Source organism: Sturnira hondurensis, unplaced genomic scaffold (genome assembly GCF_014824575.4).
Source record: "Sturnira hondurensis isolate 20B ecotype Veracruz unplaced genomic scaffold, ASM1482457v3 Scaffold0019216, whole genome shotgun sequence".
Taxonomy (NCBI): domain Eukaryota; kingdom Metazoa; phylum Chordata; class Mammalia; order Chiroptera; family Phyllostomidae; genus Sturnira; species Sturnira hondurensis.
The window spans coordinates 5,510,880-5,563,231 of record NW_028091847.1 but is presented as its reverse complement, the minus strand read 5'-3'; the positions used below and the strand labels follow the sequence as shown (position 1 = coordinate 5,563,231).

General features: G+C 44.1%; 2 protein-coding genes, 1 long non-coding RNA gene and 1 pseudogene across 5 annotated transcripts in view; 2 read left to right on the top strand and 2 right to left on the bottom strand.

Moving 5' to 3' along the window:
• SPATA45 (spermatogenesis associated 45) overlaps positions 1 to 6,038 on the bottom strand; it is a 6,256-nt gene extending 218 nt beyond the window's left edge. The window contains exon 1 of the mRNA XM_037027651.1: positions 5,730 to 6,038. Coding sequence (XP_036883546.1) covers positions 5,730 to 6,006 — 277 coding nt within the window. The 5' untranslated portion in view covers positions 6,007 to 6,038. The remainder of the gene's footprint in view (positions 1 to 5,729) is intronic.
• A 5,806-nt stretch (positions 6,039 to 11,844) lies between these two features.
• On the top strand, positions 11,845 to 15,471 carry LOC118974256 (uncharacterized). Its single transcript, XR_005063831.1, has 2 exons — positions 11,845 to 11,982; positions 15,167 to 15,471. It is a non-coding gene; the product is annotated as an uncharacterized LOC118974256 (long non-coding RNA).
• Positions 15,472 to 21,436: 5,965 nt separating this feature from the next.
• On the top strand, positions 21,437 to 49,199 carry FLVCR1 (FLVCR choline and heme transporter 1). Of its 3 annotated transcripts, XR_005063796.1 has the most exons (11): positions 21,438 to 23,096; positions 29,068 to 29,212; positions 34,617 to 34,757; positions 37,478 to 37,545; positions 38,683 to 38,786; positions 40,343 to 40,453; positions 40,948 to 41,053; positions 42,067 to 42,178; positions 47,277 to 47,344; positions 47,519 to 49,079; positions 49,121 to 49,199. XR_005063796.1 is itself a non-coding variant. In XM_037027527.1 (10 exons), exons 1-10 carry the CDS (start codon positions 22,359 to 22,361, stop codon positions 47,921 to 47,923), a joined length of 1,641 nt encoding a protein of 546 aa, XP_036883422.1. In that variant the 5' UTR covers positions 21,437 to 22,358; the 3' UTR covers positions 47,924 to 49,177. The 3 variants fall into 3 exon arrangements, 2 of the variants coding, with proteins under 2 accessions (XP_036883422.1, XP_036883421.1); XM_037027527.1 differs by having other exon boundaries at positions 21,437 to 23,096; positions 47,876 to 49,177; XM_037027526.1 differs by having other exon boundaries at positions 47,519 to 49,177.
• Positions 27,739 to 28,409, bottom strand: LOC118974273 (cell division control protein 42 homolog; annotated as a pseudogene).
• Positions 49,200 to 52,352: the final 3,153 nt, after the last annotated feature.

Sequence of the window (52,352 nt, the reverse complement as noted above, 5' to 3'; positions counted from 1 at the left end):
TACCGTTTCACAGTTACAGAAAGTGAGGTTTAGAAACACTGAGTGACCAAAGGTGTGAGACCAGTCAAAACCAGACCCAGAGTGGATTGAGCACGGGCCTGTGAACCAAAGGATTGCGGTTCGATTCCCAGTCAGGGCACATGCCTAGGTTGCAGGCCAGTTCCCAGCAGGGGACTCACGAGAGGCAACCATACATTGATATTTCTCTCCCTCTCTCCTTCCCTTCCCCTCTAAAGATAAATAAATAAAAAATCTTTAAAAAAAAAAACAGACCCAGAACATGAGCCCGAGGGCAATGGACTGAATGTTTGTGTCCCCCCGCAGATTCCCATATCGAACCCTGAATCCCAGTGTGGTGGTGTTAGAAGGTGGGGCCTTTGGGCAGGAATTAGGTTGTGAGGGTGGAGCCCTCACGAATGGGAGTAGTGCCCTTGTGAGAAGGGGCCTGAGCACTAGCGAGCTCTTTCCACCCGTGAGAGGACACAGCAAGAAGACAGCCGGTCCTCTATAAACCAGAGAGAGGGTAAGCACCCAGAGCCTGACCTGACCCTCTGACCTCAGACTTCCATGCTCAGACCTGTGAGAAATGAACTTGTTGTTTAAATCACCAGCGTAGGGTCATTTTGAACAGCAGTCCAAGCTAAGATACTCAGGCTTTCTGTTTTTAAGGCTAGCATCTTTAAGACTGCCCCTCTTTGGGGGTTCACACCTATAAGTGGGAGAGTGAAGGAAGGAGAGCTTGGTGAGGGTTGTAGGGTGTTGGGAAGGTCTATTTAGATAGGGTGATTTCCATGAATTGGCTTTTGAACAAAGATCTGAATAAAGCGAGGGAAAAAGAGAGAGAGAGCGAGCTCCGAGCCGAGGGAACAGCATGGGCTAGGCCCCTGAGGTGGGAACCAGAGTGATAACATCCCAGGAGCAGGAAGGAGACCTTCGTGGCCAAGTGGGATGAGGCCAGGGGGAATAGAAGAGATGGAGCTGAAGAGATAACCCCGCGGGAGGAGAGGATTTTACCCTCAGTGTGATGTGAAACCATGGGTGTGTTTTAAGCGTTGAGTGCTGTGTAAAATACACGTTTTGAAAAGACTGCTGGGGCAGTCCTGTGAAGAACTAAATGTGAGAGGTGCCAGAGTGGAGGCCAGGGGACAGTTGTGAGGTCCCCACTGTACTCTGGGAGAGAGACGATCATGGACTGGGTCTGGGTGGCACCGGTGGTCAGATTCAGGACCAATTTTGATGGAAGAGTTGACAGAGCTTGGAGGTGGGGTGTGAGACAAAGAGGAGAGTCAAAGGTACTTCTAGACATCTGGCCATTTTCTGAGACAAGGAGGGGTCAAGGGTGAGTATGTGTGGGGTGGAGGGAGGGACTTTCTGTCTGGGCAATGGCACCTTTGAGATAACATCAAGGAGAGACGACACTCTGATATGTGCAATGGGACAGATGTGCCCAGAGCTCGAGAGAAAGGTCGGGGCAGAAGCAGAAATTCGGAGTCGGCAGAGCGGGGATGAGACTCTGAGTCGTGTAACAGGTCAAAGGCCTGCAGTCTGCGCGGGCTGAGAAGCTACGGAGCGCAGGTGGGAAGGGGGCCCAGTGCTGAGCGCTGGTGTTCTTCAGCATTCAGGGCACAGGCGAGGGCCATCTTGTGTGAAGAGGGGGTTATTTTATAGTTATGATGTTTATCATCTGATGCATTGCACACTGATGGAGGGCCTACTAGAGTAACATGCTCATCAAATGTCAGAGGCAATGTCCCATCTCCTTGTTCTACAAATGAGGGTTTCTCTTTCCATCTGCTGGCCTCCTGGAGGAGGGGGGTACTCTGTCAGCTCTTCTCAGTGCAGTGTGGCAGGCCCGAACTTCCGGTTTCAACTGGGCTAAGTTCTCTTTCGGGGTGAGTTCGCCTTTGGCTGCCTTGAAGCCAATTCCTCCCATATATAACAGATTTATTTTCCAGTAACAAAGCCAACAATTTTTACTTCCACCTACCCCTCAATTGACGTAAACCCACATTAGGAACAGAAGTGTATCATTGTTGACTTTTTCAGACCTTAACAGTATTCAGAATAAAGCAGGCACTCAAAAAAAAACGTTAATGCCCTTTTCTAATACCCAGGTACTTTCCTCTTGTGGAAATAAAAAGAAAATAAGCCCCAACATCCCCTTTCTAAAAATCCCTGATTAGAATTAAAGTGGAAACCAAAGACCATGAGTTTCAAGTACAGACTAATGAGAAAACCACAGGGGAGAAACGTTCGTAAGTTTGTGAATACACAGCCCTAGATGGAAAGAAATACCGACCATTTGTTTCGATGGTTGGTTTTCAAGCTTCTTGGTCTCACGGTCCATCATACTCTTAAAAATGACTGAGGGCCTTATTAAGCTTCTGTTCATGTGTGCTGTCTTTCTCAGTACTAAGAAATCAGTACTAAGAAAACATTTAAAACCCAAGCCCTGGCTGGTGTAGCTCAGTGGATTGAGCACGGGCCTGTGAACCACACGATCATGGTTCGATTCCCAGTCAGGGCCCATGCCTGGGTTGCAGGCCAGTTCCCAGCAGGGGACACACCCAGAGGCAACCATACATTGATCTTTCTCTCTCTCTCCTTCCTTTCCCCTCTAAAAATAAATAAATAAAATCTTAAAAAAAAAAAGAAAACATTTAAAACTCAAGAACACAAGTCTAGATTCATTAGTGGTCAGGGTAGTGGTGTCGATGCACATCTTAGCTGCTCCTGGAAAACCCCGTTTTACTCCCATGAGGTCGTGAGAGTAAAAATGACAAATAATATCTCAGTATTATTCTTGCCACCAGATGGGGACCAGGCCGAGTCTCCCCCAGCCCAGCCAGTACTGTGTGGGTTCTCGGCTTTGTGTAGGAAAGACTTTACAACACAAGTCCAGGTGATTTTTAAGACTGTATTTACTGGCACTCTGTCTCTTTCTTGGTTCACAGCCCTCGCTCATTCCACTGAGCTATACCAGCCAGGGTGACACTGTCTCTCCTGCGAGCATGTCCACAGGGCGCATGTCCTAAACTCTGAGGGTCCCCACACACAAGACTTACACCCGGAGGAGCAGTGGGCAGTGGCTGCTGGTTCAGAGCTAACCCGCTGACCCTGTCTCCAAGGCCCCTTTTCTCTGACTTTTCAGTGAGCGAAAGCAGCCCCGTGTAGGCCCTTTTCTTTCCTTTGACACTTCTAGAGCCGAAGCTGCCCTGCCTGGGGTCTCCCCTGTTGCTTCTCCTACCCTGAGCCCTTCCTCCTGCCACTGTCCCCAGCATTGAAAACGGGCTCTCCAAAGCAAAAAAGCAAAAAAAAAACACAAAACAGTGTATTTATTCAAACTGGGGATGGTGAGAGTTTAGGAGAAAGAAAATGAAAAGTTCACACCTGACGTGAGGCGTGGCCATGCTCCAGAGAGCGCCCAGCGCTGGCGTCCTTTGTCCTGAGGGCTGTTACTGTTCTTTTGCAGTGCTCGGGGGCGGGTTTTAGCAGGATACTTGGTGGTTTTCCAGGTGTGCTCTTTAACATGTCGATGTACCAAAATGAGGGACCAGCAGAGGGACCAGCCTTGCCTGCATCTTACATTTGTTTGACTCTAACTGGGCTCTGGTTGTTTATTCCCTTGACTTCATCCATCCTTAGGTTTGCCCGCACTGATGCCACTAACTGGGCCTCTGTTATTTATCTCCCTGACGGGGTGATTCAAGCCATTTAGTTTCTGGTTGGGGGAGAGAAGTGTAAGTTATTCATTCTCTCTCAAGTGTCCTTGGTGGGGAAGGTAAGATCTTGCCCTGTGCTTGCTGCCTGTAAATTGCTTGATCTGTCTGTCTGACCTTATTTGTCTAACCATTTTCCTCAGCTTCCCTTTTCCCACTTGTCAAAACAATTCTCCTAACATACGCCCTCATCAGTCTGGCTCAGTTGGTTGGGCGTTGTCCCACAAATCAAAACTTCACCAGTTTGATTCCCAGCCAGGGCCCACGCCTGGGTTGTGGGTTCAGTCCCAGTCAGGGCACATATGAGAGGTGACTGGTCCATGTTTCTCTCCCTCTCTGTCTTCCTCCCTTCCCCTCTCTCTAAACAAACAAACAAATAAATATTTTAAAATTTTATGTTTAAAAAGAAAAAAATAATTCTCCTACCATCTAACTATCCTGCCCCATTATGAAAATAGCTTTGACCTCATGGACCCCTGAAAAAGACTTGAATACCGTGGGGTGCACAGACCACCCTTTAAAAACTACTAGTTCAGACTCATTAAAGAAGGAACATGGATTCACGTACCAATTACCTTAACATTTAAATTAGGTCTATATTTATTCTAATTCTCGTCATCATAAAAATTTGTGTTTCTGCTTGAGTCTGTTCACATAAAGGGAACAAGGAGCTTTTCTGCAATATTTAAAGGTTTATTTTAATGTTCCAGAACTGTTGGCTTATAACCTTGATATCATTAACGTTGGTCATGGAAATTATATTTGTTAGACTCTGTTTTGTAGAAAACCATGAGTATTTAAGCAAAGCGGTAAACTAGGTTGGCTATGTTGATTGTAGGAGATGGATTTTACCTTTCACTATCAAATTTAGGAGAACTAACTTGCTAGCTGTGATTGAACTCGTCTCGATCCAAGTAATTCAGCCAGAACAAACTTAACACTTAACCTCAGGAACACCGAAGGCATTCCTCCTTGTAAGAGAGTTACATTTTAATATAAAATAAATACAGAACTGTGGTAGATTAACTGTAAAACACAGAGGAGACCCTCACTGTTCCAGGCCATACTGTCATCCTCTCAACATCACTTACTAGGAGAACCGGGCAAATGTGACGTCACAGCCCCTTATCAAAGAAACTAAATCTCTAATATGGTGATTCTTTCGTTTTTAATCTACCTTAATCATTTTTTTAAAAGATTTTATTTATTTATTTTCAGAGAGAGGGGAAAGGAGGGAGAAAGAGAAGGAGAGAAACATAAATCAGTCGCCTCTCACATACTCCCAACTGGGGACCTGGCCCGCAGCCTAGGCTTGTGCCCTGACTGGGAATCGAACTGGGGACCTTTAGGTTCACAGTCCAAAGCTCAATCTACTGAGCCACACCAGTCAGGGCTACCTTAATCATCTGTTGGTTGTATTTAATATAATTATACTCTCTTTTTCCCCAAATAAATGAGAAAAACACCATTGTCTTCTTCCTCCTGCAAAATAATACCACCACTGCACACTCCCTACCCCAACCTCCCTCCATATTTATTATCGTTTTGGGGGGGCTTTTGCTTCATATTTGTCATCAAAATCATTTCCATTCTATCTCAATTTTGCACATGAAATTTTTGCAGAGACAACAGAAATTGGTGAGATAAGAGACCTCCTGAGTTTTTGTGGTCTACTATAATGACCTGTAACAACTTTTCCCAAACTACGGTTCTCAGGCCGTCAGCATCAGACACACCTTAGCCTGCTGGGATTGCAGGCTCCAGGACCCAAACTAGGGCCTGTTGGTTGAGGCACCTGGGATTCTGTAAGCACGAGAAAATGAGACTCCTTGGTCTTAGGTCCTCCATCAACTAGCCTAGTTTACGGATGCTTTTAACTTCAGACAGATCACCTTTAAGCTATCCCAGAACAATACCTATGAACCCGTTCCAACTCCAGAAATTCTCGCTAAATTTATATACAAATTCCCCCCACTTGACCAGGTAGGAATCCTACCCCCAGCATCTTACTTTTTGGTGGAAAGTGCCTTTTCTCTGTGTGAACAAGGGCACTCAGTTTGATCCAGGAACCCCTGCCACTGTCGGGAATAGCTTCCTTGGTCTGGGTGTACAGACAGGACTTAGAGGCCTCCTCGAAGTGCCTCTTTTGAACCCTCAATAAGCTGACTTCATTGCTTCTTTCCACCAAGCAGTTGGACTCACGCTTTTCATTGATCTCCTTCAGGAGACGCTGTTTGTTGGCCCTAACTTTTACCATTATGTCACTGGTTCTGTCTAGAGATGGCATTATGCTGACAGACTAATCATCGGCTGCTCCTCGTGTCCTGCAGACAAATGAAAAAAATGGCGTCAGTTGCCTGCCCAGTCCAGAAGCTACTACTGTTCACAGTCAGGTATTAAGTAGCCTGTTCTCTTTCCTCCTACAAAATAGGCCCAAGTGTTGTGCACGCCCCACCACCTCATGTCTCACTTTATTGTTTATTATTGTTTGCTTAGGTCTTTCTGTTTATTCATGTTGCTCCAGGGGAAAGAAGAGGTTAAAGAAAAGATATAGTAGAAGAATATATTTTGTTTCTTTTTAAAGATTTTATTTATTTATCTTTAGAGGGGAAGGGAAGGAGAGAAGGAGGGAAATATCAATGTATGGTTGCCTCTCATGAGTCACCTGCTGGGAACTGGCCTGCAACCCAGACATGTGCCCTGACTGGGAATCGAACCGTGATCATGTGGTTCACAGGCCCGCGCTCAATCCACTAAGCTACACCAGCCAGGGCTGGTTTTTAAATATTATGCATTGATTCTTGCTTTTAGAAAGTTTTGTTGTTTCTTCTTATTATAAAAAGAATATATACTTATTGCAGAAAATTAAGAAAATACAGAAAAGCATAAGATAGAAAAGCTTATTTCACTTTTGATCTGGAGACAACCAAATGCACATTTTGGTTGTTTCTTTCCCAATAAATATCCAAAGGAATTTAATTATAAAAAAAAGTACAGAAAAAGATAGTAAACTGACTATAGTAGAACATAAAGTGTTAAATATATAAAGGTGGTTAAGTTAAGTATTTGGGAAGATTTTGCTTGTTAAGACTATAACTTTGTCTTTTCGGGCACTTGAAGTACTTAAAAGTCAGAATAAATTTACAAAGGAAGTTTAAAATATTTGAAGGCCTTGAATTAGCTGAGTTTATAATTGGACTGATTTCTTGGAGGTGTTCAGTCTGTTCCACTTGGGTGAATTTCAGAAAAAAAATAAGGGTGATAGTTCTTTGTACAGAAGTCACTTGATTTATAAATAGACTACAAGAATCACTAAAACCAGAGGTGGCAGAAAGGTTTTTAACATTTTAATTTTAGAAAATCACTGTTATTGAAATTCCAAGAAACTATAGATAGGCCATTCTACACACAAAGTCTACCTCAGACATGAAAAAATAATCTCACACTGACATTTTTACACAGATGGACATAACTTCCATTTAAGTGACTGTATAGGGTAGACTAGATTATTAGACAAAACTCCTAGTGAAAACTACTAAAAATTATGGAGAAAAATATTTTTAATGTGATAATAGAAGGAAAAGGGTGAAGGGTTTATGGAACAACTATAGGACACAGGGACAAAAACAAGGTGGGGTGGAAACAGGGGAGGGGGTGAGGAAGACGGGCCATGGGGAGGGGTGGGGGGAAAAAGCAGACAACTGTACTTGAGCAACAATCAAAATCAAAAGTATTTAATAAAAAATTTTTAAATGTGATAATAATGAAATCATAAGAGCTAATGAAATATCTGGCCCAAAAGGGAAGAGAAACCAAGGACAAGAACCCAGAGAGGGAGATGGACCTGTGTTTGCCCTGAGGGTACTTTCTGATCCCAAAGTGGGTTAGAGAATGAGTTTGCTAGCCTTGAGGACAGGACACTAAAATCAAAGCCCAAAGCCCGTGCACAGTGGGGAGTTTAAAGAAGACTTTCTCCCTATTAAGCTGGGACCCAAAGGGCTAGCCTCTCAGAATAGGAGTGAACCAGATATAAACTCACTTTTCATCACCAGCTCGGTAAGGCGAGTGTTGACTTAGCACTGAGTGTAGCTCTGGGAGAAAATTCACTCCCCATTCCTCCATGAAAAGTCATAAATTCTAGCTAAATCTTGCATGCATTTTCAGCCTAGATTCACAACCAAGGTAGTTACAAGAAATGTCAAAATTAAAATTTGGTTAAAGGGATTTCCTGGCTGGGAATAAATCCATGTGCCTGACAGAAGCAACCTCAAATCTCTGCTAGAGGAAATTCATCCAACTAGGCCTATAGGACTTCCACCAATAATTTTTCCAAGATGACAAATAGCACACAGCCAAGGGTCACTAGTCAAGCACACCAGTAATTAAGGTGTCCTGAAGTGAGAACAGAATACACAAACCCATGACATCTATAGAAGCATCAGACAGATTATAAAACAATTATACACACTACATGTAAAGAAATAAGAAAGCAAGTTTTCAACTACCTTCAGGAAACAAGAAACCAAAAAAAATTTCTGGAAGTAAAAAATGTTTTTAAATACATCTAAAACTCAGTGTCTGGGTTTAGCAGCAGACGTGGATTTGGATGAAGAGAGAATTGGAGAGCTCAAGGATTATCCGAAGCGATTATCCTGACGGCAGCACAGAAGGACAAAAAGATAGAAACCATGAGAAGTGAACTGTGTGGAAGACACAGTGAGGAGGCCAAGGCTATGTGGAATGGGACGTCCGAAGGACAAGAATGAGGCAGGGGCAAGATTTAGAAAAACACCTGAGAAATATCCAGAACTGATGTACGACATCAGTACATAGACTCAAGAAGCTCAAATAACAAGTCAGGGTGTTTTTTAAAAGTCCACACATGGATTTGAAGAAAAAGGAAAAAAGGAAAATCTTAAAATCAATCAGGGAATCAAAGGAGGGGCAGTTAGGACCTGGCCTAGTATCTTAGTTGGTTAGAAGTTCTTGTCAATACACCAAGGTTGTGGGTTCAATCCACGGTCAGGGCACATATGAGAATCAACCAATGGGTGCATAAATAAAGGGAACAACAAATTGATGTTTCCCCCTCTCTCTCTTCCTCTCTCTCAAATCAATAAGTAAAATTGTTTTTAAAAAGAGAGACAGTTGGACTAAAATCTGACTCCTCAAAAGCAACAACAAAAGCCACAAGACAGAGAGATTATATTTGCAATATGCTAAATAAATTGTATGGATGGTAGGTCAGCACATAAAAAGATGCTCGGCATCATCTCCCATCAGGAAAGTGTAAGTCAATACCGCAATGAGATACGACTACAGACTACTAGAATAGCTGACATTTAAGAGTCTGAGCAAATCAAGTGTTGGTGAAGATCTACAGGAACTGGAGTTCTCATCCGTGCTGCTGAGACTGTGAAATGTACAGCCACCTGAGAAGATGATTGGCAGCTTCTCAAAAAGTGACGCATGTTGTTACCACCTGGTCCACTCTTAGGTGTGTACCCAACCAAAGTGAAATTCTCCGTACAAGTGCGTGAAGAGATGGTTTGGACACACAAAAACCGGTCCATGATCACCACGGCTTTCTCTAATGAGCCTGGAAGGTCTGCCAACCCGAGTGTCCATCACCACCTGAGTGGATAAAAAATGGTGGTACAGCCGTACAGTGGATACCACTCGGTTATAAACAAGGAATGTGTTACTAATCCACACAATAACATGGAGGCGTCTCAAAATAATTATACTGAGTGAAAAAAAGCCAGACGAAAAAAGAATATATATGGAACTATACCATTCATATAAAATCCTAGGAAATCCTAACTACCCTATGGCCACAGAAGGCAGATCAGTGGTTGCCTGGTAACAGGCAGATGCTGAGGACAGCGGCCGGCCGCAGGCTGGGATTACCCAGGGACCCGAGTAAACTCTCTGGGGTGATGAATGTGTTCACTCTCTTGATTGAGGCAATGGCTTCATGGGTGTACACATATGTCAAAGCTTGTCAAACTCTATACTTTAAATATTTGCTGTTTATTGTCGATCAGTTAAATCCCAATAAAGCCGTCTCCAATAAAACTGGGATCAGCACCCAGACATCGCCTAAAGCATTATAACTTATTGAATGCAATGAAAAGCGTTTTTTGATTTCTTTTCACCCAGCATTAATTATATCATGAAAATTTTTCATGTCATTAGTAATAAAAGGTGTAATATTTGGTGACAGTGTAGTCATCGATCCTATGGACTTACCGTGATTGATTTGATTAGTTTCTATTATTGTCAGGCTTTTTAGGTTGTGTGCTTTGAACACTGCACTCTGAAACACATCGAAGTGACGAAGATGACACAAACACATATCGTTTCAGGGAACCCACCAGTCTTCAGTATTTAAATTTGCTGGCTAACAAATGGATCTCACAAGTAGTTATACTTGCAGAAAACTGTTGTCCCTGTACAGAAAGGAAGTGTTTTAAGGGAGAAGAGAATCTGGGCCTTTTTCTCCTCCCTCTTTCCAAATGCACATGGAAGACTTGGGTTTTCTGAAAGACAGTACAGAATTGTCCTGGGCAGTTATTGCCACCATGATGCCGCATCACGCAGTAATCAGCATTTATTCTCGTGCGTCACGGGGGATTGACTGATCTAGGCTGGTCTCCCCTGAGAACTCGGCTTCCTACAGAGGGGCTGACTGGGCTGGGCTTCTGGCTGGGGGTTGAGCTGAACTCTGCTCCCAAAATGTTAGGAGTAGGAGAAACAAGCAAAACTATTTTCCTCTAGTCCAACATTTCAGACAGGATCTGACGTTTTTACACTCACTTTGTTTCTGGGAATTTTGACAGAAACAAAATGAGCTTTTGTCTGTAAAGATGTTTCTTAAGGTGAAGGATATGAGAAGAAGAAAACAAACTATTTTTTAACACTGAATTGCAGTTGAATTTTGCTGTTGCTGCCGTGTACAGAGTTTTCATTTCGTATTTCTGTTTCCAGTCTCCCCTGGAAGATCCCTGGGTTTAGGCCTCGCACGTTTTATAATAACTTTTGAGTTCCGAGCTCCGTATAATTCAGGAGCCCAATACAGAGCAGTTGACAACTGACCTTCCTAGAGGTATAACTCCAGGAATGTTTGCTCACAATATACAAGAAAATGTACAACCCACCCTCAAAGGATCCCTTTGTACTCAAGTGGTTTAAGTCAACAGTAGGCAGTTACACAAGTGAAAAGAGAAAAGAGAAGATACCTTTTCTACACTGGATCTTGCAAGATTAGACAGAAGGAAAACTATTTTACACTCAACACTAAAGAATTAAACTGGCCTCACCCTTACTGGTGCGGCTCAGTTGTTGGGGGTCGTGATTTGGATTCCCAGTCAGAACACATGCCTGGGCTGCAGGAAAGGTCCTCAGTTGGGGAACTTATGAGAGGTTGATTGATGTTTCTCACTGACACCGGTGTTTCTCTCTTTCTCCCTCCCTTCTCCACTCTCTAAAAATAAATAAAATCTTTAGTCTGGCTGGTGTAGCTCAGTGGGTTGAGTGCGGGCCTGAGAACCAAACAATCATGGTTTGATTCCCAGTCAGGGCACGTGCCTGGGTTGCAGGCCAGTTCCCAACAGGGGACTCACGAGAGGCAACCATACATTGATATTTCTCTCCCTCTCTCCTTCCCTTCCCCTCTAAAGATAAATAAAATTAAACATTCTTTAAAAAAATAAAATAAAATCTTTAAACTGGCCTCAATAAAGCTAACTATTCTAATCACCAACAATTTATCCCATTGTAGCGAAAACAAGAGAATATGAATAAATAGATCTATAAATAGTATGCCTTTTTGTCATTAATTTCAACTTTTATTTTTTAATTTTTTTAAAGAGTTTATTTATTTATCTTTAGAAGGGAAGGGAAGAAGAGAAGGAGAGAAATATCAATGTATGGTTGCTTCTCGTGCATCTCCTGATGGGAACTGGCCTGCAACTCAGGCATGTGCCCTGACTGGGAATGGAACCACGATCCTTTAGTTCGCAGGCCTGTGCTCAATCCACTGAGCTATACCGGTCAGGGCTCAACTTTTAATAAAGAAGCTAACTTGTCAGAAATTAATTTTTTTGTCCTCAACAGAGGACATTTTTTCATTGCTTTCAGAGAGAGAGGAAGGGAGAGAGCGAAACATTGATGTGAGAAAGAAGCATTGACTGGTTGCCGCCCTTCACTACTGAACCAGGGATCGTAGGTACCTGGGCTGGGGATCAGACCCACAACCCAGGTATGTGTCCCCAGCTGGGAATCAAACCAACCTTTTGGTTACAGCACAATGCTCCAACCAATACCAACCAGGGCTAAGCTTTTTTGTTTGTTTGTTTTAAAGATTTTATTTCTTTTCAGAGGGAGGGGAAGGGAGGGAGAAAGAGAGGGAGAGGAACATTGATCTGCAATAGAAGCAATTGGTTGCCTCTTGCACGCCCCCAGCTGGGGTCCAGACCTGTAACCCAGGCATGTACCCTGCCTGGGAATTGAACCAACAACCTTTTGGTTCACAGACTGGCATTCAATCCACTGAGCCATACCAGCTAGGTCTAAACTGTTTTTTTAACTTACTGATCAGAGAGAAAATGAGAGAGAGAGACAGAGAGAGATTGATTTATTGTTCCACTTATTTTTGCATTTGTTGGTTGCTTCTTATACACACATGCACCCTGATTACAACATTGGTATTTTGGGACCACACTGTAAACAACTGAGCTACCCAGCCAGGGCAGAAATTACACTTTTGAATTCTATTTCCTTTAATATTTGTACTATTTATCCCCTCTTGGGGATAGGGGGTGTAGAAATGAAAAACAAGGTAATTTGAGCTAATTTATATTTTGTTAAAAGCCCATTAAATAGGTTTTATTGCAAATGAAATGTAGATGTCTTAGTTAAAAGTTCACTGGGAAGATCACAAAATTCAAACTCTTTTTTAAAAAATTCCAACTCTTATTACAAACCACCTGAATACTAGAGCCAACTAAAATTAGACAGAGCAAGAGTCTAATGGAGAGAGAATGGATGTTGGAGGCAAATGGATTTGGTTCCTGTTTAAGCCACGTTACCTTCTTTGGCCTCTGTTTCCTTATTTGTTCAATGGCAATGGTACCCAAGAGTGTCCTAAGGATTCGATGAACTAACATCAATGCATAGCGAGAGATTATTACCACCAGTCCTCAATCAATGGCAACGTTAATATATTAATTAGGTACTGTGAAAAAAAAGGAATTTGTTCAACTGGATAAATGTATAATATTTTTGTCCCCTGAGTTATTAATCAGTTTACTTGATGTGTGACCCATGCCAGTTTCATAATTCATAAGGCCCAGTGCCAAACGAAAAATACTGGGCCTCTTGTTCAAAAATCACTGAGGATTCCAAGGTGGTGACAACAGAGCTCTGTGTGTGTGACACAGGGACAGGTCCATTTCTATAACAAATTTGCCCGGGTTTACAGTCTCTTAAGTGGAGATAAGTCATGTGCCTGACAGATGGCTTTTAAAAGGACTCTGAAAATATTAAGTACATATATACAATACACCCTCCTTATTCATGGACCCCATGTTTGCCAATTTGCGTACTCACTAAAATTTCGTGGTTCCCCCAAAATCAATATTCATGGCACCTTCATGGCTGTTCCCAGACATGCTCAGAGCAGTGGCAAATTCAAACCACCACCCCACCCCCCGAATGGCACATTCCCAGCTGAGTTCAAACAAGGTACACCCTTGTTTCAGCTCCCACACCACAAACAAGTGGACTTTTCAGGTCTACTCAGCGTCACAGTTTTTGCGTCTTGTTACTTTGTGTTGATTTCACTGTTTAGGACGCCCTCCAAGCATAGCCGCGCCATGCGGCATTCCCGAGAATGAGAGGGCGTGGTGTGTCTTGTGGGGAAGGTGTGTGTTGGAGGAGCTTTGTTCAAGCACCAGTTACATCGATGCTGTGAGGTGGGTGCTAAGGCATCAACAAGGTGGCACCATCCCAACTTTGCCCTATTTAGAGAACCCTGGTTAAGGGAGGTGTTAATGAATCACCTCAGTCAACACGAACGAGGCGTCTTTAAACAGAAACACGAGTAAAACAAGGTTATGTATTGATTGGCTGACAAGTGTGACCAGAGGCTGGCGGAAACCAAATGTTTAGTATTTGCCACTTCAATATTTGGGGCAACTTTATAGAACATAAATACCACAATCATGAGAATCTGTTGTATACAGTAGCCTTCCCTTGTCCTTGAGGGGTGTATTCCAGGACCCCCCGTGGATGCCCAAAACTTTGGGTAGTACTGAACCCTATGCATATTTTGTTTTTTCCCTATACATACATACCTACGATAAAATTTAATTTATAAATTAGGCCCAATAAGAGAGTAACAACAATAGCTATTAAAATAGATCAATCATAACACTACACAGTAGTAGAATTTATGTGAATGTATCCTCCGACTCTGAAATTTTTTATTTAATCTTTTAGACCATGGCTGATCCTGAGTGAACCAAAACCACAAAAGTGAAAGCACAAATAAGGGGGAACTAATGTACATAGAAAAATGTATTACTGTTTCTACTGGTGTATTATCTTAAGTTACCTTTAACGTACAGCAATCCAAAGCCTAGCTGGAGTCCACTGGTGTGGACTGGCCCACTGAGAGTTTACCGTGGTGACGGAATGTTCTAGCCGTGCCATTCCGACTTCGTTCTGTTTATAGAACCCTGGTTAAGGGACCTTTCAGAGGCAGAGAGATCATTTTCTTATCAGCCGTCTGTCCTTGAGTAAAGTACTCAAGCTCTTTAAAATCAGTTTTCACTTTAATCCGGAAGGTGGGAAGAGATACCTATTTCATTAACTTGTGTGCATGTGTGTGTAGTGAGGGATGGGGAAGGAGGGAGAAGTGAATGGGATCTGCATGTAATGATCTTCACATCGTGCCTGTAGCCATTTATTACACGGACTGATATTTCGGGAGCACCTACTCTGTGCCTGGGGCTGTCCTGGTCCTGGTGACACCTGGGAACCTGCTTCCACGGAGGCCATAGTCTAAGGGTTTGTGGTAGATACCTAGTAAATCACAGCTGATTTTATGAAAACATCATATTTTACTTGGAGAATTATTTTAATCATCTATCGGTTTGCTCAGAAAAGGGAGTCTCCAGCTATTTAAAAAAACCTTTAGAAATACATTAGTCATATTTTTTTATCTCTTTGAAGAATTTAGTGATGGAAAAAGATTGATATTATAGAAAGCAGTGTGCAATGCCAGGGAAAGTCATTGCCTAAAGAACAACATGAAGGGCCCTCAAAAGAAACTCGATCATCCAGTTCAAACAACACTGGGGTAGAGCAACTCCTGAGGCCAGTGCAAGGCAGCTGCTGAGGATAAAATGATATTTTTTCTTTCTTTCTCTTTTTTAACAAAGCCCCAGATAATGCAAAAGGCTTACGTGGACACCTAACCAGTTGAGCTCACAGAACTCTGGCACCTGAGGATCGGGGCCATGCTCACGCCCTTTCTTCTCCACTTGCAGCCTGGAGGAAGATTTCTGTACCAGCGTCCTTAGCAGGAAAGTGGGGCCGATACCAATCAGTACAGAGCTAGTGTGAGGATTAAACCAGAAAATAGATGAGAGGATATTGTAAACCGTAACGTACAATTCAAGCGTTATGAGTTTTTCTAAAGTGTATGTTAGATCAGATCATTAAAGTTCATGCATGCCGTGCTCAAGAGTAGCATTGTCATTATTTTACGATGCGACCACTTGTCACAGAAAAACCCCAGTTTAAATGCCTCCTAAGCCAACAATTTTTTCTTGCTCAAAGATTTCTCTCCCAGCAGAGATGTCAGGCTACATTCTAAAATCCTCACGTTCTTGGACTTGCTCTGGTTTGCTATGCACTTCACACTTTACCAACGTCTTACTTTATTCACATTCTGAGGTTATAGGATACGATTCTAGGCAGGTATTATTGTGGCCAACTATGTAAAATTGTGTTTAAGCTGTGTTTAATTACACTTCAGAGGGAGAGAGGGCATGATTTAACCTGTGATCTAAATTAAAGGTAAACATCTTGCAGTTGTGAGATTGGCTTTTTTTTTCTGCTATCAGTTGCTGCCACCTAAAGGCATTTACTGAATTGGATGCAAGAGATTCCGAATGATGTGAGTTGCCAAGTAAAAACCGTTTCTAGGTACGGTGGACATTCTAAAATAGGATAAGATCCAGTTCCTGGTTTCAAATCTAGGTAAGGGATAAAACAGGCAAAGGATAAGCTAAGTAACATTGCCCAGAATGAGTGTCTTTAACAGGATAACCGTGGTCAGCAGAGAGAGAGGGGCCTAGGGGCTGCAGGCATGGAGATAGATTTAAGAAGGAGGTGGGAACTGAGCTGAGCTGGACCATGAAGGATGGGTAGGACCTGGCTACTTTGAGAGAAGACAGGCAGCAGAAGACAGTTCTTAGGAGATCATGAGGGAGACCACATGATAAACATGTGCACACCGCACTGGGGGCACTGAGTGGATAAGGGGGTGCAATTTCTTCTCTGCTCTGCTGGTCCTCCTACTGTACGTACCCTCTCCAATCAGCACACTCAGCCATGCCCACCTCCTTCGATCCTGACGCAAGGGCAGTGCGTTAGAAATGTCACACTCCCAACCCAGGAGATCAGGAATTAGTCTTTCTATGGTAGCTAATATATCTACTACTATACTAAGGTGACACTGTGACTTATCATGATAAATACATATTTGGTGTTCGTCCCTGTTTGTGGCACAGCTTCTAAAACCCTTGGAATTTCCTGTGGTGAGAATAATGGTGTCTTTTCTTAATGTGGATAATATGACTTTTGGAAAGCACCGAAGGTGGGCCCCAACCAGTCAGTAGAGCCCACGACCCCAGCTCCCTTAGCCACTGTGATTAATGACTTTGCCCCTGTATAACCCGTCCCCTGGAAGCCGCTGAGGAGCTAGGTCTTTGAGCACCAGCCTACCTGTGACTCTGTGCTTGGCACCATCTCCTCAACTAATAAACCTCTACGTTCTTTGCTATAAACTCCTATTTGCTTTTTTAAAAAGACTTTATTTACTTACCTTTAAAGAGGGGAGGGGAGTGAGAAGGGAGGGAGAGAAACATCCAGGTGTAAGAGAAACATCAATCGGTTGCCTCCCACACGCGTCCCAACTGGGGACCTGGCCCATACCTCAGGCCTGTGCCCTGACCGGGAATTGAACCAGTGACCCTCCCGTTTTCAGAATGCCCCCCCAACCCACTGAGCCACACCAGCCAGGGCTCTTGTTCGCTTTTGATTGATCTTTAATGTGTGCAGCTAAATAGACCTCTTTAGTCTGGTAACACTTCTCCAGGCAAATTTCAGTAGATCCTTAATGTTTAGAGAATAAAACTGAGGCTCCTTAACTTATTAAAATTCAAGGCCCTGCACAGTCTGGCCCCCAACTGCCTTCTTTCCACTGTAGCCAGACCGATTCCCCCAAATGCCATTTCAGCGCCCATCCACGTGCGTTTTCTCACCCTCCAGGGTGTCCTTCTCCTCCTCTCCGACAATATGAAAGTGATCCGGTTTTCTCCTATTTCCCATCACCCCTCCTAAATGTTATTGATTGGCCTAGTTCAAGGCTCAGTAGTGAAGTAGGTGATATTCGTCACTGACTCCACTTTGCTACAACTCAGTCCCCAGGTGCCCTCACCACCAGCACCTTCTCTCCCAAAGTTTCACGGGCCTGATGCCCCTTGGTCCACAATCTTCACCAAGGGAAGGATGTGTTGAAGCACACGTGGGTGATGTGTGTGCACACACACGTACCCATGAGTTCACCAGCATTTGCTCATCAACCCTGGAATTGCTCCACTCCACCCTCTGCCCTCCGTGTCAGACCTGCTGTCTCTCCCAGCTGGTTTCTGGGCTCCAGGCCTGTGTTCTCTTTTGTCGCCTATACCTCTTTGGACTAGGAAGTTGATTTCTCCTTGTGGCCTGGCTCCATCTGGCATTTCCTCTAAATACAGTTTTCAGGAGCTGTTTATTCTCCCAACTCTAAGCGTATACAACCCTGAAGACTCCTTAGGAGATGTTCTGGGTTGGCCAGGGCTTGAGAGGGAGATGGGAGTCTATTCTCATTAGTCCAATACCTTCATCACAGGTCCGGTAAGTGAACTTCAGAGTGCTGGGTCAACAGGGAACATGTAAAGAGGTCACACAGCCTTTTTAGTGCAAACCAGGCAATGAAGATACCAGTTGCAATAGGTGGGAAGGGCAAGCAGATGCAGATTTACCATCAATCCAATATAGGTGAAGCCCGGGGTCTCTTTGGAGGCCTTGTATCTACTTTCGTAATTTAATTTTGATGTCAGTTTCTTAAAGAGCTCCTGAAAGTGATTGAGCCTCCTCTACCCCCCTTCATTCTCAACTTAATCATCCCACAGAGCAGAACGGTTCTGGTGGACAAGGCATGGTGATAGTGGTGCAAACTCAACGCAAGCCTGTTAAAATCTACTCCCCACCCCACGAAACGTGGATTTCACAGCTAGCGGCATTGTTCTGGTTTGCAGCTTTTAAGCGGCAGAAAAACCTTTGCTCAGAAACAGCCACATCACTCCTCCTAGCTTCTTGGACCTTGACTTCTGGGCGCCATTCAGATCTCGTATCGCTGGACTGTTACTCAAATCTCACTCAGACTTGGCATTCCTCGTGTGGCTCAGTCTCAACTCCCTGCCAAGTGCTGCCCCCGGAAGTGCCCTCGCTGGCAGAGATTAAGGTTCATGGTATGTTACACATCCAAACATGATATTTACATGATTTATGCCTAAACTGGTTAATAGATATCCGCGGTTGAAGCCTCCAGAGAGAGGAGGTAAGGCTGAGAGGTTAGAATGACACTATCTAGAGACACTGCTGAGTTTTCCCTTTTCCTTATTCCCTTTGTTCTTTCACAGAACTTAGTTACAATAGGCATGTGAGATTTTGTCTCGGACTTTCGTTGGAAATACCTAATTTTACTTTTTATGAATCACAGAAATTAAAATCAGAAGAAATTCTAGGTCTCACATATCTTGATCTTCCATGGAATTTTGTGATACCACATGCATGGTCCTGTCTACCACATGCATGGTCCAACACGGATGGCGTCTAACCTTTGTTAGGGATGTCACACGTAGGTCCAGTCAACGGCTGGCCACCTCCAATGATAAGAAATCCGCCTCTTGTTAGGTAAAGGGTAGTTAGTACATGTCACCGTGTGCCACCCTTTAGGGACATCCATGGAGTACCTCTAGGGAGAGGCTCTGCAATCATAAATCCAGTCTGAAAAGTTTGGAGTAATTCCGGAGCAATCCATGCAGGCTTGCATAGATAAGATGGGGTCAAATCTAAGATAACATGAGAATGAGATATGACTTTGAGGAAATGTGAGTGGATAATAGTGATTATGGTAGCATTTACAGACTATTACTGTAGGTCAGAGGTCAGGCAGGCACCATGTAAGTGCTACATATATGTGTATATTTTGATCCTCACCTGAGGATATATTCATTGATTCAAGAGAGATGAGGGAGAAAGAGAGAAACATCGATGTGAGAGAGAAACATCAATTAGTGGCTTCCTGTGCGCGCCCCTACCCAGGGACCAAACTGCAACCCAGGCACATGCCCTGCCCGGAAGTGGAATCTTCAGCCTCTCAATGTGGGGACCACGCTGCAAGCACTGAGCAACATTGGCCAGGGCAGCGCTTTAGATTTTTTAGCCATTTATTCCCCACATTATTCTCATGAAGAATATTGTCTCTCTTTTCCAGTTGTAGAAACTGAGGCACAGAGTAGTCCAAAGTCATGCAGCTAGTAAGTGAATGAGTTGGGATTTGAATCCAGGTGAGTTGGACCTGGAGCCTGGACCCTGAAGCACTATCGTAGACTACCTGAATAATTATTAACTACAAATGTCTAAACCATACGCAGGTTTAGACATTCTTAGTTACTTATTTGATCCTCGTAATAGCAATCCTATGAAACACATGCTGTTGCAGATCAGCGACTTGACGCGACACCAGCCCACAGTGTCCACGGCGTTATGGATGAGACAAGACAAATTCACATGGACTACCGAGTCCTGTGGAGGAAAAGGGGAAGCACGGCTACTCTCTCAAGAGAAGAGTGCCCTGACCCTTACCTTGACAAGCTTTTATTGGCTTTCTAATAGCATACATTAAAGAAGGTTTTCATTCATTATACTTAGGTTTGCTTTAGGTAATTACTTTTTACAGATAGCAGTGGAAGGGATGCTACTGATGACTTCTTACAGATTAACAAGGAAAAAATGTTGCAAATGCAAGAGAACAATGAGTAAAAGTTCTGGTTATACTTCAGTCCTCGGGAGAATTAGCACAGACTTCAGGAAGTCACTTTTAAGATAATGCAGCAAGTGCTAGCTGCCTGAACTCAAAGTGAGGGAGTTTTAGCAAGGGCAAGTCACAAAGCCGCCTAGGTATAATGCAGGCCTGATTTCCCACGGGAGAACTTCTTCACGGGTGTGGTCCTGCATGCTGACTAGCTCCTCACTGGTTTTCCATGTAGGTGCTGAGCTACATTTCCAGGCCTTGCGAAACAGTTCCCTACAGCTACTAAGTAATGTGCGTGAGATCTTGCAGTTAGTGAGTACTGAAGCTGGGGTTCAAATCTACGTAGCCTGGCTGTAGGTGCCCTTGGTGGTCCACTCCTGGTCGATGGTGACAGTGTCATATACAGAGCTTTGTCATGTGTAGGGAAAGCAAATGACAAGGTAAGCGAGAGTAGGATAGGCATAGCTGATAAATATGTTATGGTGGCAGTGGGGGTGGGGGGCAGGATTACATGCTGACTGGTATCCAGGGTACCCAGAGGACTCCCAGCACAATCCTTCTTGCAAAGAACAAATTATCTATAGATAGAAGGAGCCTAAACAGAAAGAATGGCAGGTGCAGAAGCACATGTAGGAAGCAGTCTCTGCACAGAGGAAATGAAGCCTAACATAATTTTCCAGTGTCTGGTTTCAGAAAGGGGGTTGGGAAGTTTGCTGTGAACACGTGGAATGAAGGTACACCTGGGACAAGCCAAGAAAGTTCTATTTAAAATTCTGCCCATTGGATTCCCGCTCTGAATAGCTTTTGTTTGTTTGTTTATTGTGAACTATGTAGTTTTCACTGTACATGAAGGACTAAAAAAATGTCTCTAAATTTTGAATAAGTTGTGCTGAATATTAACCAATGCAATTGGTTACTTCATTTTTTCCAGAAATCCATAAAATAAACTTCTTAGCTAAGACTGGAGTCTTCTGGATTCTACATTTAGTTATTTGTTCATTCAGAGAACAATGCTCAACAACATAAAATAATACATAAATGTTTAGAAACTCATATTTGCAGAGGAAATTTACAAGTTTTTTGGAAAAGGTATTCATTTACAAAGCAAGTAATTATTGTAAATATCCAAAGCTTCTTAGATGCAATCATTCAGTAACTATTTATTTAACAGTGTATTCAAGGTTAAATCTATTGTGAGAAAACTCTAGTTGCAATTTCAATTTCAGTTTAATGATTATTTGGAGTCGTCTTTTTTTTCTTTTGAAATTTTATTTCTCAAGAAGTAGCAGGGCCAACTCTTTCTCTGTTCCAAGAAGACTCACACGGCTACTTGTGCACTCTCCAGCAGATACTATGTCCTGTTTTTATTTTCCATTCACCAGAGCCCATGAGAGCGCCTGGCACACAGCGTTCAAAACAAGTTTGGTACCTGGAACCCACTGAACTCACTGAATGTGCGTGCCCCGTAATTACTACCTACAGGTGTTGCTCCAAGAGCGGAGGCCAAGTGACGGGTTCTGCCCCCTCGTCCCACGTCTCTCTGGCCTTATTCGTCAGCGGCGTGGAGGTGGGGGGGTTCCAACTTCCCGAGAACACATTTGTAACGAAATCTCTTTACTCGGATTGGAAGCCTTTCTGGCGTGTTTCCTTTGCGGAGAGAGCACGGATTTATGAAACGTGGCGCTGTCTGCTCTAAAGGCACGGTCTGACCTTGACGGACACCTGTGCTGGGGCGAGGGCGCCAATTCCTTCCCCTCGTGAGTACCGGACCCGGCCCGAGGGGAGCCCCTCTAGGTGGAGAGGGTGATGCCCGCCTCTTTTCCTCCCCCGCGTGCCCCGCCCCTGGATGCCCGCGGGAAGTCGCCTACTCCACCGGCCGCTTTCCGCCAAGTCATCCCCCGGTCCAAGGACTCCGTGCAGCCTCTTTGCAAACTCGCTGCCGCCCCGCCCCCCGGAAACTCTCCCATTGGCTCCCGCGCCGCGGAGGCTCCCGCTCATTGGTCGGTGGGCCGCGAACGCGCGGTGTTGCCACACTTTCCGGGCTTGCGGAGCGCCCCCAGCTGCGCCTCGGGAGAATGACTTCGCTGGAGGATCTGTAACCACATTTTGTGGTTACATCTCATAGTCGGCCTCCCTCCGCGGGAGAAAGGGCCCCTGGAGCAGCGGGCCGAGAGGTCGGGGTACAGAGAGGACCTCGGGTGCTGGGCGGGGGTGCAGTGCAGGGGAGGAGGCCGGGGGCGAGGGGCCGCGCCCGCGAGCCCAGGGACATGGCGCGACCGGACGACGAGGAGCGAGTAGCGGCAGCGCCGGGGCAGGCACCTGCACAAGGGTACCTCCCGGTCCCGGGGGGCTCGCCAGCCGCGAAGATGAGCGCAGAGTCGCAGAGCGAGCCCGAAGCCTGCTGCCTGGCCCTGAATGGAGTTTCTCGGGATAGCCCCTCGGCTGCCTCGGGAGCCCTGGGCAGCCCGCAGATTCAGCTGGCCCCAGAGGAGGAGACCCAGGTTCGGCTGCTGCCCACGGACCCCGGGAAGGAGACCCCAGGGGCCGAGGGCTCCCTGGTGCCCCGGACAGCGCTCTCCGCGCGGCGCTTTGTGGTGCTTCTGATCTTTAGCCTGTACTCGCTGGTCAATGCCTTCCAGTGGATACAGTACAGCATCATCAGCAACGTCTTCGAGGGCTTCTACGGCGTGTCCTCGCTGCACATCGACTGGCTGTCCATGGTGTACATGCTGGCCTACGTGCCCCTCATCTTCCCGGCCACCTGGCTGCTGGACACCCGAGGCCTGCGGCTCACCGCCATGCTGGGCTCCGGCCTCAACTGCCTGGGCGCCTGGATCAAGTGCAGCAGTGTGCGGCAGCCTCTGTTCTGGGTCACCATGCTGGGCCAGTCCCTCTGCTCCGTGGCCCAGGTGTTCATCCTGGGCTTGCCTTCCCGCATCGCCTCAGTGTGGTTTGGGCCCAAAGAGGTGTCCACAGCTTGTGCCACCGCCGTGCTAGGCAATCAGGTAAGGACTAAGACGATAGATGAAAATCGGATCCTTAAAGCACCAGATAAAGTCACAGGCTATGTGAGCTGGGCATAAGCATAGGCCCTCTGGAGGCTTGTCCGTAAATGGAGGAGAGAGGAGGCAGCCTTGGATTAGAGAGGGATTTTGATCTATTTGTAATAACAGAACTTTGAAAACCAAATTGAGCACCTAATCATCTTGCTTTGAGAATTGCCTATAAAATAATTAGCCGAATTGGCCCCTGGATGCCTCACATCATAGAAAACTTGTCAGTGCAGTAATGAGCGAGACTTGGGGAGGTATTATTTTTGTCCTTCCCAGTGTATTTGCGGAAGAAAGGTGTCGGATTTCTTCCCCTTTGAGTGGTCACTGTCAACAGCCCTGTTTAATTTTGTGTAGTTGCAATTGGCAGAGTGCCTGGTACATAGCATTTATAGACACTTATAAATGACTCCTAAGTAAATGTTCTGGTGATAAAGACCTCACAACATTCCTGAGTCCAATTACCGATTTTTAATGGTTAAGAAAATGAAGACAAATCACAGATCTTGGAATCCATTGTAAAAGGGTGGCTTATGTTGCCAGTTCTCCATAAGGGGCTTCCTAGTCTTTTCTAACACCGTAGGTCCAAATCCCATTAGCATTATTAGGAAGAGTGTCTTATGTGGGTTTTTTGTTTGCAGATGATTCTTTTATTGTAGTTTAAATTTTGCATATGGAGTCTTATGATATTTTATGTAAATTGTATTGAGCCGTCATTCAGCCTGGGAATCTAGTTACAAATGTGTATACCTAAAACTTCACCTCTCTGTATATATATTGCTGCCTGTAACTATGTAACGGAAGAACGTTACTTTCCTCCAATCCAACACTTGTTTCAAGATCACGATAAGATTCATTTAAAATCCATAAAAAAAACCGAACTCTACATGCTTATTGCTTTATATTTATTTCCTTTCTCAAAGTACCGAGAGATAGCTTGAATAATCGTTGTTGTGTGTCCAATATAATTTAGGACCAATGTCTTAGTTGTTTGCTTCTGGATGCTTGGATTGGCACTGTTTTCTTAAAGTATTTTACATTTATAAAATTATATTCAAGCCCTGGCTGGTGTAGCTCAGTGGATTGAGCGCAGGCCTGAGAACCACAGGATCGAGGTTCGATTCCCAGTCAGGGCACATGCCTGGGTTGCAGGCCAGTTCCCGGCAGGGGACACACCAGAGGCAACCATACATTGATATTTCTCTCCCTCTCTCCTTCCCTTCCCCTCTAAAGATAAATAAATAAAATCTTTAAAAAAAGAAGGAAAAACAAAACAAAAAAAATTATATTCAAGATTAAGAATTCATTGAGCTTGACATTCATTGTTAACTCCATCGCTATGAATTATCTATTCCATGGATAATGAATGAAAACCTTTACCTGTAGGCAGATTTCCGTCTGACACTCAGCACACCTCGGCCTAGACTGTGGGGTGATCATTTGTGATAATATCCCACATTATTCAGCACTCACTAAACCCTGGCACCAGGGGAAGTCCTTCCCCTGCTTGTGTCATTTAACTTGATGATGTAAGGTAGGAATTGTTACTCTCCCCATTTGATAGATACAGAAGCTGAGGCTTGGAGGGACAAAATTATTTTTCTAAAGCCACACTACACAGCTGTTTTGTGGCAGCATTCACACTCAAGTCTGTCTGACTCCCGAATCCTAGCTTGTAACTACCCATCCAATACTGCCAGGGCTCCAACCTTTTAAAATGTAGACCAGATCATGTCATTACCCTGCTTTGAACTTGCCAGTGATCTCCCGTAGTACTTCAAATATAAAGTCTGCTTTGAATTACAAAACCTTACTAATCTGTCTTCTTTGGCTCTTTAAACAATACTAAACCTGCATTTTGTATCAGCACCTTGCAGAAACATCCCCTCTGTCTGGAATGTTCTCTCTTCTCGGATGGCGTCATTACATCCTCATTGTCACTGAGCTCTCAGTTTGAGTTCACTTTAAATATCATTCAGTGGCAATTCTTGACAATCCCATTTAGAGTTGCCCAGTCACTTATGACATCATTACACCTTAATTCTCCATGTGGTGTTTATCACTGTCTGGTACGTTTATATATTTATATGTTTGTATGTTAATACTTCTTTAGTACCACCACCATTAGACTGTAAATTTCATGGAATTAGGTAAGAGGTCTGAATGTACACAGTTGCATCGCCAGCTTTTATTACAGTGCCTGGCACACTGTAGACTCTCTGTACATTTTGTTGAGTAGTATAGGAATGAGTTTCAGACTCCTACAGATACTGGCCAGCTGGATAGTTCCACTTGGATATCCCATCCGACCCCACCAATCAAGATGGACTTTGTCTCCCAGCTCATTCTCTTCATGTCTCCTGCAGCTCTTGTGCTCCTCGCCCTACTCTCCACATTCATCCAGTGTGGTCCTTCTGACAGCAGATCTTCCTGGGCACTCCCCGCAGTAGACGTCATGGCCCCAGGATAAAATTAAAACTGTCTGTGTGGCAACGCGTGACCCTCCAGCTCGGCCTCCTGCCAACTCAGCTTCACCTCTGTCTATACCCGCCCCCCACCCTGTTCTCACATACATACTTTCTCTGCTCCCGGGGAAACGGTGCTCTACTTATAATTTCCCACAAGGTCATGTTCTCCCCTTCCTTTGTACGTGGTGTCCCCTGGGCTGGGAACACTTCTTCACTTGGCTGTCTCCAGTTTCTTTAATTTTTTTTTTAATCCTCATCTGTGAGGATATATTTATTGATTTTAGAGAGAGGAATGGGTGTGGGGGGAGGGGGCAGTGAGAGAGGGAGAGAAACATCAATGTAAAAGAGAGGCATCCATCAGCTGCCCCTGTACACACCTGAACTGGGCATCAAACCTGCCACCATTCCCAGCCATGTGCCCTGGCTGGGAATTGAACCTGCAGCCTTTTGGTGCACAGAACGACCATCCAACCAAAAGAACCACTTGGCCAAAAAATACACAATTTCTTATTCAGATCTTTGCTCCTTCGGAAGCTTTTCCTGAACTTCAGGTCAATCCGAGGTGCCCCTCAAAGCACTGTCTTGGCTGGGGCGACCGTATGTATGTTCCAGTTCGCCCGGGATAGTGCAGGGGCCCGCAGTTGTCCTGAGTAACTACTCCCAGGGTCCCAGGGTCCCTTTCAGTCTGAATAGTGTTCTTGTTTGGTTCCTAAATTCCTTGATCTTCCCACCTTGTCATACTCACCACACGCTCTCGTGTGTCTGTGTGTAGGGTTCTTTTGTTCGCTTGTTTAATAGGTCTGAATAGAATGTGTATACAAAGAATTGAGACATGAGAAGGCATCGGCTCAATGCTAACAAATCTCCAAGAATTAGGATTGGGGAAGGTGGAGATTACCTAGATATTTTTAAGAATTGGAAGGCCCTGGCTGGCGTAGCTCAGTGGATTGAGCACGGGCCTGCGAACCAGATGATCATGGTTCGATTCCCAGTCAGGGCACATGCCTGGGTTGCAGGCCAGTTCCCGGCAGGGGCCAGTTCCCGGCAGGGGATGCACAAGAAGCAACCATACATTGATGTTTCTCTTCCTCTCTCTTTCCCTTCCCCTCTAAAGATAAATAAATAAAATATAAAAAAAAAAAGAATTGGAAACGTCAACCAAAATCAGCTGATAAAATCCCTATTGACACTTAAGAAGAGTTCTCACGAGACACTGTATGATTTTTATTAGACTAGAAAGCCTTAACTGGCTCCTCTAAGGTTCCTCATGCAACCACAAATCAGGGGGTTCCCTTGACTGGTCCCCATGTTTTTACACATCCTCCCCACCCCCATCCCACCCCCTAGCCTCTTCGTGAAGCGGGTCTCCATCCCATCACTGGAAAGAGGATGTGAATCGCCCCACAGGCGTCCGTCTTCCAGTGCCACCCCTCGCGGATGCCGGGTCTCCATGTGTTCTGGGACACCATGTCACATTACACACTGTTAAGCTGCACCTCTGTGCTAGCCACATTAAACAATGACTGACAAGGAAGAAGTGGGGTGTTTTTTTTTTTAATTATCTACTCAGCCCACTTGGCGTTATTTCAAAAGGTACAATACTCTTCTTCATTTATCAGGGACAGAAGTTAGACATTAACTTCAAAAAAATCAGCAAATGGCTAACAGAGTTCCTGGAAAGTTGGTCAAGTCTAGAGTGCATCCTAGAAAAGAGGAGGGGCCAGTCAGGTCCCCCCGCTTTCCTGAGTTTCCCCAAATACCGACCCCACTCTAGGTGGAGAGAAAGGCAGCTTCCAAAAAGGAGCATTCATCAGGTGAGGCACTTGCTCCACGTCTGCCTACGAGCACCAGGTGGGGAGCGTGTCTTCTTAACTAGATCTAGGAAGTGAAACGCGGACTCCATCTTCCTCCCCTAAAGGGCTGCCCAGTGCTTAAAGAATTTTAAAAAATGGCTAAGTAAAAGCAAACCCTCCACACACTTCCCCCACCTACCCCCCCCACCCCCACCCCAGGACAAAGAAAGAGAAATAAAACCAGACGTCCCCGGTCACTCTCCAGGGGGAAACGGAGAGAGCAGCTTCAAGGACCCGAAGTCATCCGCCGCAGAGTCATCACAAGCGTCCTTGTTTTTACACAGACACCTGCTGTGCAGAAAGGGCTCTGGAGAGATGCTCACAGCAGCACACAAGAGTTGGCTCCTTCGGTGTGGGAGGCTCCAGGGCAGCCAACATTGCTTCGTCGAGTACCTTCTCTAGGCCTTGCTGTGTGAGTGCAGAACAGGCCCCATCCTTGGCAGCCTTCAGGTCACCGGCCAGCTTTTCGGCAGTCTCCGGGTGATGGGCTTCTGTTTGCTCTTGGCAAGTTTCTCAATAGCTGAGGGTCATCTCTGAATCAAGTTGGGTCCCAACAAACAAGACAGAAGTCTTTGGACAGTGCTGAGTTATCTCAGGCGCCCACATCTCCTTCAGCTTTTCAAATGAGGATGGAGAGACCACTGGGAAACAGGCTAGAAACACATCTGTTTGCGGACAACTCGGTGATTGTAATCTGTCGTAATCCTCTTGCCCTGCAGTATCACAAGGTCCACCAGTGTATGGCTGGCCACCAGTCATCACTGTGACTGCATAGTTGTCAAAAACAGTCAGTTCATACTGAGATGGAAATTTGTTTGCTGTGTAGGAGGTCCGGAGGCGTGCTTTCCCAATGGCACCATTGTCCACAACAACACACTTAATTGTCTGCATTGCTGAAACAGTTTTCTATCCACTTTAAATACTTCAAACCTGACGGTGCCCTCAGTCTCTCCACTGGGGCGTTCCTCACCACACTCTCTTGTAATTACCTGTTTGTCTCTGTCCTGCTTTTGGTAAGGGAGCAAATGAAGTATTTGCTAAATGTCATCTCTGCCTTCCTCGTCTTTTTGAAAGCTTTTTCGGGCCCTTCCTCTTCACTTCCATCACCCAAAGATTCTAATATCTCCCTCTCTTGGGCTTCTTTTAATACATTGATTTTGTTTCTCTCGTTGTGATTATCACCCTTTCAGCCTCTTGTTTTCCTTCCTTATGTGGAATTCACGTAACAAAAAAAGAAACCAGTCGGAAGTGTGCAGTTCCGGGGCACTTCCTGCGTTCTCAGTGTTGTGCAGTCATCACCTCCGTCTAGTTCCCAAGCATCCTCATCCACCCTCGGGGAAGACCAAGTACCCACTAAGCAGTCCCTCTTCATTCCCCCTACCTTCAGCCCCTGGCATCGGCTGATTGGCTCCTTCTCTCTGGATTTACCTATTCTAGCTATTTCCTATGAATGGAGTCATATAGTATGTGACCTTCTGTGTCTGGCTTTTTCCACTTAGAAGCACCTGACGTACACTAGCTGTCCTCTTTGCGTTGTATTAATTGGCAGCGTGTACTTTTTTTCTCTTCTAACGACAGCTATTAACAGGACTGTTTATTTTACAGCTCGGAACTGCGGTTGGTTTTTTGCTACCACCAGTTTTAGTGCCCAACACACAGAATAACACAGATCTTTTGGCTCATAATATCAGTACCATGTTTTATGGAACATCGGCTGTTGCCACACTATTATTTGCTTTAACAGTGATCGGTAAGTGGATTATTTTCCCTAAAGCTTAAGTAGATAAATGCATGACAAACACGTGGGAAAAAAAGTAACCAACCCTGAGGATTTGTATTGCTATCTCAAATGCCATTTGCTTGTTTCGTTCTTGCTGCGTCCCTGCCTTGCTTGGGTCACGAACACTGTAGCCTAGGGCTCCGTTATGGTGCATCTATTTAATGTTGTAAAGGGTTGGAAAACTAATTCATCCCGTTAGTCCCCCTACTAACTCTTCTTCCCTGGTGAGTGTCCGTTTCAAACGTATTACCCGCCTCCTCTTTGCATTTGCTTCTCCACGATCTGCATTTTGTGCTAACCCAGGGGGAGCAAGTTCTTGCCAGTGCTTCCAAACGATGCGCACAGGCCACAGCTTTCCTTTGGCGATAAATCCTTCTGAGGACCCTCAGTTTAACAAGTAACTGGATCGGAAAATGTCAGCCAGTGAATGCTCCTGGGCCGTGGCAAGCTGGTCGGCGGAACTTCAGACTGTGGCGACTACCTACTCGTTAGGCCCCTCCAAAGCGCTGTTGCCACCAGCCGTCCCTGAGTCCTCGTTGGGGCCTGTCTCTTGAAGCAGTTGGTCCAACTCGGCGGCCAGCTGCCATCATCAGTTTGGAAGAAGGTTTGGGAAGGTCTGCTTTTTAAAGTTTGTTTTTAATGGGAAACAATTTTGATTTCAGGGAAAAGGATTTAAGGACGCAGCTGCTGACTGAGTTACGGCACTGCCCCTTAGGCACCCAGTTGTGTTAGAATTGTTAAAATTCACAATTAAATTGGGTTTTTTAATTTATATATTAACTTTTACCATGGCTGCAACCGTTATGAAAAATTCAAGTTTTACGATCTCCAGATAAGAAATCCTCAGTTTCCCAAGACAGGTAGGCGGAAGACTGTAGAGAGTTTTGACAGAGGCTGCCTTGACAATGACCTCCAGGATCCAGGCACAGGAAGCTCAGCCCACATATTAATTTCCCTTACGATAGTAAACAAAGTATGTTCTCCCCACCATAAAAAGTAATCTGACATGTGCAGTATACTTATGGTTGGCTTTGTGTTTCAGGTAGTGACTGGCATGCCCGCTGTGTGCAGACGGCCGAGAAAGGCCAAATTACCCCTGTACTATTTTAGCAGTTTAAAAAGGAAGTTTAAAAAAGGAGGAAGTTCCCAAAAGAAATCTATATTTTTAAAGAGCAGACTCTTATTTTTCTGACAGCCATATTTGATTGGCTGGATAAAGTATAGTTCATATGCATTTTGCATTAACAGGCCTTTTATGCAGTAGGGATTATTAAAATATAAAATTCTCTTTGCTGGTAAATCTTCACATACATTCCGGTTTCCCTTTTTTATCGTCTTTAATTGTCTCTTTGAAAGAGGGACAGTAATAGGTTGCATATAAGCTATCTGTTGATGTGAAATGATTATACACATGCTCATCATAGGTGTTCAAACATGTATATTGAGATGCTACAAATAGAAGATTTTTTTCCTGTTGAGGGAGGAGCACAAAAAATGACAATAGATGTGGCCGTTGGCATATCACCCTGTGTTATTTGAGAAATTAAAAGACAACTATCTATGTACATAATTACTTACTTATGTACTCATGGCTTGTGAGTAGACAGTGGAAAGAGAAATGAGGGTGGGGGAGAATGGAAAACTTGGACTGGAAATGGAATAGGAAAATAGGGGCTTATTGTCAGTTTTTGCTTGTGACCTATGCTTGTAATCTTATGATACCAAGCATAGTAGAAAAGTAAGATCATATACAGTTGTGATATGAATCTTAGGTAGGAAATTGTGACATTTAAGTAAAAAATTTTCCTGTTTCTTTATATCCAAGTATTCCCTATTGAGAAAAATTTGGGTTATTTAAAAGTCCTTACTGAAAGGTCCTTCATTACTGAGAGACAGTCCTACCTTCCTCTCAGCTCTGCCCACAAATACCACTTTGGGAGCCCCACTAAATCTCATACAATAGTTTAGGTTGCTGGTGTTTCCAGCAATGTGACATACACTAAACTAGTACCTGGCTCTCTTCCTAAAGCGCTGTCTTGAAGGCTCATGCCATGCACTGCTCTTACCCTCCCTCACGGAGCTTGGGGACCATCCACCTGGCACTTCTGGGAATTAGCACAAGCCTTCCACCAAAATGGCACCACCACCCCGTTCTTCCTGGGGGGACTCTGTTACAGTCTCTAACATTCAATTGTTTGGTAGGTGCCAGCCGTGCCTACAGGCACAGTGTCAGCTTATCTCACTGAGCCCTTACAGCGCCGTGAGGGCAACACATTATCATTCCTGTTGTATAGATGAGGAAACTGGGCCCAGAATTCCAGAAAATGTAACTTCCCCAGGGTCACGGCTACTAAATACTGGAGATTAAGTCTGAGCCTAGTCAACCTAACTCTGTATGTAAAATGTCATATATAAAAATGTATCACCTTAATTTTTACTTCATCTTTTTTTGTGGTTCCCATTTCAATTCTGGCACCAGTGGCTATTGTATTTGAAAACTCCACAACAGTAACCAAAGTGTGACAGTTAAAACCCTCACCTTCACGGTGCCCTGAAGCGAGTGGATGACAGAACACAGGAGTAGTAGAATCAAAGTATTTCATGTTAAATCTTTTAAACATGTGAACATATCCACGTGTGCACAATTTTACTCTTGATTCCTATAGGCAGGATATTTACAGATGAGCTGCTATTGTAAACTTTTCACAGAAATGCATTTTACTTCATCCATAAGAATTTCAAGCCCCTGAGATAAATTTACTCTCTGATTTTTACAAATAAAAAAAAATCCTCAAAAAAGATAGTGTAAAAAAAGTAAATAAAAGGAAAAAAGTGTATTTTGTGTAGCACTCAATAATTATAAAATTTTTTACATGTATCATATCATATAATCCACATAATAGCGTGGTTCTTCCAATTTTGGGGGTGAAGGAGCTATAGTCTAAGACAGGAACTGACTTCAGAGGTGGGGCCAGGATTCAAATGTATATTTGTCTTATAAATTAATATGTTTAATATGTGCTTGAATCACCCAGGGATAAATAACGAAATTGAAATATAATGTTATTATCTAATTTCAAAAAGTAGAAGTGGCCCCGTGAAGATGATTAGCTGCTTCATCACGGGAGAGAAAGTTTGAATGCGGTGCCCGAAGTCCTTTGGCTTCTCCGCATGCCTGTTGCCCGGGGTGGAGAATAACTACTTTCACAGTTCACTATTCTATTGGCACAAGTTTTTGGTGGGGAGAGGAGAGTAGGAAGGCAATTGTTTTTCAGTTTCAAAGGATAAGGAAAAAGCCGTATTTCATTCTTTGAAAATGCAGTACAGCGTAAACAGGTTTTTGCTCCTTTTTCTTTACTTTCATATAGACTTGAACCCAACTTTGTCACATTGTGTGGCTGGTAGATACAGGCCCCATTTTGTTCAAGAGGGCAGTTGACTGCCTGAAACAAAAAGATAACACTTGCATTCAGAAAGTTAATCTAGTGGAGTTAAAGGCTGTTAAGAATTGTTGTTATTGCGCATGTGAGTTCAGAACTGAGCCAATCAGACCTATTTTACCGAAGAGATGTAAGACCCTACCTAAATGTTCGTGACGATCTTGTAAGCGTTTTTACATCCTGAAACTTTGTTTTACAACTGTGTGAGTTCTACATCATCCATATTAATAAAAAGAGGTATCTCCTATCTTAACTAGGATGCTTGCAGGAAAGCACAACAGACGTCCTCCAGAGCAAGGAGCAGATAGGGCGAGAGGAAGAGGAGGAATTGCAGCCACTTAAAGTTTTTATGTCTACCAGTCCTCCAATGGAAGGATATTAAAAAGTAAATATTGATGAGTTATGTCTCCTCTTGAATTAATTCAGAGACCTGTGAAAGTAGAAGTCTGTTTTAGTTATAGCATAAGTAATCAATGTTATGGTGAGTAAAGAACTTTATTTTATTATTTTTTTTTAATTTTGAGCAGCAAACAGGAGAACTAGAGAATTACAGTATTCTGTAGACGTGTTAGGGATGATTTCTTTCACAGGGTTTTTCAAACCTGGCTGGGTGTTGGTAGCATTTGGAGAGTTTTGTGTTGAATGCAGATTCTCAGGTTCTGTTCTGGGGGTTCTGGTTCATTGAGTCTTGGATAGACTCTTAAAGTTGTATTATTTTTAAAGTTCTACATGATTTTGATGGACAGCCAGGTGCGTTGGATTCAGCCCCCTTTTGAACTACAAAGCAGGCCTTCCTTGTTGGAAGAAATAGCCACTATTTAAAAAGAAAGAAGTTCTGATGTTTTAGAAAATACTACTTTTTTTCTGAATCCATTTTACCTTCTGTTTTGGTTTTTGAACTTACCCCATTTCATTGATTCTAAAGTGTACATTTTTAAATGAAATCGCTGCAATTGAAGTGTTTTTAATAATCAGTGGCTTGACACGGGGGGCAATTAAGACATGATTATGTGAAAACCTATTGGTAACCTGGCAAGACCCTTGAGTGCCAGCATCAGACCCTCTTAGATTTCACGAAGTAAAGAATTTTCCATTTGTTTTAGTTTAAATTTTTGAGTCAGTACTAAAACTAGATTTTAATTTCCGATGTAGCAAATTTTAGCTGTTCATCTCTCCTATGAAGTAGTCTTGACTTCGGGCTGGCCGAACCCTACAGGAATCTCTCCTGAACCATCTTTTGCAGGAAGTGTGTGGATCCTTCCTGCCCAGCGCAAGGGCGTCTCTAGCCCGCTGGCTGAGAAGCCTGTCTCCAACCCCGTAGACGGGGTGTGGGATGTGCTAACAGGACTTGTAGAATCAGAAACTGTCACACTGTCGTGCCTCTCAGCTCTCCCCGCAGATTTCCCATGTGCAGCCCCAGTGAGTCAGCACGAAGGACCCAGCTCTGCCCCCACGCATTCACCTGGACCTTTTCGTTTCTAGAGTTGTAATTGGATAGATAACATTCATATCAGATTTCAGGAGGAATAGTTGCTAACTCAAGACAATCCTCGAAAAGCTCAATAAGATATCGGCTGCTCTTATCTAATGTTACCTCTGATTATAAATTGAACTAAATTCAGCAGTCGAATGGTTGAATACGTAATAGAATAAAAATTAATCTTGCTTAACTAAAAATAGAAGAATCAGTGGGCCAGGTTGTGACATCTTATTAATGATTTTTCAGGGCTTTCGTTTGTTTGTTTCGCAGTTTTGAATGGGCCAAATCTCTGTTTTAGTCAGTTTCAGTGCCAACCTAGTCATCACTTAGAAGTTAGTGAAGAATGAAAGGTCTCACTGTTGCACTTTCACTACCTCCTGAAACTTAAACTGAATGTAGTGTGCTCACTAAGGAAGACACACTTATTTAATTACCTTTTCTTGTACATTTCCAGCATTCAAAGAAAAACCCGACTATCCGCCAAGTCAGGCCCAAGCAGCCCTTCAAGATGCGCCCCCTGGCGAGTACTCCTATAAGAAATCAATAAGGAACCTGTTCAAAAACATTCCTTTCGTCCTTCTATTGATCACTTATGGTAAGTGTCTGCTTGTATCCTATTTGATGTCTGCAGAAACCTTTGAGCATTGTAGATTCTTTTCATTGACTCTAGTTGCTTGAGCTTTAATTGAGGGAGGTTTGTTAGCTCTGCAAAAATGGTGATAGTACTAGAGTCCTAAACTTAAATTTCGAACTCACAGCAAACACTTCAGGGTGGATTTTCTTACATGTTTTTAAAAATAAGCAGACCTCAAAGAGAGAAGCATTTTCTTCTTCTGTGGGTTCTCCTGGGTATTTTAGGTCCTTTGTGAACTCTAGTTAATGACTGCTGTAAACGTGTGGGAAATGCCGCCAACAGTTGTTTGGTTTGACCTGTGCAGACTGGGGTCCATCCAGACCATTTGATCCAAACTAGACATTAAGGAGGACGTTGTGGCCAGTTGTAACTTTAAAATACTTTCTTCCTTCCAGATCTCTCAGGGTGGCTGGCAGATACTTGTCTGAACTCTGTGGCTTTGACTGCAGACACCAACTCACTTGGTTCGCTTCAGAGAGTTTTGAGAGTTCATTCTTTGTTTCTTACATGAACGCTGTTTATATCAGCCACCAACACCCCTGTATCTGTCTTACTTGCCTTCAGATATTTCCCTCGTCTGTCTTCTTTACATTTTGGGGGGAGGGCACACCCCAATATATAATTGTTTTGCAGCTTGTAACAAATTATGCCCCGGCCCAAGCTCTCAGTCTTTTCCCAGGATTAATTCCTTTTTATTTTTACTGGAAATAGTTAAACACAAAGGTATTACGTTTAATCTAACGGATGTTTATGCACCCACCATCACTCAGCTTCAACACTTACTGTCATTTTGTCTTTCTTGCTCTGTCTCCTCCTTTTCCCCTGGAATGTCTTAGAGCAAATCCCAGGTGTTACAGCGCCTTATCGTTAAGTACTTCAGTATACCAAGTTCCTTTTCTTCATTTTGCTGGTTACCACCGCTGGTTAGCTTGAATCTAAAACTATAATTAGGATGTAGAGTGGTTCACTATTCCCTGTTAGAGCGAATTCATTTCTTTAGCCTGTCATTTAAGGTGGCTGTTCTCCCGTCTTTGTTTATCTCTCACTATTTTTCAATGCAAAATTCTCTTTCAGCCGAGTTTATAACCAATCTTCTGTCTCAGGCACACATAAATCTGCCTCTATAGGCACTTGTATACTGTTAATTCTGGTCTCTAATTGTGTGCCAGTATTTCTTGTATTGGAAATGTACTCCTTTGTTCTCAAGCAGCTCTACCAGAGCTAGCTTCACAGTTATCTCACTCATTGTTCATTTCATTACGTATTCACTTAACGATATCAGCAATGGTGCCCTAGATGCTGCGTGAGCCAGAAAGAGGAATCGGACATGATCTCTGTTCTGAAGTAATTATAATTCAATTGGGGAGATAGTGGAAACATCTGAAAAGTAAGCAGCAGCGTAGGGGGTATTTATCAAGAGGTAATAACATGAGAGAAGTTGCACAGCAGGTGTGTGCTAAAGGCAAACGCTTCCATGATCACCAAAGCAGAAAGTGGGAAACTTTTGCTCATTTTAAAGTCATATGGCCATTCCATTAAATGCCTGGAAAACTAGAATATTTGTCAACAGCTCTAATGACTAGATCGGGGTCGGGGTTACCCCTGGGGGAGAACAGGAGAGGAGGGTGAGGTTCGGGAAGGTCTAAAAAATGAATCTGAAGCAAAGATGGCAAAGTGTTCATGTTTGAAAAAGCTGGGTGAAGAGTGAGAGTTTGCTAAGTTATTCTCTGCACTATTGTGTGTGCTTGAAATATTCAGTGATAAAAAAAGAGAGAAATAATCAACTTAAGTTTCAGCTACGTTAAGAGGCTTACTTGAAGTCACACATCCCGTGGAAGGAAGAACCAGGACTCAAACCTCATCAGGCTTCCTGATAACCAGCTGTTTTCATTGCTCCCATTTGAATCATTCTTCAGTTAATCTTGCCTTACTACTCGCTGTGTGAGTCTTGCTGCAGGGGTGAGGTCCCCGAGGCAGGGTTTCTGTCTTACGCCGTGACGTTCAGTAGCGCGAGTGCAGCGTGGGTACTCAGTGAGCACGCTGTCGCTTCATTGCCATCGACAGCATTGTATGTGGGGTTATGATTTATGGTCAGTATATTGGAGTGTAAATGATAATAGGGAATGCAATGACAGGGTTCTCCTATCGTAATCTCTAGTAAGTTAAGTGCTAATTGTATCAGTCCACATCCTGAAAGGGAATGGCAAGAGTTCTTCATTTTTTCTGTCAAATGAGAAATCTGTTACCGTATTTTGCCAAGTATAATGCGCCCCTGTGTATAATGCACACCCCAATTTTCATCCCAAACTTTCAGGGGAAAAAATCTTCACTTTAAATTTTCTAATTCAATTTTTTATTCATTTATATTTAGATACATGTTTTTTGCATTATAGGGGAATTCTAGCATTTATTTTTGAACATATTATGGTACTAGAAATTTCACGTAACAAATAATTACAAAACACAAGAAAAGATAGAAGGTATTTCAGGTGTTACCCATGTACAGTGTGCCCATGTATAAGGAAAAATAAGGATTATACATGGGCACACTAAAGAATGTGGGCAAAATGTGCATTATACATGGCAAAATACAGTATATTTTCACAATTGTCATAGAGAACTCCATAGCACTTTATGAATTAGTAAATGGTACATTTACAGTTTTCTGCTTATTATTGTAGGTATCATGACTGGAGCGTTTTATTCAGTTTCAACATTATTAAATCAGATGATACTGACATATCATGAGGTAAGCTCCCAACTATATTGTGTTGCTTGCCTGGCCAAGAATTTTTCTTCAGCGGTGACCGTAAGATTAAAGATTTATGACCTTGTTGCTATAAATGATTTATATTTGTTTTCATTGAGAATATATTTAATGCAGTTTGTAAAACATACAAAAGGGAAAGCAGAAATTATTATAGCTTAGGTAATGCCTGTTTTCTTTTTATTCTTAAAAAAATTTTTTTTTATTCTCACAGGAGGACATGCCCACTGATTTTAGAGCTAGGGGAGGGGAGGGAGAGAGGGGGAGGGGAGGGAGGGAGAGGGAGAGAAATGTCAGTGTGACAGAGAAGCACTGATGGCCCCTCCTGCAGTCACGTGACTGCAACCCAGGCACGTGACCTGACTGGGAATTGAACCCATGACCTTTCAGTGTGTGGGATGACACACCAACCAACTGAGCCACATCAGTCAAGGTTCTATTATTCTTTCTTAAAGAAATGATGTGATTGGTTATATGGAAAAAGACAAAAATGTTAAGGAAAACCAATACCAATATAAAGAAGTAAATCTCAAGCTCCGATCTCTCTTTGCCTTTGAAAGGAGAGAGCAGTTGTAATATGTAAAAGCTGTCAGATTAACCTCCTTTTCAGACATCTGTGACTTACTTAAGACTTCTAAGTAAAATCATTGTACTTCTTATTGTGGAAAATCAAGAAAATTTTCCTTTAAAAAATTTATCAGTTGATTTTGAGAGAGAGAGACAAAGAAAGAGACAGAGAAACACTGATCTGCAGCTGCACTTAATTACACACTCGTGGTTGCTTCTTGCGAGTGCCCTGACCTGGGGCTGAACCATGACCTTGGTGTACTGGGACAACACTCTAACTAACTGAAATATCCGGCCCAGGCAAGAGAAGTTTCCTTTTGATTTCTCCATATTTTAGGGTATTTCCCGCTGATTTTAAAATACAATAGAATGCCCTTTATACGTGCTTTACCTTCCCCCATTCCCATCCTAAAACACACACTGAATCTTCCTGTTATGTTATGTGCTTGATTATATCTGATTAATCCCATTGATTGTGTGAAGGTAGGAGAACGTGAAGGATGTCTTTGAATTAGAAGTGTCTGATTAACTTCTCATGAAAATTCTTTTAAGGGAGAAGAGGTGAATGCTGGGAGGATTGGGCTAACACTAGTGGTAGCCGGAATGGTGGGCTCCATTCTTTGTGGCTTATGGCTGGATTATACCAAAACATACAAGTAAGCAAAAGTAGATAAATGTGTGGTGTGCAACCCGAGGTATTTTGGTGGTAAAGAAAACTTTGCTTTTTATTTTAAAAAATGTTTGCAGTGTTATTACTATAAGACTTGATTCTAGGCATGCTTAGGTTCCCTTCTTTTCTGGATGTTTCTGTAGTCTGTATCTTGTCTTACTCTGTTGCTCATATTTAGTCCATCTTTGAGAACTTGCAGACATTATGAACCTCGTTCACCTCCAGTAATACTCACACATACCACTTCTATTCTGAAAAAAAGTCCTTCCTGAGAAACATTTAACTTCGGACAGAAACTTTGTACTGCTCTTTTCTCATGGTGTGAGCTTAAAAACAAACAAAAAGTTGTCCTTTCCTATCAGATTATTATTACTGAACCTAAGGATTAGTGTGGTAAAAAGTTTTGACTAACGTGCCCTCAACTGTAGCACCACTTAACTATAATATAACACATCATACAAACACACTGTTAATTGTATGTGTGAAATCAGCAAGATGCTAATACAGAAGAAAGAGTAACACCAACTGGGAGGCTGAAAGGGGCCTCAGAGGCAGCATCTTTTGCACTGGACCTTTAAAAAATAGCTACAGTTTTTTTAATGGACAGAAACTTTCCATCTGCTTCAGAGGAATGTGAATGAATGAATGAAACTGAGGTGAATTAATGGACCGAGTAAAACGTGCCCCTGTGTCCTGGGCACCCTCAAGGCCCAAGAGATGTTTAATACCTTTATCTCAACCCTTTCAAATTACCTGTGATCTTGAATTCTCTGAGGTAGTTCTCCGATGATTGGAGGAAGCAGGGCTACAGCTTCATGATCATGAAACGGTAGTTAGAGTGACGCCCATTAAGTTTATAGATAAAGGGAGGTGTGTAAAGGGTTAAATTTGTTAAGAGTTTTTGACCCATTATATGATCAGAAAACTCAATAGGCATTGAGACGCGTTCTTTGTTGCCCCGACTGACTTCTCAGGTTAGCTGCGGCTGTGCGCCACACTCTTGGCTAGGAATTGTAGCAGGTGGTGTGTGGCCGATGTCCTTAAGGCACTTGTGGTCTAAATGAGAAAAACCAGGCATTCGCGTGGGAAGAATTAAATAATAATATTACAGACTAAAATAGCTGTCATAATTCCAATGGCGGTCAAGTGCCGATTATGTGTACAGCAAAATGATAAGGGAATTCGGAAGAAAGAAACAACGGTATAAGCTTCAGTGGCTAGGAAAGGCATTTTAGAAAAGATGGAATGTAGTCTGCGTCTTGAAATACGGATAGGGAACCACCCCCTTTGGAGACATAAAAATGATTTTATCCACGTGAATATTCCTCCCTGTGAGCAGTACACGTGGCGTGGGCTTTATTGCCTGTTGCTGTCAAAATCTAAGCGTGGGGCCCATGCTTTGGTGGAAATGTTTTGCATAGATAATGGAAACCTGATCTTGAAAACCAAAGGTATTTATTGCTGTGTGGGCAGAGCAGTAGCTGACCCCGTGATTTCTGTGTGTTTCTGACCTAATACAGATAATCTTTTGTTTTGTTTTAGACAGACTACTCTGCTGGTTTACATTTTGTCTTTCTGTGGGATGCTCACGTTTACCTTCACCCTAGACCTTGGACACATCGTCCTCCTGTTTGTCACCGCAGGGGTGCTTGGGTAAGCGTCGGGTGTGCTTTAAGGGAATGGTGGCGTGGGGTTGTGATTCCGAAGTGTTAGTACTGTATTTTTTAACTTTTCAAGTTCATCCAAGGCTTCTTTAACACTTTAAACGTTAAAAGATTCATCCTGTACATAAGTAATTCTTTAGAAATGCAAAACATAATTTTAAATTTTTTTTGGTTTGTGTAGGTGAAAAACGGGTAAGCCTTACTTAGTCCAAGTAACTTTATTTACTTGTCTTTCCAAGTTGCAAAGACAACTGGTTTAGAAAACTAGCAGTACATTTTTCTCAGAAAAAAAATTAGAAGTTGTTTTCCTTCTCAGTTCCTATGACCTTGGACTGACTGATGAACAGCGGTGCCTTGCCTGAATCTGTCGACTTCAAAGCATTCCCGTATTTGATCATTAGAATAGGCCTGAGAAGTAGAATGATCACCCCATTAATGTGTTACTGTCCTGCTAATTCTATAACTCTGCGTCTATCTTCCTAGTTTCTTCATGACCGGTTACCTCCCCTTGGGCTTTGAATTTGCTGTTGAAATCACTTACCCTGAATCTGAAGGCACTTCATCTGGTCTTCTAAATGCTGCCGCGCAGGTAACCCTCCGTTGTCCTTCCACCTGGGATGAGTCGTTCACCGAATACTCTAGTGGGGAATGAGTTTGCCCTAGATTTTGTTTTAAAAATTCCACCTTTCAATGAATATTTCTAGAAGCCAAGTCAAATGAATACAAGAGCTAAGGAAAGTTCCAGGGGAAACATTATATTTCTTTTTAAAAAGCGGCCCTGGCTGGTGTAGCTGCTGTGCTTTGAGCGCCGGCCTGCGAAACGAAAGGTCACTGGTTTGATTTTCAGTTAGGGCGCCTGCCTGGATTGCAGGTCAGATCCCTGGTTGGGGGCGTTGCAGGCAACCAGTCGATGTTTCTCTCCTTCTCTTTCTCCCTCCCTTCTCGTCTCTCTAAAAAATAAATTAACAGGCCTGGCTGGTGTAGCTCAGTGGACTGAGTGTGGGCCTGTGAACCAAACAACCGGGGGTCCAATTCCCAGTCAGGGCACATGCCTGGGTTGCAGGTCAATTCCCAGCAGGGGATGCATGAGGGGTGATCACACATTGATGTTTCTCTCCCTCTCTCCTTTCCTTCCCCTCTAAAGATAAATAAATAAAGTCTTTAAAAAAATAAAAATACATAAACAAAATCTCTTTTTTTAAAGTGCACTTGATACAATAATTCTCTTATTTTATTTTAGATNTGGTTGGGGGCGTTGCAGGCAACCAGTCGATGTTTCTCTCCTTCTCTTTCTCCCTCCCTTCTTGTCTCTCTAAAAAATAAATAAACAGGCCTGGCTGGTGTAGCTCAGTGGACTGAGTATGGGCCTGTGAACCAAACAACCGGGGGTCCAATTCCCAGTCAGGGCACATGCCTGGGTTGCAGGTCAATTCCCAGCAGGGGATGCATGAGGGGCGATCACACATTGATGTTTCTCTCCCTCTCTCCTTCCCTTCCCTTCTAAAGATAAATAAATAAAGTCTTTAAAAAAATAAAAATACATAAACAAAATCTCTTTTTTTAAAGTGCACTTGATACAATAATTCTCTTATTTTATTTTAGATATTTGGAATTTTTTTCACACTGGCTCAAGGAAAGCTCACCTCAGACTACAACCCCAGGGCAGCAAACATTTTCCTCTGTGTTTGGATGTTTGTGGGCATCATTTTAACAGGTAAACACATATATTGATTCTGAATGGCTTGGCAGGACTCAAGGAGAAAAATGAGGTAAAAAAGCAGGATATTACTTGTTTTCTTTCAATGAGATGAAGCTGCTCATTTATCCTTCAGGTTCCAAATTCAATACAATTACTAGGCATAGAAAACAGAACTGCTGTAACAAGGAGTCAGAGTGCGCCGCACCTGGCCTTAAGTTCTGATTCTGTTACTCCCTAGCTGCATGACTTTTAGACCAGGACTTCAGCTCTCAAACCCTCCTTTGCTCACTCGTGATAGGGAGCTTAAAGCCTGCCTTTAGAGGGCTCGCCGTGAAGGTCAGTGAAGGGGATTCATGAAAAGCTCCTGGCAAAGAGTCTGACACCGAGGACACGCCTCGTCGCGTCAGCCGTTGCCCTGGTGTGGCGGCGGTGAGCCGAAGTCAGAGCACAGTGGAGGGACGAGCGTTTGGCGTGGTTAGCCAGTTCTCACACTTCTCGGGTGTTATCAGGGTAGACGCGAGCAGGAACGTGAATCGTGCCCGGCCTCCAGAGAAGGAGCCCACTGAAGAACTCGTGTCCATCGTTTGTCCAGGCACGTAGTACAAAACTGGACTTGGAGGTGCGACGTGTCGGTAGTGCTCCCTGGCCCGGCGGGGCTTCTGCCATCATCTCGCTTTGTTCCCTACTCTCTGCCCGCCTTTACCAACACGAGAGACAGAACCCTCAGAAAGATGTGAGTCGAGGCTTCTTTTCATGGTTATTGAGTGCCCGACCATTCATTCTGAGACACACACCCCCCCACCATGGAATCTTACCCGCTGTGAGCAGTCATTTGGGAAACACACGGCTACTGAAGGCCGCCGTCAGTCTCATGCTGTGTTTAAGGAGAGTGACTGCCACACGCCCTCCAAGGAAAACGTCCCGCAGGGGCATCTGAGCTCCTGCTTCCTGACAGATGTGGTCTGTTTGGTTCAGATAAACTCTTATAAAAATTATCCAAAGAAACAAAAGCACATCCTACTATCAGGAAGCCTTTCCCCGTTCTCTTTGGTTAGTAAAGTAAAACGTACTAAACCGTGAGACAGGTAACACAGTAACCGCCTTAATGTGACCCATCCTAGGTAATCCTGAGTTGGTTCTCAATCTCCAGGGAAGTTGGTGTGGCTCAGTGGATTGAGCGCGGGCCTGCGAACCACATGATTGCGGTTCGATTCCCAGTCAGGGCACATGCCTGGGTTGCAGGCCAGTTCCCAGCAGGGGACTCACGAGAGGCAACCATACGTTGATACTTCTCTCCTTCTCTCCTTCCTTTCCTCTCTAAAGATAAATAAATAAAATCTTTAAAAAAAATAGATGCTATTTATGCTGTTGTGGAACCGAAAAAGGGAGCCGTTTTGAGCTCTGCGTTCACCTTCTTTGTATAGTCAGATTAATAAATGTCAATTCAAATATTTTCACGTCTAGAGAATTAATTAAGTGGATAAAGAACTTTAAAATAGCTTTACATGGATGCTTCTGCCATCTAAAAATGCTAAGTACTTTGTCTCACATATTGTGAGTATTTTGCTAAGCGAGTGTGATGGATTGTGGATCCAGCAGTCAGTTGTATAGACAGGAAAGAGGGCTGGGCAGTTCCCGAGGTGTGGTGAAGGCGGCACCTTTTCTTTCTGCATTTCCCCCCCGAGGGTTGCTGGGCGTTCTTGCTCTGGGTGACCCAGGGATCGGCATTTGGGCGTAGCGCACTCAACTTTCCGGTAGTGATATAGCTCTCTGTATGGCACGTGATCTGTCTGTAGCCCATTTGCATCCATTGAAAACAGTAGGTGAGAATGCCATTCGTTGTGTTTCTAAATCCTATAATTAGCACTGATGACAGAGGAATACATTTTCTTCCCATTAATGAGAATACGTGAGTGGCCTCTTGGATTTGGCAAATGGTGCGACACGGCAGAGCTGCGCAGTCCGGCGCTGTCACTGCTGAGTGTAAAGCTCGTGTTTTAACAGCTCCACTGCGTTGAAGTGTGATCACATCACCCGCCAGCACCAGTTTCTTTAGTCATGTAAATGCATTTAGAAAGGCCATACTTACATGTCCAGTTACTCAGCGTAAATATCTGAATTTCTAAACCATTGGCATCAGTGACGGAGCAGAATCGTAAGGGGCAGTGTGGATCTCAAAGGAAGCATTGGGCTAACTTTGACAATACCAATTTTACTTTCATCTTTCATTTACTTTGCTTTATGGCTGCTTAGGTTTGTTAACTACCCACAAGCTCTTAGCTTCTTTTCTTACTTTACACTCTCCTTTGAGTAGTCTATGGCACTAACTGCCACATATACTAGTAACTCCAAATCTGTGTCTCCATGTCATAATTAAAATGCCAATGGTTGAGGATAAAGAGAGAATCTTAAAAGCAGGATGAGAAAAGCAGTTGGCTACCTACAGGGGAATTCCCATAAGACCATCAGCTGATTTCTTCAAAGAAGCTTTGCAGGCTAGAAGGGATTGGCAAAAAATATTAAACGTCACGAAAAGCAGGTAGTTACAGCCAAGATTGCTCTACCCAGCAAAGCTGTCATTTAGAATGGAGGGGCAGATAAAGAGCTTCCCAGACAAGAGAAAACAAAAGGAGTTCATCATCACCAAACCATCATTATATGAAATGTTAAAGGGACTTATTTTGGAAAAAGAAGATCAAAACCATGACGAATAAAATGGCAATAAATACGTATCCATCAACAATTGAATCTAAAAAAAAAAAAACTAAGCAAACAAGAGTGGAGACAGAAATGTGGATAGGGAGAGCAGTTTGATGATAACCAGATGGGAGGGGGCGGGGAATGGGTGAAGAGGTGAGGAGATTAAGTACAAATAGGTAGTTACAGGGAGTCATGGGGATGTAAAGTACAGTAAGGAAATGCAGTAGCCAAAGAACTGATATGCATGACCCATGGACATGAATGATGGTGTGTGGATGGCCTGAGGGAGTGGGGGTGGGGGGTGCTGGGTGGATGGGAGCAATGGGGGAAGTATTGGGACAACTAACAGTATACTCAATATAGTGTAATTAAAAATTTGTAAATACTAAAAAAAAATCTGGACCTGTTATGGGAAGAACTCAGGCCGAACACTGGAGGAAGCAAAGTGGTTCCTTTATTTATGGGCACGGACCCAGAGGAGGCAGTCTCCAAATTCTGGGTCCCAATCAGAAGAGAGCAATTGCTTCTATAGGGTGAGGGATGGTCTGTCACTTAGACCGTTACTTCTGGTGCGAAAGCAAGAAGCAGCTTACAGAAGCAAGAAGCGACATGTTATCTCCAGCACGCAGGGGCCATCGTTATCTCTGGCGCTCAGGGACAAGCAAGAAGCAAAAGAAAAAAACAAGCCATAAACAAGTCATTGCCTGGGTGCTGTGCTATGTTGTAAAATAACTGCCAATTGCCTCTAACAGACCCCGATGTCTCGCACACTTCAGACCATGTCCAATCCTATATGTGTCTCTAGACCTGGATGCTCCAGGCGTCTTATGCTCAGCCCGTCCGGGACTGAACTCACCATCTTCCCACCACGTGTGTTCTTCCTGTGTCTTTAGTTTCAGAGACTAGGACCACCACCCATTCAATTGCCTGAACAAGAAAATTCAAAAGTCACTTTTTTCTCTCTCTTGTGTCTTCATATTCTCTTCTGTGCGTGTTATTGAGCCTTTAGTCGGCATTTTACCTGCTTCATGGCCATTTTTCATGTTCTATCAAACCCCCCAGTCTTACTGGTTCTATTCTAAAACATCTCTGAAACGCGTCCCTTTGCTTACATTTCTCACACAGGCACGTCTTGCCAGCTCTCTGAAGAATCGAAGCCTCTTAACTGACCTTCCTGCCGCTAGTCTTGTTGCCAGTGATTAACCCTCCACGTGGCTGCCCCATTGAGCTGCCTAATATACAGCCCTGGTACCCCTCCCAAAGCTCGTGCGTGTGCCAGACGCTTCAAAAGGCCAAAGTTCACATTGTCGGACTTTGGAGTAGGGAAAGGCTCCTTGACGGAGAAGGCGCCAGCTGGAGAAGATGGGGGTGGGGGGCCTTCGAGCTGCCCCCCATGCCATGGTAGGAGAGCCCAGAATTCAGGCTGCTTTCAGTCGAGGGAAGGGAGAGGGGTCAGGGCAGGAAGTTGACCGGCCACCCGCAGACATCCGGGGGCCAGCAGGGACCCTGGGAAGAGCCAGGCATCTCTAAATCGCTTTGTTCCCTGTTCTTCGCTCTTGAGGCTCCTGAAAATCTTTGAGGAACAATCATTATTTTGTACACACATCCTCACCCCCTCTGAGAGGCACCCCCCTGGGAAGGGGCCATTCGTCCAAAAACTTAAGCCTCAAGAAGAATTTCTCTAATGATTGGCAAATTCATAGGAGCAGCTGTTGGCCTGAAGGCTGTGGGGAAATGCAGGCCAGAAGTAAGGTAGAGACGGAGGGCCAGTTTCACTCTGTCACAGACTGATGGTGCCCTCCCCTCTCAGGTGCAGTGTCAACAATACCTGCCAGCCCAACCTCTTCTCCACAGCCTCCCGCAGGGACCCCTGGTGACCTTAGTGCCAGGAACAGGCTGTGGGCTTCCTGTCCCCATGTCTTTGCATAGACTGCATCCTGCCGGCCCAGGTGCCTTCCTCTCCTCTCCTGTGCTGGACAAGCTCCTACTCACTGTTCAAGTTTCGATTCAAATACGTCTCCTCTGGCGAGCCATCCCGGATTCTCTTGGGCTAACACGGGCGTTCTTTCCTCCCATGCAAAGCCGAGGTGTTGCAGTTCTCGGGCAGTGTTATGATTGTTTGCACGTCAGTGTTTCCCTCGATTGGAGGGTGCTTTAGGGAAGGAACGGCACTGTTCATCTTTGTATCCTTGTTTCCTAGCATCCTGTATTTGCTCACCAATTAATGACTTCCTAATTGAGTTGATGGCTTAGAGAGGTACTATTATTTTTTTCGGACTGCATTGATGCTGTTGTATACTGTGGCACCGTGGTGTGCTGCATTTGACAACACTGAACAAGAGTTAGCAGCACTTGGAGCAAACTACGTTCCTGAACACCCTGTGGTAACTCTCTTGATGTTTCTCTGTTTCAGCATTAATCAAGTCTGACCTGAGAAGGCACAACATAAATATAGGAATTACAAACGGCAATATTAAAGCTGTAAGTAATAAATATGTGTATGATTATGTGATTGAGAAATGTGTGCATGGAAGACGTGTGAAACCAATCTATCTGCTCAGCTTGATTTTTATTCCTGAGCCTGCTACTATTGATCCATCACCATGGCATCAGCAGATGCTGTAAATTTTCTTTATCTTCTGATTCTTTCTACAGGTACCAGTCGAGAGCCCCACAGATCAAGAGTTAAAAACTGTTACACTGTTTGAGCAGGCAGAACCAGCAATTTGAGGTGGAAGGGAAAGTTGGTATCCCGTGATAATTAGCACTAAGGCTTGGTTTTTGGGTGATGAGAGATGGGCACGCACTTGTACTGTGGGACCCCGACATGCAATCCCCGTTTTTGGTTCATTGTTAATTTAAGCAATATTTTACTTAGGGTGCTTTTGTTTACATCATCTTAACACTACCATTTGTCTAACAAGTGTCCCATTTTTGGTCTCAGATGGTCGATCTCAAAGTAAGCTTCTTGACATTTATTTTTTCAAAAGGACATGATTTTCTTTTATGTAGAAAGTGGAAGCCTGGATGGCTTCCTCTGACAATCATGTGGAGGTCTGATCCTGTTCAGTCACCTAAGAGCACAGTCAGTTTGTTTGTAAAATGTCCAGGAGGACCACATGCACTATGGCAGTCAGGAGCCAGTCTCCTGACTGGCTCCCCGTGCGCCCGTGGGACCCCCTCCATGGGAGCCCCTCCGTGCAAGTGTGGTGTGGCAACGCGCCGCTTCCCGTCCACCAGGGACGGCACTGGGATCGGACTTCCAGACAGCCCCTGTGACTTTCCCATCTCTCATATTCTCATTACAACGCGCTTTATAACAGGTACTGTCAATGACCATAGGAACCATTTGGTGCCGATCGGCTCGGTCTCATGTCCTGATGACGCTAAGGAGCCAGACGCGGGCCGTTACCTTGAGTTCTCTGCTCTGTGCCTTCTTCCGTGGCAGATGTAGTAACACTATTTTTTCACTCCAGTGTGAGATAGAGAAGTTTTGTACTTATTGGCTTTCTCACATGTTCCTTTTTGGGGGGTGCAATATATAACTTCCTAGTGAGAATTTGCCATGCTGTGTGTTACTGGCTTTTCCACGATTTCTTGTGACATGTCGTATACTTTCGCCTTGAGGATTCCTGAGATATGGAAATCTCTGCTCAGCCCGGGGTCCCAACTCCATGGGGACCGCTGCAAACACTGTGCACTCTAACTCTCCAGTGTCCTTTTTATGACCCTGCTCCTCGGAGAACTACGGCACCTGGGCATGTGCTCCCTCGGTGTGTCGGGAGAGGGGCTGCCTGTCTTCACCACAGACGGTACAGTGTCCCCACCGCAGGGACCGTCTGCTCTGTCACACGCTCAGGGTAAGCAGAACAGGACCAAATGTGTTTCCACAGCGCCTACCTCTGCCTGTTGTTTACCATGTGAATTTAAATGTTGTTGGCGTTCTGACTCTCTGAACTGATGCGGGAATATCGTCTTCAGAGTAATGACATGTAAACAGTCAAAATGCTTACATGATGTTCACATACACAAGGGCCAATCAGGTTTACCCTGGGTACCTTGGAAGTGAGTGAGCCCCTCTGATCTGGGTACGGGGCACCAGTGCTTCTCACTGAAATGACGGCGTCCTCTGTCCTCAACCCCACAGTCCCTCACACGGACTCTCCCCCTGGTGGCCATGTCATCAGAACAACTTAACCAGAACCGTGGGCTCCAGGTCCATGTCCTGGACCTGCTTCTAGCTGTCCCTGTCACCAGGTCCATGTCCTGGACCTGCTTCTAGCTGTCCCTGTCACCTTCTGGGCAGCATTTCCTTCATCCCTAGAAGGAGTGTGTTCAGTGTGACCTCAAAGGTGTTTTTAAAATGTCAGATGCCGTTTGTCTGGGGTAGACCAAATCACTGGACCAGAGGCACTCAAATGTAGCGGAGACAGTCCCTGGGCCCCCCCGGGATAAACAACTGTGGTCATTACTCTGGATACAGCAATTTAAAAAATCTGTTTTTAGCCTTTTCATTCAATTGCTGATAGCTCAGGCAGAACATACTGACTCATTACCTTCCTTAGCTACTGATGGCACAGGTTTTTTGGCCAAAAATATATTTTAAGGTCCCTCCTGTAAATGATCATTTTTATTTTTAAACTGTCAGTGTTGTTTAAAATAATCATGTACTTGTTGAGTTCCTGAGGTATGAAACAAATTACAGATAAAAATTGGAATACTTTGTTTTTGAAAGCATATGTATATATATATATGTCACGTGTATTTTTCCTTGTTGATTAATAGAAGAATGAAATATGATATGGTAAAATGCAAAATGAATTGATAATTTTTCTGTATTAGTTAAAGTTGTCTGTAATATGTCAGACAAGAATGTCGTATAATTCTGTGTCATATCTTTGGGAAATGGAGTTGAGTAACTGACTCTTGTAAAATTTGAACCAAATGATTCTAGATAGAAACCAGATGCTTTCAATAGCTGTTGCATTGATAAATGTTGCAAATGCAGCTTTTGCTTTTGGGGGGAATGTGGGGAAATGTCTTTAAAACTCTGTTAGGTGTAAACTCAGAGTATTGCTGGGAGAATCCTGGTCTACCTTAAGTCATTTTTCATGTTCTAATTTTTAAAAGACTTTATGTATTTATATTTAGAGAGGAGGGAAGGGAGGGAGAAAGAGAGGGAAACATCAGTGTGTGGTTGCCTCTCTCACGCCCCCTCCTGGAGACCTGGCCCACAACCCAGGCATGTGCCCTGACTGGGAATTGAACCAGTGACCCTTCGCTTCCCAGTCTGGCGCTCAGTCCACTGACCCACACCAGCCAGGGCTCGTGTTTTTATTTTTTTTGCTCTTTGTAATATTTATCTGTATGCTTATTCTTCAGTATTTCGGACTTGAAATAAATTTATTTTTTTAATGTCAATTTTGTATGGCTTTTTTAAAATTTAAGTTCTGGTACTCAGGTATACTGGGGAGTGGAAAGGGATTATAAGATTTCAGCATGGGCGGAGAGAGGAGAGAAGTGGTTTGTGGAACTAAGGCAGCACAGCGGCGAGGGGGTACTCCTCTCCTTGCCGAGATGCCTGTCTCCTCATTGGTCAGATGGGCTGTCCGTGCTGAGCCATTGTGGGACACTATCCCCTAAGCTTCAGACTTTTTCTCCTGCTGATGTGCATGGTACCTTACATCCCGTGGGGTGTGTCCTTTTTCCTCAAGGCCTTGCTGATTAATGCGATAAAACCAACCTACACATTTCTTCATTGAGATGTAGAGATAAATGTTCTGACTTCCACCGGCAGGCCTGGGTGGTTCATTAAAGAAGCCAAAGAGAAGGGAATTGGTGGCCGCAAGAGGAGACACTACCTCTCAGGTACCTGGGAGCCCTAAGAAAATGTCACTTCCCTCTTGGCACACCATTTTAATTCTAATTTCGGGTGGCCCTTGGAGGTGAGGTTTCTAGCTTTATTGATTTTATAAAGAGCAAAACGCTCAGACAAAGACATCAAACTGAAATGGAAAATGATACGTAACACCTTTCAAAGTTACCCTATAATAAATAGGAACCTCAAAATCTAAGACCTTTCTCAGATCCCTTGGAGAATCTCTAAAATTACACCTACATTTTTTAGTGGAAAAACTACTTCCATCCAAAAAAAAAATACGATTCTCATTTTTCATGGCAGGCAAATGTACAGGGTAGGTAACGTGTTTCTGAAGCCAGCTCCTCCTCCTGCAACCCACCTGCCCAGTCTCAGCTTCCCAGACCCAGACACTGCTCCCACCAGACTGCCCCCACCCCCCCCACCCCCCCGCAGTCAGAACAGTCGCTCCCAGAGACGACCAGCCAGACCAGCTGGGAGTGACTTCAGGGGCCTGGACAGGATCCAAGCCTGGAAAATGCCTCCGTGACATTTCACAGGAGATGAAATGCCTTTGGGGCCCTGAAGACAGATAAGGTTTCAAAGCACATTGACTATGAAGAGGCGACCCCTTCTCTGAAGTCCGCACTGAGATCTGTATGTGTCCTGTGAGGGGGTTTGAACAGGAGGCAGGAGGAGCTGGGCTCTGGGGGCCCTAGGGTTACAGAACAAAGGTCCAAGGGGGGCAATATTTGGCCCACACAGCGATGCCAAAAATTGTTACAGAACAACAGGGGCCCCTCGCAAGGATGGTATACTAATGCTGTCCTGACCACCTACTGGGCTGGGCTCGTCTGTCCACCGCCAGAGGAAAGACATCTCTCAATGCCAGAGACTTGTGAAAAGAAAAGGAAAGGTTTATTTAAAGCTATACAGACTTAAAGTAGCGACCCAATGTCCCCCATTAAAATATCAAAGTCCTTTAGGATAACCACAGAGGCCCACAACGGTTCCTCCCCTGCTGCCCTAATTCGGAGTACCTTATCTCAGGAAAAGAAGCACATGTCTGGGATCCAGGCTCCTGCCATAGTCCAGTGGGTCGAGGTCCAGGAAGGATCTCCAATTAATCCAAAGCCACGTGGCACCTTCTCATGGCCTACTGGCAAGAGTTCTTTCACCCTTCTTCCAGGCAAAGTCTCTTCTTTCCTTCACTAGAGCTGTGGAGAGGGTAGGGCCGCCACTCTGGCAAAACCGTGTGGTTCTTTCTTTCACATGGCTGCAGGGGTCCGCACTCTGCCAGAAGTGTGTGGCTTTCTCTCTGCACTGCCACAGCCGCGTGGTTCCCTCTCCTCACATGGCTGCGGGGGTCCCCACTGGCAAGGCCGCATGGTCCTCCTCCTTCTCACCTGGCCAAGAGGGGGTCCTCATTCTGCCAAAACCGCGTGGCTCTCCCGCAATGGCTGCCGTGTCTGGGTTTAAATCCCCGCACCAATCTTCCTCTGTACCCTCATTTCCGACTCCTGCCACAATCAGTTACACCTGCCAGTATTCCTATATTATTCCAAGTTTACTGGGCTGCCATCACGAATCTGAGCAGGCATGGCCCCATGTCTTCTCCAAGCTCCCTCGCAG

Coding starts and splice junctions, on each gene's coding strand:
- FLVCR1 (XM_037027526.1), top strand. CDS start 22,359: ATGGCGCGACCGGACGACGAGGAGCGAGTAGCGGCAGCGCCGGGGCAG. Junction 29,213..34,616: donor ATTTGCTTTAACAGTGATCG/GTAAGTGGATTA, acceptor GTACATTTCCAG/CATTCAAAGAAAAACCCGAC. Junction 38,787..40,342: donor GATTATACCAAAACATACAA/GTAAGCAAAAGT, acceptor GTTTTGTTTTAG/ACAGACTACTCTGCTGGTTT.